Genomic DNA, 72,089 nt, shown 5'->3' on the forward strand with positions numbered 1-72,089 from the left:
TCGAAAACTTGTTCGACGGTCTGAATTCAGTAACTGGCGACATGAGGCACATGGTCGTCCGTTCGAGATGTTTACGGGACGTCCCTCTCGGGCCTCGGGGCAGATCTCCACCCCGACCTTCTCCAAACATCTTGTGCCACCTGTTTGGCTGCGACCGGAAAGGCAATCATCCCCGAAGGCTTCCTTAAACATTCTTTGAGTTTCCAGAGGCGTCTTGTTGGGCTTCACTGAAAAATTTATCGCATAGCGTTGCTCTAAAGATTTCTCCATAGTAAGTTCGACGCGACGTAGAGGTTCCCGGAAGAAGCCGTCTTAACGCACCAAGAACACGGAGGCATTTGGGCGACCTACCACTGGAAAGCTAAGGGTCCCCCTCCACCCACGTCAATCGCTCCGACAACTGTGTCACAGAAAATTGCGACGAATTACTTTTCGGACACGCCCTGTACATTGCGCGATCGTCAGACTGAGTGGCAGTAGTCTTAAGTACGAAACCATTCTGCACTACATTTTAGGTGTATGACTCGTTCCAAAAGGGGACATACGTAATATGGGTCTGGAGTTCCATTCTGCTCCTCAGCGGAATGTGCGCTTTTTTTCAACTTCTACACAGGATAAAAAAAAAAAAAAAAAGAAATGGTTCAAATGGCTCTGAGCACTATGCGACTTAACTTCTGAGGTCATCAGTCGCCTAGAACTTAGAACTAATTAAACCTATCTAAACTAAGGACATCACACAGATCCATGCCCGAGGCAGGATTCGAACCTACGACCGTAGCGGACGCTCGGTTCCAGACTGTAGCACCCAGAACCGCACGGCCGGCACACAGGATAAAATTGTGTGCGCGACCTAGGCACGCAACTGGAACTTTGTTTTCAGTGCACAATGCTCTTACCGACAGTATTTTTAAATACAAAATTTTTGTTTCGCTGATTATGATATTTCACAACACGATTACATCGCAGTAACAGAAAGAAAACTCGATTTATAAAACTTCGGGTGGGAAATTATGGTTTCGTAGCTTGTTTATCTTTCTTTTACCAAACACAGTACATAACGAATGTGTAAAACATTTGTTAGCCAGCATATCTGATACAATCCATCAGATAAATTGTAATTTAATACTGCAATACAACATGGTTAGTGTATAACACGAGCGATGGGCGCTCTATATGACATTTTTCATGTAATGTCGTGACCAAAAATTCTGTCAGTCTTGAGGGTATCTCTGTTTCTAGTATCTGTTTTCCTACTGTACATACAAGCATGTCTTATGGACGCTACTCAGTTTTTTCCTGACGTTGGTCCAAATATTAGCAGAACGAAGTTTGCACGTTAACGACCTTAAATATTTTCATTCAAAAAATTACGCAACTCTGTAAAAATTGAGATGAAATCATTTGAAACGAAAGGAGGGGAGGAAGGAAGACTGAATTTTAACGTCCCGTCGACAGCACGGTCTTTAGAGGCGGAGCACTACCTCGGATTATGAAAGGATGGGAAAGAAAATCAGCCGTATCCTTTTCGAAGGAATCATTCCGGCAGTTGCCAAGGGCGGGTTAGGGAAACCACGAAAATCTATATCTGGATGGCCGCACCGGGATTTGAACTGTCGTCCTCCCGAATGTGAATGGCTCTGAGCACTATGGGACTCAACTGCTGAGGTCATTAGTCCCCTAGAACTTAGAACTAGTTAAACCTAACTAACCTAAGGACATCACAAACATCCATGCCCGAGGCAGGATTCGAACCTGCGACCGTAGCGTAGCACTCCCGCCGGCCATGGGTGTGTGATGTTCTTAGGTTAGTTAGGTTTAACTAGTTCTAAGTTCTAAGGGACTGATCACTTCAGATGTTAAGTCCCATAGTGCTCAGAGCCATTTGAACCATTTTTTTCGGAGGAACCATCCCAGCATTCCCCTGAGGCAAATTAGGGAAAACACGGAAAATTTAGATCAGGATGGCTGGACAAGGATCTGAACCGTCGCCCTTCCGAATGCGAGTCCAATGTGCTAACCACTGCACCACCTCGGTTGGTCACGTGACTTTGCGAGTAGTGTAAGTGGGCAACAGAAACTACGTTCTCCGCACATAAATGCTCAGTCCGTAGAGATTCTTACTGTGTGTTTTCTCGCTTGTTGAAAGGGCGCTAAATGCATCTCGAGTGCGTGAATAAATAGCCATTGATGCGAGGCACGTGAAAGAGCGGGCAAAGTGGGCTAAGGTCGAGTTTTGTGCGCCGAGGCTGGGAGCCTACGGAGCAAGCGGGCTGACCCGGCCTCGCGCGACCTTGGCAATGACATCGGCCGAGGACAGCCCAGTCGGCAGCGCCGCGGCGCGCGAGCCTACCCCAGGGCGGTCCGGTGTGCGCGTGCTAAGCTGCCGCCGCCGCCGACGCCGCCCCCGCTGCAGCTGCAGCTGCAGTGCGTGTGCGCGTACTGCGTGCGCCCTCGTGTGTGTGTGTGTGTGTGTGTGTGTGTGTGTGTCGCGGCGCGCGTGCACAGCACAGCGGAGCGGTCCGGTACCCAAACCCCGGCGACGGCGGAAATCGATATGCGGCACGTGGCAGACACAGGGGCTCTGGTGCGGGGGCGGGGGTGGGCGTGGTGGGCGGGGGCTGGAGAGGGGTGTGGAGGAGTGCAGCCGCCGGCGATGCGCCTGACGCGCGGTTGTGTGCGTTGTCTGGCCGCACAGCCGCCGTCTGGCTGCGTGTTCAGGGGGAACTGCCCAAACGCCGCACGCAACACCCTAGCGTCGCGCTGCGTAGCGTCGCGTGAGCCCGGCCTGTTATAGCCGCGGCTCTACGCTTCTCTGCTTCCGACAGATACCGCAAAATTAACTACAGAAATGTCTGGCCGCCGTTTCGATTCGAGGGTACTGGGTTCGAACCTCCATTCCACTACTCTTACGTGAAACGCTTTCCCGTCACTTTCTTTTAAAATTTAGGAGAAAGATGGTCATAATACTACAGAAAGATCACTTTCCATACGCAGAATGACTCAGAGATAAGAAAATCCAAGTCACGCATACTTATCTTCCTAGCTGCGGTCGATTCGAGAGTATTGGTTTGGAAGCCAGGTCCAGCTACTTTTAGTTACTTTACTTTACATGTGTCAAGGGCCTTATCGACCATACGCCTGCTCTATGAGCCTCTTCCACTTCTGCCAGTCCAATGCGCTGTTTGTCTAGTTGCTGCTGCTGTTCATCCTCATTGTGTCCTCCCGAATGTTATCCCGCCATCTGATCCTGGGTCTCCCTCTTCTTCTCGTTCCTTCTATTGTTCTGCTGAATGCCATTCTAGGTAGTCTATTCTCTGTCATTCTTGCTATATGGCCTGCCCAATTCAACCTTCTCCTCTTGAGCACTTCGACGATGTACTGGTGTTTGTACAGCCCTCTTAATTCTTCATTTCTTCTTATTCTCCATTCCATGTTATTTTCGTCGTATACAGGTCCAAAAATTTTCCTTAGTACTTTTCTTTCGAATATTAACAGTTTTTCTTCATCTTTCTTTCTAAATATTAGTGTTTCACATCCATATAACATCACACGTATAATGGTCGATTGATATAAGCGGATTTTGAAGTTACTGCTAAGATCCGGCTACGCTCATCCAGAATTTTTACGGTCATTTCTTTGCAAAATGTTTTCAGAGCCCTGGGAAAAATAGAAGATACGAACCATTTTTTAAATACTTCACATCACTCAGGGAAAGCAATGCCAGGTTCGGGTTTGAAGTAGTACCTCTGACAGTATCAACATAACGAGATAGTGTGGGACTTGTTATCGCTAATCCGAATGTATAACCATAGAGAACAGGTAGACCGTACAAAAATTATACTGCCTCCACTGCATATCTCTCTCTCTATGCTCGTGAGAGGAGGATAAGCAAAACACGCCGGGGTGGCAGAGAGCGCTAACGCGCTGCTTCCTTGGACTCGGGTGGGCGCCCCGGCCCCCGGATCGAGTCCGCCCGGTGGATTACTGACGAGAGCCGGTGTGCCGGCCAGCCTGGATGTGGTTTTTAGGCGGTTTTCCACATCCCGCTAGGTGAATACCGGGCTGGTCCACACGTTCCGCCTCAGTTACACAGCTCGAAGACATCTGAATATATTCACACTATTTCATGGATTCCACTAGACACAGACAGTTGGGGTACACTATTTCCGTCCTGGGGGGTACGGGGTGGCGGCAGGAAGGGCATCCGGCCACCCCTTAAAATTAACATGCCAAATACGATTAACCATGGCCGACCCTGCGTATCCGCGGGACAAGGCGCAACCGATAGCGATAGAGAAGGATAAACAAAATCTAGTCAAACGCACCCGACTGCCTGGCTGTCGATGGCCCTCCAATACACTGGCTTAATTTTTTTTAAGCATATGTTCTCAAAAAAAAAAAAAAAAAAAAAAAAAAAAAAAAAAAAAAAAAAAAAGGTTCAAATGGCTCTGAGCACTATGGGACTTAACTTCTGAGGTCATCACTCCCCTAGAACTTAGAACTACTTAAACCTAACTAATCTAAGGACATCACACACACCCATGCCCGAGGCAGGATTCGAACCTGCGACGTAGCGGTCGCGCGATTCCAGACTGTAGCGCCTAGAACCGCTAGACCACCGCGGCCGGCGATGTGTGTGGTGTCCTTAGGTTAGTTAGGTTTAAGTAGTTTTAAGTTCTAGGGGACTGATGACGTCAGAAGTTAAGTCCCATAGTGTTCAGAGCCATTTGAACCATTTTTGAACTGTTGCTAATTTGAGATTTGAATGAGTAGGCTACCTTTCACAATGCGAACCACACGGCGTGGAGGATGGCTCGTTCTCGTTAAATCCTGGTCTATAAATCTAGACAAATGGTGGATCATGCAAATATTATACTCCTTTAATATAAATATACGAAGGAGTAGAAGTAACAATCTCTAGGCCTTGGGAGATCAATAGGCACATAAAAAACACGGAAAACGTTACTAAGCGTTCGTACGAGTCCTTCGGAGTTAACAGAATAAACACACACGCGCACACACACACACACACACACACACACACACACACACACACACACACACATACACACACAAACACAAAATCAATTGTATCTTCACTGCAGCTAATGTAAAAATGTAAGCCGTAAAAAATGTAAGAAAATGTAAGCCGTAAGAAAATGTAATCCTTTTAAGTGATACGCAAATAGAATAGGGGCAGGCAATGGTAGCTGTACAGATCAGAAAGGATTTGGGTGAAAGAGGCACAGGAAGAGGAGGGGAGGCGGCAGAGACCGCTTAAGGAAACATCTTAGAATTCGCTTTTAGAGCTTTGAGCGAATCCTCGGAACTCTCAGGCCGAATTTCGAGGGTAATAAGGTTTAAATTCCCTATCGCGAGGCGAATTATCCATTAATTCTCCCAAAGTTCTTAGAGCGAATTTTGAAATGTTTCCTTAAGCATTTTCTGCCCTCCTTGCCCATCTGTCTCTTTCTCCAAATGCTGTCTGATCTGAACAATGACACAGAAAAGTGCGTAATCCATTTGTCTTACTAACCTTTTTCTTTTTCGAAAAATTCTGACACAGGTATTGTGATGCAGTGCAGTGGATATTAGCATGAATCTTTCGGACAGACATATTTAAAAGAAAACTATATCACGAGCGTGAGGATATGGATTGTTATCCACTCGAAAACTTGTGCATTGTAGACATATAAAAACAAAACAATAGTGTTTTTGAAAAATCGTGCTTTGGCACAATAGCTCTATGACCTTCATTAAACGTACCGCAAAACTAAAAATTTAGTTCAAACTGCAGCCCTGTTAACATATGTATAAATCGGATACCACCCTGCATCCTTAATGTCGGTGCAGATCTAGATACAAATGATAGGACTGGATGGATGAGCTGTCAGTGACTTGGTATTTTTGGCAAGCACGGTTGCCATGACGAATGTTGTACCGGTATGATATGATTGCTTTCCCTTGCGGTCACGGTCTCTATTTACGGTCTTTCTCAGTGCATTGGGATACCTGAGGATGATCTGTTGTTTGATTGAAAAGGTAGTACTAATAAAGTGAAATACAGCTGTTGTGCTGTGGGAAACACGGCGGCGTAACTGACGGCGCGCCTATTTGAAAGAACGGCGAACGGATAGCGGCCGATATCGCAAACTTTAGAATTTAAAATCGTCTGAAACAGATTAAAGTTTGATAGTACTGTACCATTTACTGTTATTGATGTGATACATTAATGTATGTGTACAATCCGCAACGGTACATGATACTTTCCGAATGAATACAAACCATCGAAACAACAGACTATATAAGACGAAACGTCTTCAGGTCCTGATAATATGCATGCTCATATTATTCCGATGGAGACACGTGGTTCTACAGGCAGATCCAAATCTGTCGTTTGTATGCGCATGCGTGCTCGCGTTTTGTCACACGTGACTTTGCTTTTGGTCTGCGAACGCTGCTACCTGTCACGCATCGATTATACCGATCTCATTTGCGAGGGGACGGGGGACAACGGGATTTCGCGTGTCGCTGCATACGTGACTAGCGCGGCGTAAATGATGGACCTACGGCGATCCAATCGCTCTGGCGGTTGCGGGCGTGATAGACGGAGTCTCCTCTGGGTACCTAGGCACCAAAAATGTGCCGCGCATCGGTAACACTGGGGTGTGAGACAGAAACTGATAGAGGACTAATGTGGGCGTAATCCGACTACCTTAACTGCACAGAGCACGAAAAAATTAAGTCAATAGTATCACTGTGGCGGCAAAGAAAAAATTGAAGTGATAGACATATGATAGTTCAAGAACACTATCATATCCACATTTATACGTCTTGGCGAATATATCTGGTGACAATACATAATTAATGCCCAGGTAAGCAAGTTACATTCTTCTTCCTCAGTTTCGTATAGTTGAATGCATGTGAGATCTTGAGCTAACAGCGAGTCTCCTTGTAAAAGCTGTTTAAGCAAATTTAAATAAAAGTTTCGCGCCATTGTCGTCTCTATCATCTCACCACAAACTGCCGCTACTTCTCGAACCATCGTTGAGACTATAAGAGATAGTAGCCTGCATAATGTAGTTCTTATTTCTACAGAGAACACTATCATCCCATCGACAGCTTGTTTGGCGATGGTTTTGTATCTACACATCGTTTTATCTTTAGATAGTAGAATCCACCGAATAAGGAGAAGATTACTATATATACTCTGCCTGAACAGGCCATGAAGGCCCAACGCACCGACCGGCCGCCGTGTCATCCTCAACTACATGCGTCACTGGATGCGGGTATGCCGGCCGGGGTGGCCGAACGGTTCTAGGCGCTGACATACGGCCGGGAGAGCGGTGTGCTGACCACATACCCCTCCATACCCGCATCAAAACTGGCTCTGAGCACTATGAGACTTAACTTCTAAGGTCATCCGTCAGTCCCCTGGAACCGCGTGACCGCTACGGTTGCAGGTTCGAATCCTGCCTCGGGCATGGGTGTGTGTGATGTCCTTAAGTTAGTTAGGTTTAAGTAGTTCTAAGTTTTAGGGGACTGACGGATGACCTTAGAAGTTAAGTCTCATAGTGCTCAGAGCCAGTTTTGATGCGGGTATGGAGGGGTATGTGGTCAGCACACCGCTCTCCCGGCCGTATGTCAGCTTATGACACCGAAGCCGCTACTTCTCAATCGAGTAGCTCTTCAGTTTGCCTCAAAAAGGCTGAGTGCACCCCGCTGTCAACAACGCTCGGCAGATTGATGGTCACCCATCCAAGTGCTAGCCCAGCCCGACAGCGCTTAACTTCGCTGACCTGACGGGAACCGGCGTTAACACTGCGGCAAGGCCGTTGGCAAGGGGAAGATTAGATAGTAATTATATTTCAGAACAAATTAATGCAACTGTGTTCTCTTCGCCGTCAACAATTTAAACTTGTTTTGAGGCTATATACATGGCAAGCTCCTGCCGATATTGCAAGGTAATAAACAGATTTCATAGTAAAGAAAGAGAGAGAGAGAGAGAGAGAGAGAGAGAGAGAGAGAGAGAGAGAGAGAGAGAGAGAGAGACTGAAAGTGGCGAAAACCTCAATTGTAACATATACTGAATCATATCATAGTCGTGAGGGACTAGCCGAGCGGTCTTGGGCGCTGCAGTAACGGACTGTGCGGCTGATCCCGGCGGAGGTTCGAGTCCTCCCTCGGGCATGGGTGTGTGTGTTTGTCCTTAGGATAATTTAGGTTAAGTAGTGTGTAAGCTTAGGGACTGATGACCTTAGCAGTTAAGTCTCATAAGATTACACACACATTTGAACATTTTTGAATCATATCATAACTTGCTAGAGGTAGACACACAAACACGTCTGAACTATGTCAAAAGAAGACAACTGACAAGAAAAAGAGACGTAAGTTAAACTCAGGAAGATGTGAACTATTGAAGGAAAAAGTGGAAAATTCAACAGACAGTTCAACGTATCAGATGAATAGAACAAAATTAAAAATGTAAATCTCAAAATTTTAGAAGATGGTGGAGAAGTAAAAAAGAAAACAATAACGAAGAATGTCTTACATTAGGGACACTGGATGAAATCTATCATTGCAGGAAAAGGAGGCATGACCATTCTATAAAAGCAAAAAATGTATAACAATCGGAATGATGAACTAAGAACACACACTAAAAGGAACAGAGAGAAGTGGATTAAAGATGACGAGACTGAATAACTGAAAAGAAGGTGAATCAGAAGAAATGACTGTCTTTCATCTTCTACGAGAGCCTATTGAAAGATAATGCCTGTGATTTTTATGTAAAAACTCAGAAAGATTTTCAAATAAAACAAACATTAGCAACATTCTATATCTTTATTCTTAATATTTATATATTTATTTCTCAATATAGTTACCCTGGCGGCGGACACATTTCTCTGAACGCGAGACGAGATTGTTGATACAGTCATTGTTGGATGTTTGAGTTTGTTAACAGAGCGACAACCTCACCTCTGGTTGTACGACTTCATCGCTATCAAAGTGAACTGTCCGTTGTTTTAGTTTTGCAAACATATTAAAATCGGATGGAGCCAAGTCGGATGATCGATGACAGCCATCCCAAGGCATCGGATTGTTGCAGATGTCGATGTGTTTGGTCTAGCATTATTATACTGAAGGAGAAGATGCTCAATGGGTGGACGAACACGTTCTCTCTCACGCACCGACACAGTTACTTTTTATACCGCCGTGTTAGACGCTACAATTCGGAGCCATCTAGCGGCAGAGGTTTGCAACTTGCCTCAGCGCAGCGGGGAAGTCGGCAAGATAATATGCATGACATGTTATACCTCAAGCGACACAGAGGACAGAATAAATAATTCGGAGGCATTGCTTGTCAGCACGCCCTAGCAAAACATACGATTCACGACCAAGTAAGCTAACATTCCCCTCACAATTGCTTGTATCACAGCATCGCGAGAAAGACTGTGAAAAATGGTTCAAATGGCTCTGAGCACTATGGGACTCAACTGCTGAGGTCATTAGTCCCCTAGAACTTAGAACTACTTAAACCTAACTAACCTAAGGACATAACACACATCCATGCCCGAGGCAGGATTCGAACCTGCGACCGTAGCGGTCTCGCGGTTCCAGACTGCAGCGCCAGAACCGCGCGGCCACTTCGGCCGGCTAAAGACTGTGAAATTGTGAAGGAATAAAGAGTCGACAATCTTTGGAACTGTCCGCGAGGTGCACTTTGGTAGTTAAATCGGTAAAATACGAACCGCGAATGGAGTGTTTCAGAATACAGCACACAATTGACTTGTCACATAATTAATTTATGCTTTTTTTTCCCCTCTCTGCGATTGCTGATTCTTCTAAGTACTGCTGTGTTGGATCAGAGAAATTTAATGAGATGTTGCAGTGTGTTTATTTAAACATCACAGCTGTTACACAATTAGTCGTGATGTTCATAGAATCATGCCTTTATATGTAAAAAGAAAATTATTTTCCCGAGATTGAGCTTTTCCCCGGGAAACACAGAGGAGATGATGTCAGTATTATTTACGTCTACTGATGGCGAAAAACACACACACACACACACACACACACACACACACACACACACACACACACACACACACGCGGGGAGAGAGAGAGAGAGAGAGAGAGAGAGAGAGGGAGAGAGAATTATAAGTTGGAAAACGGCTGAGAACGGAAAGTGAGCAATTTTTCAACATGTCTCTTCCAGCTTCGATATGCAGTCACTGTGTGTACAGTTTAGCTGTAATAAAAACTAAAATGCTGGCTGCATGAAATTCTCCTTTGATCTCGCGCACTGTTCGCCTGTGTGCTTTGCACGTGGACTATAAGGATTTACATACACAATCAAAGCTGAAATTCCAACGGCAGGTGCTATGTGTATTGCACGTGCCACACGAGACCAGTTTGCGAGTCAACCGCAGTGTCGAGGCATTTGTGGTGGTGCACCAAAGTCCAACACAACCCGCCGCTAAAATTGGTCCTGCGTTCTGCGGCGGAATTATTAACTCGCAAATGAAGTAGCATTTGCCGGAAATGGACTCTAACTGCACGAGTGCGACCGATCGGCACCCGAAACTCGTTTCGTATTGCCATACTCATTCGGCAGCCCGCGAAGCAATGCCGGATTTTCTCACACCCAGATTTATCCACTCCCGAAGGTATCCTGGGAGTAATATTTCTTCCTTCTAGAGCTGAACAGCGCTGTAATATCTCTGTGTTTCGAGCAAGGTTCTCCACTGAGCTTCGTTATACAGCTACCAGTAAATTTAACGAGTCAGAAAAAAAATACGATGGAGACGTGGTGGCTCTTAGGAATAATTCAGACGTTTTACTAGAGCGACGCAGTGTTATAGTTTTTCTCATATTCTGGCGTATATACGTGATACTACAGTAACATATTTTTTTTTTGAAACACACAGCACGGGAAATGTGTGGTTGCCAAAGTTCAGGAAAAGCCAAGACTTTGCAAGCTGCCACTAAATGATTTCCTCTTATAGCTCTACAGGACGTCATGCATATAACTGCAGGTATTTTTATATGTGGTATTTTAATATGTACATACAAACTTTACAACCTGATGTTTTCTGCATGGTCGTAACTTCACTGCGCACTGCGACTGTCAGTATATACAAAAAAAAAAAAAAAAAAAAAAAAAAAAAAAAAAAAAAAAAAAAAAAAGAATTGGCTCTAAGCACAGTGGGATTTTACATCTGAGGTCATGAGTGCCCTAGACTTAGAACTACTTAGACCTAACTAACCTAAGGACATCGCATACACCCATGCCCGAGGCACGAATCGAACCTGCGACCGTAGATGCAGCACGGTTCCGGACTGAAGCGCCTAGAACCGTTCGGTCACAGCGGCCGGCCATACGCTAACCGTTTTCTGTCCCGCAGCTCAACACCTGACCTGCCGCCCACTTCAAAATAAGCGTGTATGTCTTGTTCTTGCAACATGGAGGTACTAACCAACCTAAAAACATACTACTCCTAGTACCTGTAATTATTAGTCTGCAAATGATGTAAATGCTAATGTAATGTTGTTCAGTAAACCGTCCTGTAACGAATAAAGTAAACAGAAGTCTAAGTTATACACTTAGAAAGCAGGCTGTTGCCAGTAGCGGCACCGTACTTCATACCCTAGAATCTGTCAGCGAATACCGCTTGCAGTGGTAAAATGGTACTTGTAACGGGAAGTTATCCACGTCGTTCAGATGCGACATGTGGACTGTCTACTCTCAACGTCGTTTGCTCGAAGTTGTCCTGATATTACGTTACAAGCTCCTGCGTTTGACATCACATCCATCAGAGAGTTCAAAGGTTTCAAACGTTTCCTCCTTCGTCTCTCGACACAGATTTGGAGTGACAGGTACGAATCGTCAAAAAACGCGACCTCTTCTCAGAAACAGTCGGTCCTTTAACGTCTGTAACGGACGCTAGGACAAGTGATAACCTGTATGTATAGCATACGGTGATAGGTCAGAGGTCACCATTTTTGTTGAAACGTGAACTACGGAGAGGGGGATGGGAAAAACGGAACAAATAATTTTGTCGCAACAACTGCCGCACCAACGGATTTTCACGGTTGGGCGAAAGCTACACACACACACACACACACACACACACACACACGAGCGCGCTCACAAATAGTACCGCCCTACCGATTACACGATTCGTGGATTACGAACTATCCTAATTAATTCAGTCACATTTTGCATATTATTAAAAACGTAAAAATGTATTAAACTGTATTAAATAATATCAAATTACGTCGTCGGATATAAGACGAAACTCTGTGTCCCGGCGTAAGCTCTCCCTCGTTCCGTTACGGGAACAAAAGACTCATTACATCAATGTCCGCTAGATGGCAAGCGCGTGGCAGTTCCGCCTGTAGCCGCTCGAGAAATTTTCCGCCAACTTTCGCAGCGGATAATGAAACTTCTGTAGCTATTTTATGACAGGTGAAGCTACAGTGCGGAACTAGTTTTGAGAATTTGCAGTTCGACACCCATACACCTGGCAATAAAATATATTACGAATACTAATGAAACCAAACGAATTTAAATTTGTTATTTTTTTATGATCTATGGAAGATATTTAATAGTGATAACCGTAATTTGTTCCTTAAAAAAAGAAAAAATCTGGAGGTTTACTGAATCTATAACCTAAAGTAACGATTGATTCACGTCATATTTAGCCAAAAATACATAAATATATGCAAAATATTTCACACAAATTAGACTGGGTAGTTTTTGTGACATATAATAATTACTCGAGTTTAATAGTTATCTATCCAGGCTTCGTTCAGCTTAGAAGGATCAGATGTTGTGCGTTAGCTGGAATAATAACTAATTTAATTTATCATGGAAAAATAACAGCATAATATTATCGTAATAATTTAATTACGAAAAACAAAACCGAATAAAGAATAATAAGAATCACATACGCGTAAGACATGTTGGTCAACTGCAAGTCTCTAAAGCAAAAAACACACTTTTTTAAAAAATTTTCGTTAATTATGAAATTATTTTTTTTTGAAAAAAAGCTTAAGGAGTTACTTATTCAAAGTAAAACTTTACATGTGCAGATTCTGTCGATTTTGCATTTAAATGCTCTTCTTCCAACATAGTCAAGCTGTGTTGCGAAATATATACAATGCCTTCATGAAAGTTCAACATCTTGGTTTCGTAAATAGAAACTGTAGCTATATAAAGAGTTGACTGTTTTCCATGTCCCTCGTGTCTGTTGCGACACGGACGGTAGACGTAATTCAGCTTTCTTGTGTTTGTTTGTGATGGATGCCTTTGAAAAAAATTCTTAAAAATTAGGTATTAAGAAATTTTAATTTCATTGTACATATGAGTGTAAAAGACACTAATTTTTTTATCTGATATTGTGTGACAAAAATATTTTTAATGTCACCCGAAACTTTTGAGAATCTCTAATGGTCTTTCGTTCAGCGTATTTTTGTTTACAATGAATAGAATGTGCCTTGCTTTTGGACCAGCTTTATTCACGATTGCACATATTAATTTATTTTAAATGATATTCAAGGAGGAGCTTTTTCGGCGTTCACACAGGTTGGCTTAATAGTAGCTCAGAAAAATTTGCTATCTAATAAAATGGAGAAGAACATTTCGGCGGCTCGTTTTGTTGTATTGGATATAGGTATGGGACTATAGGGTGGACTGCAGAGTATATTTGATGCTTCTGCTTAGATATACTTACGTGTTTTTAGTCTTTGTTTTGCAATATGCCACGAATTTAATGTAGTGTAAACAATTTGGTGAAATTACTGAAATATGCGATATGTCGATTACTGCAAAAAACTGCAGTTACATCTTAAAATATTCCCGCTGTGACAGACCGCAACGGGATTGAAGGCTGTATATTCTTGAAGTTTGTAAACCAAATACAATGCTGGACTGTGTTCTACAAAGCACTAACGTAGTATTAACAACGTCATTAATTTTGAGACTGGTAAAAGGGGTAGAGTACTATAGTAAAACCTGTTTCTTTAAGTTATCAGGATACAGTGACACGAAAGAGTCCTTTGTACTTTCCTGATTTCTCTCTTTCCATTAGCAGAGCATTACCTTGCAGATACAGATGAGTAACTGGGTATCAAAATGGTTCAAATAGCTCTGAGCTCTATGGGACATCAGTCTCCAGAAACTAGAACTAACTTAAGGACATCACACACATCCATGCCCGAGGCAGGATTCGAACCCGCGACCGTAGCAGTCGCGCGGCTCCAGACTGAAGCGCCTAGAACCGCTCGGGCTAACTGGGTATCATCAGCTAATAATTAGACAGAATCAAGAGCGTAGGGAAACGTTTGCTCAAGCCGATCCTTTGGAGGCTAGTAAAAGCTCGGTCCATTTGTTCTTAAGACAACTGAAATGAGACCAGGAAGAGTTATTAGTTATCAGAGAAAGGTGGAGGACGGGTGGGGGGGGGGGAGGGGGGAGTGGGGGAGGGGACGGCGGGGAAGAAGTAAACGACAAGTTATCATGTTAGCTACTAAAATTCCATACAAAAAATTCGACCTCCTGCAAGAATCTAAAATTTGCTAGCATGGATGACATGGACGGGGACCTCGGGTAGGTGTCGCTAGTTGGGAGTGTGAGTCGGCCGGGAAGCATTCGGAGATAGTCCACGTATTGGCGATAAACTTCGTGTCCAGATAGTGTAGTGGTTAGCGCAACTGCCTAGTCGGCAGGAGGTCCCGGGTTCGAGTCCCGATCCGACACACATTTTCACTCGTCGCTGCTGATTCTGCATATAGTTCTGATGCAGCTGATATTATTGGTTCCTTTCCTTTCCTTTCCTTTCCACCTTCAATTTTCACAGCTTCTAGACCAGTTGCCTGATGTTACTTTAGTACGCAGAGTGAAATCTGCCAGGAAATTTCGTTACTTCTCTATGGATAGCTATTACATGCAGATAGACAACCGAGAGCAGCAATGTGAATTAAAAAAGGCCAAGGAACGCTGATGGTCCACACCATGCAACTTGAAGCTTTGTCAAAGGGAAATGTATCGCGCTAAATTTACATCCTCTCTTCGAAATAAAATGAGAGAGGTACTCCATGCCGCATTGGTGTCACGGTATGTGGCGTTCCATGACAATTATTTTGTTAGTTGTGTACTGCCCGAAGAGGAGTCCCTTTGCAGACACTTAACCAAAACGTACAGAGGGCATACTTTAAATATCGGACTGTTCCTCTAGCACAGGCAGCCAATTTAACCCCCCATCCCCTTGCCTTCCCCACAAAGCGTTGTTCCTTACTGAGACAGACCGTGTGGACCACAAACACAGGGGCAAATAAAAGACGAGCGAGCGCTGGAGCCTGGCGGAAGCATAGGGCGGCACCTGTTTCGCCAGGCGGCCGCCAGGTGCCGTGGAGGCGCTGCTGCCGCGACGGAGCGGCCCTGGCATTGGTTGGCGGCCGGATGGCTGCGGCGGTGGTGGTTGGTGGTTGTGGCGGCGATGGTGAAGGTGGTGACGCTGGTGGTGGCAGGAGTGGTTGCGGGAGGGGTGACCGCGACGCTCGAGCAGGAGGGGGGTGTGGTGGAGAGGGGAAGGGGGGAGGGGAGCGGAAGGTGCACCGCTGCGCGCCGGCGGCGTGGCGGGAGGTGGCGATCGATGCGTGTGCTAGATGCTGGCACTACTGACCTACTTCGGCCCAGCCGCGCGCCGCTCGATGGGGTCGTCTGCGCGTTGCCGGGCGACGCCATGGCCTACCCGACGCGCTATATTTGTGCGGCGTGACGGCCGACCCACGCCGCCTCCTTGCTGCCTGCCAGCCTCCTGCGGGCTTTTGCCAATTACCGTCCGCTTCGCCACCCCCTGCCGATTTGCGGCGCACTCTTTTTTTGGTCTCTGCCATCCTTTTGTTACCCTCCCTATGCGGCCTCTGTCGTCGTTACTGACCTTCCCGAACTGACGATGCTGTTACCCCAGGCACTCTACGACGTAACAAGACCGCTAAACGAGTCAATAGCTTACGAGTTATCTAATGTGACTCGTTCTCCATCTCGCAAAACAAAAACTTTTCTTTCGCAGCTGCTAGTAGTGATTTTAACACGACTTCTTGTTCCAGTTCAATTTTTAGTTTACCCATTTCACTAACTGTAGCGGAGTGCTCAACGCGACAGATCCTCGTGGGAGAACCAGGATCATTTCTTGGAGCTGCCAGGGATTTTTCCTTGGTGCGAAGACTGGATCAGGTGTAGTGGACTGTCGTGATGCCAATTGAGGGGTTACCTTGTAGGGAGATAACGGTACCAATGTAGGAACGTCGACAATGGCCGAAAGTGCGATGTGCTTACCCAAGCCTCTCCATACCGCATCCGATGATGTTCTGAGTATACACGGCGGCCGGTCGAGTATCGCTAGCTTTTCAGGGCCTGATCGCGAGGCTTCCTTGTTTTATTTCACAAAGTTTGAAATTCTGCAAGGTATGTTAGTAACAAACCTTCGGTTTCAAGTACAGAGTTCATTAAAAGAAACTCTGGTAAAGTTGTCATCAACCGAACGCTACGAACGGCACACTGCTTTACTAGGCACGATCCTATTGGAGGTGATATGCCACTGCATTGCTCCGACCTGCAAACTCGCTTAACCAGCCAAATACATTGACTAGCGAAACTGATGAGACTTCCTGTCAAAACCCTGGATAACCACATTTGCAGCGAGGGACGTGCAAGAAGAGAATAACTTGGGTTCTGGAAGGTACCGACAGGGATGTGGAGCCATACAGACTCCAGTGCGCCAGCTGCGCCAGGTTCCTCTGTTGAGGATCCATGGTGCGAACAGCCCGATCGAAGTGGTTCCACAGATTCTCGATCGGGTTTAAATCTGGCGAGTTCGGTGGCATGGGAAGTGCGCTAAATTCATCCTGGTGCTCTTCGAACCGTACACGTACTCTGCGAGCTGTGCGTCATGTTTCATTGTCCTGCTGGTAGATGCCAAGGCGCTGAGGAAAAACAAACTGCATGTAGTGGTGGGGTTGGTCGCCAAGGGCAGATGCAGACTTGTGTTTATCGAGTGTACCTTTTAGAATGACGAGATCACCCAATGAATGGCATTAAAACATTCCGCAGACCACAACGTTCCCTTCTTGTTTGCTTTCGAGCGTATCACGCTGTACACACCAACGACCATTTGTCCGACGGGGCATCAAACGTGTTTCATCTGAAAAGGCCATCTGTCGCCGCTCAGTGCGCGTCCACTTGCGACACTGGCGTGCAAATTCCAGCCTTCGTCATCGATGAACAGTAATCAGCATGGCCGGCCGGTGTGGCCGAGCGGTTCTAGGCGCCTCAGTCTGGAACCGCGCGACCGCTAGAGTCGCAGGTTCGAATCCTGCCTCGGGAATGGATGTACGTGATGTCCTTAGGTTAGTTAGGTTTAAGTAGTTCTAAGTTCTATGGGGACTGATGACCTCAGATGTTAAGTCCCATAGTGCTCAGAGCCATTTTTGAGCCAATCAGCATGAGTGCACGAACCATGCCCTTTCTGCGAACGCCTATATGCAGCAACTTTCGCTGAATGGCCTTTGAGGAGACGTTGCTGGTAGCCTCTTGGTTCGCCTGAGCAATCAGTTGCCCAACAATTGCTCGTCTACTTTCATACCCGTTACAGGTAAATTAGTATAGAAAAACAGAGATATTTGTAGGTTAGAGAATATTCAGATGGTGATTAGGTTACGATATTCTCCTCTTGGATGACTTGCGGGTATATTGTTTCTGTAAAAGTAAACCTTTGAACTTAATGAGATCTGTGCCTCTAAGATTAGCTCCGAACGTGTGTCTACACTGCATTGGAGGCCCAATTTGATTGCATTCTTGTGCTCTTATTATTATGGGTTGGGTTGGGTTCTTTGGGGGAAGAGACCAAACAGCGAAGTCATCGCTCTCATCGGATTAGGGAAGGACGGGGAAGGAAGTCGGCTGTGCCCTTTCAAAGGAACCATCCCGGCATTTGCTGGAGCGATTTAGGGAAATCACGGAAAACCGAAATCAGGATGGCCGGACGCGGGATTGAACCGTCGTCCTCCCGAATGTGCTAACCACTGCGCCACCTCGTTCGGTCTTATTATTATGAGATCCGCCTTTTATGCAAACGCTATTTTTCATATAAAACTCAAACTTGCTTCAGCACCTTTGTTCCATCGCCAATGCATATTCTTTATTCCAATCCGTAAAAGTGATAATTATGCTACGAAAACTATACCTAAACAGTTGTTACCATCACGTTAACTTTACTGCATTACTGAATTGCGCAGAACTCTCTGTACACTATCGGATCTGCAACTAAATAACATCAATGTGAATTTGGTTGGCGAATTAACACGTCACTTTAGTATCTAAACGTAATTTTACTGCGAGAAAAAATTTCAGGACCATATTTGCGATTGCCCCCATGTAGCTTACGAAAATCCTATTTCCATCTACATTTTCGTAAGTTGTTAGAAGCACACGGGAAGAGTACACACACTTTTCGGAACTTATTTCGTAAATAACATTTTTAATCATTTCGAAAACACGATGTTAATGTTTGTGTTGTTTGACCACGTCGACCACAAGAGCAGCAAAACCAACTGATGAATAGGCACCCTTATCAGTTTAAGATAAACAGAACAGCGCGCTAATGTTTTTGACTTTGATATTGGGAGTACCGTAATGAACTAACAAAAGCTTTGTACTATTCTTGAATGACGATTAGCTTTGATAGATCAGAAAATAAGGAAAAGAAGGTACTTTAATTAGAAAATTATTCTTGACTTCCGTCTCTTACTACACGTTAACACGCTACGTGTGTTACGCAAAAGTGATATATGTAGTATTAGAGTAAACGAGTCGGAAAGAGAGTGATTGAGATACTAACTTGGTTCAGACTCCCACTCTAGCCGACCGGCGTGGCCCAGCGGTTCTAGGCGCTACAGTCTGGAACCGCGCGACCGCTACGGTCGCAGTTTCGAATCCTGCCTCGGGCATGGAAGTGTGTGATGTCCTTAGGTTAGTTGGCTTTAAGTAGTTCTAAGTTCTAGGGGACTGACGACCTCAGAAGTTAAGTCCCACAGCGCTCAGAGCCATTTTTGAACTCCCCCTCTGATTTTTATTGAAGTTAACTACTGCCTGTTGGAGGTAATATGCAGAATTTGTTTCTTTTTACGAGGGTGAACCTATTCGTTCCCTTGTACTTCTGCACGAAAGCTTCTGTTCTGACTCCCATTATCTTACCGTATACGGAACGCCGGAAATGGAAACAAAGTGCAGCGCGCACACACACACACACACACACACACACACACACACACACACACACCTCGTATAGCAGTGCATCTAATAAAAAAATGCTGTTGCAAGACGAACCTTAAGATATGCAACTGGTTGGCTAGTTTTATTCTCCTAGTTACACGTCCGTTGTATTGTTCCGCCAGAGCGCGAGGGGTGTGTGTACAGTCGGGGTTCCTACGTCCAATTAAAACGCGGGGCTCAGCGAGCGCTGCTGTGTAGAAAAACCCGGAGGGGAGACTTTTCTCAAACGGCGAGGGTAATGAGTAAGTCCTCACCAGGCGTCGTCATTGCACAACTCACGTGCGCTGTAGGGCTTAAAGGTCAGGAATATAAACAGCAGTGCCCTTAGACGGCAAGAGTACTTAGGGAAGAGTGGCGGGAGGGGGTGGGGGACGGAGGGAGGAGATGTCCTCCAGGGTGTGCACGGTGGCACCGCGAGTGAAAGGGCAAGCTTTTATTTCGCTGCAGGACGCCTCACGGAGTTTGCTTTTGCGTGTAGGTGTGGGAGTAGTAGGGGCTGCCGGCGCAGCAGCAGCAGCAGCAGCAGCAGCAGGGGGTGCAGCGGCGGCGCGGCGCGAGGAAGTGTCGCGTTTTTGGACGGTGCGGGGGTGGAGGGTGTGGCGGCGGAGGTCGGCACGTGGCAAGTGGAGGCCAGGGGCGCGAGGGGGCGGCGGCGGCTCTGTCGCGTCTGGCCCGCCGTGGGGGCGGCGGGGCTGGCGGCGGCGGCGGCGAATCGATGGCGGGCGCCACGCGCGGCGCTGCATTCGGCTCGCGGCACCCCTGGCTGCAGGTGAGGCGCCGCTGCCAGACACCCCTCATATTCTTGTGCTGCGCGTAGCTCAGCATCCACCTGTGTTTCCCAGGCTGCCCGACCGGTGGCTTCCACTCTTGGGTAGCCAGTTTCAATCGCGGTGGTAAAAAGGAATTTTCACCGACAGTGTTTGGTCGGCAAGGGGTGGAAACGAGACGACGCACGGTTCCCGGTCACCATACGCTGCTCCAGTGTCCTGGATTTCATCTCTGACTCCTTCGCAGTGTGTCACGGAGAAGGGCGATAGACACTGGTCATGGTGATCACCCATCAAATGTCGAACTTCAACGCTTCCAGAGGAGTGGGCTATATTCGGGCACCGGTTCAAAAAAATGGCTCTGAGCACTATGGGACTCAACTGCTGAGGTCATCAGTCGCCTAGAACTTAGAACTAATTAAACCTAACTAACCTAAGGACATGACACACATCCATGCCCGAGGCAGGATTCGAACCTTCGTCCGTAGCGGTCGCGCGGTTCCAGAGTGTAGCGCCTAGAACCGCTCGGCCACTCCGGTCGGCTCGGGCACCGGATTTCACCGTCTTCCTCGTCTCATCATCATTCAACACCAACATGACACTGCTCTGTATACACACTCATTGCAATAACCTACGCTCGACAGATACACTTAATAAACAGCTCTACTGCACCGTGAGGGAATGGACCTGCGCTCAGAGGTAGAAAACACTTTCCAATAAGCGGCTTAATCTAAACCTCAGGGGAGCCCAGCCAACAGTGCTATACCTTTTTTGTTTTGTTTTGTTTTTCGTTTTAGTGGGAGGATGTTAATTAAGTATCAGATTAGAAAACTAAAGATTCGGTTTCGTCCTACGATTCTTCTTCGTTTCATCATTTTAACCTCTGACAGAGCTTCAAATGTTCACAAATGCTCAAATGTGTGTGAAATCTTATGGGATTTAACCGCTAGGGTCATCGGTCCATAAGCTTACACACTACTTAACCTAAATTATCCTAAGGACAGACACACACACACACCCATGCCCGAGGGTGGACTCGAATCTCCACCGCGACCAGCCGCACAGTCCATGACTGCAGCGCCTAAGACCGCTCGGCTAATCCCGCGCGGCTGACAGAGCTTGGTTAATGTGAAAAGTAGTTGAACTACAACAACCCCTCCTTTCATCTTATCTGTGTGATATGAAAATAGTTCACTGGGGTTGTAAGATGACTGCGCAGCTGACTTCCGGTGACAGAAGGTACCTCGCATCCTCATTACATACTTCATTCCAAACGAGCCGGCCGCTGTGGCCGATCGGTTCTAGGCGCTTCAGTCCGGAACCGTGAGACTGCTACTGTCGCAGGTTCGAATCCTGCCTCGGGCATGGACGTTTGTGATGTCCTTAGGTTAGTTAGGTTTAAGTAGTTCTAATGTCTAGGGGACTAATGACCTCAGATGTTAAGTTCCATAGTGCTCACAGCCATTTGAATCGTTTGAACCCAGACGACCTCAGGTGCCAATCCACACCGGTGTAAAGTTAGTATCAAGAGTAGGCTACCCCTTAAAAGTGTGACAGGACAATTACTGTTCACAGGATACAAAAATAATCTAGAAGAAAATGTCTGAGGCTCCGTAAGACTATTAGCTGATGGCGCCAGAAGAGTGCAGCGATTAGTAAAAGGAATCGATGAATGGTGTGGCGATTGTCAGTTGGCCCTGAACTTTAATATATGTAACATACTGCGCATACGTAGGAGAAGTAATCCACCGCTGTACATCTACACCGCTGATGACAAACTGCTGGGAACAGTATATACCGTAAAGTATCTAGGAGCAACTCACAGAGGAACCTTAAGTGAAATGACGACAAAAAATAGGTAGTAGGAAATGCAGATGCCAGATGAGATTCATAGGAAGATTTAAGGATATGTAATTCATCCACAAAGGAAGAGGCTTACACAACAGAGAAGTTGCAGCATTAGAAAATTGCAGCGAAATGCAGGAAGATCTGCAGCGGATAGGCCGGATAGGCACTTGGTGAAGGGGGTGGCAAATGTCCCTTAACATAGACAAATGTAATGTATTGCGAATACATAGAAAGAAGGATCCTTTATTGTATGATTATCTGATAGCAGAACAAACACTGGTAGCTGTTACTTCTGTAAAATATCTGGGAGTATGCGTACGGAACGATTTGAAGTGGAATGATAATATAAAATTAATTGTTGGTAAGGCGGTTGCCAGGTCGAGATTCATTGCGAGAGTCCTTAGAAAATGTAGTCCATCAACAAAGGAGGTGGCTTACAAAACACTCGTTCGACCTATATTTGAGTATTGCTCATCAGTGTGGGATCCGTACCGGATCGGGTTGACGGAGGAGATAGACAAGATCCAAAGAAGAGCGGCGCGTTTCATCACAGGGTTATTTGGTAAGCGTGATAGCGTTACGGAGATGTTTAGCAAACTCAAGTGGCAGACTCTGCAAGAGAGGCGCTCTGCATCGCGGTGTAGCTTGCTGTCCAGGTTTCGAGAGGGTGCGTTTCTGGATGAGGTATCGAATATATTGCTTCCCCCTACTTATACCTCCCGAGGAGATCACGAATGTAAAATTAGAGAGATTCGAGCGCGCACGGAGGCTTTCCGGCAGTCGTTCTTCCCGCGAACCATACGCGACTGGAACAGGAAAGGGAGGTAATGACAGTGGCACGTAAAGTGCCCTCCGCCGCACACCGTTGGGTGGCTTGCGGAGTATAAATGTACATGTAGAAGTAGATAAACACTTATTCGACCCATTATTGAGTATTGCTCATCCATATCACGTAGGACTGATATAAGATATAGAGAAGATCCAACGAGGAGCGGCGCGTTTCGTCACACGATATAGAAATGCTGAACAGCCTCCACTGCCAGACTCTACAAGAGAGGTATTGTGCGTCATGCAATGATTTACCATCGAAATTCCGAGAGAGAAAGTCCGGGAAAAATCGGAGACGTATTACTTCCTCCCACATAAGCCTAGTGAAATGACCAAAGCGAGGAAATTCGAGAAATTTGAAACGATACAGAGGTTTATCGACTATCATTCTTCCCACACGCCATGAGTGAATGAAACAGGGAAGAGGGGAACCAGACAGCGGTATCAGAAGTACCCTCCGCCACACACCGTCAGGAGTCTTGTGGAGTACAGATTTCCCATCAAAATTGATGTTAACCGATGCTGGGCCCGAGCAGTGATGGTCACCGTAGCTCGGAACTGTTGCTAAGCGTGGCCGCTAGGACGTGTCCAGCGGGTAGCGGAGCTCGGTAGCGGAGGCGCATATTTCAACGTTATCACGACGGCCGGGCGCCGGAGGCAACTATTCCGAGAAGGAGAAAGTTTGCGAGCACGGCCGACCGCATCGAGTATAGGCGGGCACGTGTCGGCCCCGGGGCGGGTCGAAGCGGTGACCTTTAGCTGGCGCTCCGTTCGGGGTCACAGCTGAGCAGCCGGCCACACGCACGCAGACGCCCACGCCCGACGCTCCGCGAGTTTCGTGCAGGGAGGCCGCTCCTTATCTCAGCCGCTCCTGCCTTCTCTGCAGGCAGCTTGCAAGCTTCGTTGAATGCGACTGGCTCCCCTAGGTTGTGATGTTAACTTCCTCCACGAGCGAATGTAATCTTCCCGTTTACATTCGCGGGACATTATGTTCTCTCACGATGATATTTTTCGGTTAGGATGCTATCTGCTTTTTCTTTTATTGTCCGATGGAGGTGACAGATTCGTCTATAGTTTTCTAGACGCCATACACGAAGGGCGCGATATGTACGGGGTGAACTAGAACTTCACTGCCAAACGTTCAGAAGTTGTTCAGGGATACCTTCTGAGTATTTTGCTGTACGGGACCCATTGCCTCCAGAGGCGAACACACTGGTTCTGCAGGCAGCCGAGAAATCAGACGTTACCATAGGTTTTCAACTCCGCCCCCACCCCTACCGAAGACACCGACAAGAAAGCGAATTTATATTGCATCGTTACCCTATGCTAAGCTATGGATCAAATTTCAAATCTTTAGCTCACTGGGAGCTAGCTTAAAATCAACTGCAAATCTAGAGCCTGCAGATTCAGCTAAATACCTATGGATTACAATTACGAATGACTGAAGTACGAACGATCACCTAGATAATGTTGTGGGGAAAGCAAACCAAACACTGCAGTTTCTTGGTAGAACACTTAGAAAGTGCAATATGTTTACTAAAGAGACGACCTGCCCGTTCTCTTATGGAACACTGCCGTGCAGTGTGGGATCCGCGTTAGATGAGACTGACGGAGCACAACGAAAAAGTTCAAAGAAAGGTAGCTCGTTTTGTATCACCACGAAACAGAGGAGAGTGTGCTACGGGCGTGCTACGGACGTGAATTGGGATGTAAATCATTACAACAAAGGCGTTTTTCACTGCGGCAGGATCTTCTCATGAAATATCAATCACCAGCTGTGTCCTTAGACTGTGAACATTATTTTACTGGCACCCATCTACACAAGGAGAAATACTCATCATAATAAAATAAGAGAAATGACAGTTCGCTCAGAAATATTTAAGTGCTCGTTTTTCTCACGCGACGTTCAAAAATGAGGAATAATTTAAAGGTATTTCGATGAACCGTCTCCCAGGCACGTAATTGTGTATTGCAGATCAGTCATGTAGATGTAAATTTAGATATAGATGTGTACCGAACAGACAAGAAAGCAACTTAATTAAAACATCTTGAAAAAGCAATGAAGGGAAGAAAGGCTCAGATAAGCAATTAAAAATCAGCGTGACTGTGTATCAATGACAAATTCCACTGATGACATATATGTCATCTATGAAAATAAGGAAGTGTTACAGGACGTGTTAAGTAGAATGAACGGTCGACTGAGCAAAGAATATTTGAGGAAACCGAAGAAAGGAGAAAGTATTAAGGAGCAAAAGAAGTGAAATTAGCGGCAAACTTAGCGTGAATCTTGGGGAGCTTGTAGTAAACGTACCGACTAAATTCTGCTACCTTGGAAGCAAAATAATGCACGACGGATGAAGCAGGGAGGATACAAGAATCAAAACACACTGCTTTACCACACACGGTCACATTCTCATCAATGTGAGCTACAACTGTGTCACCGATATATTGCTAAAAGCAATGGAAACGACGGGAGAGAATTTCCTGTGTTCTGGATACGAGCCTGCTGCTTTCGCTGTCCTAGGATTACATGGTGTTTTTTCAGGGTTGTACGCATCCGAGAATGTAATGAATATAGTCATTATAAATCTGTTTTTGACAAAGGAGACATGTAACTATTTCTATGGCCATTCGGGGAGGCTTCATGTTACAGATATGAGAATTACATTTTGTGTATATTACGCCTTACAGATCTGCTGGAGGTCTTACATCACTGGAAAAGCATTAGTTACTGTATAAATGCTGTCTCAAAAAGATCCCATGTCCTTCATCTATTTCAGTCGCGATGTGAATGCTGCCTCTCATCTGCTTGAATATTTCGACGTTCATTACAGGCGTTGTTCAGGTAATATTGTGAGGTAACGGCGGCGTTTAGAGCGTGGTCAGTTTGGAAAGCTTGTAACTGTATTACCGGGCATACTGCGCTGAGAAATAATTTTTAAGAAAAAATTACATTGCACCGTTTCCGAGATAAGTAGGACTTAACTTAGCCGATCGAGCCATTGGGCACTCAAATGCAAACAGCCCGCCAGAAACGGTGTCGCCAAAAGTGTACTTCGTTTGGTTTACTAAAATCGAACAAGAGAGCGATACAAAAATTAGCCATGGGACGGTAGGAAGGATCGAACCCGAGCCAAAGGCTGAACAGTCTCGTGCGGTATCACCTACGCTATGAGAACAACTAATATTATTACTCTATATGGCGGGCCGCTTGAATTTTCATGCTCAACGACGTGAATGGCTAACTTCAGTGCTAGTTAACTCGGGAAATATGCAACTTATTTCTCAACACAACCTACTCTGCAATATTTAGAGGCTTTTCAAACTACTTCGGACCACCATAAGCAATGGCTATAATTTCACCAATAATCCTCGTGTATTTCACGGCAAGTAGGAACTGCGATACTCTAGAGCCAGCAGTAGAAAAATATGAGGAAACATTCGTTACACGAACGCTGCATAGCCTTACGGACTCTAAAATGCTGCCGTCGTAAATATATGTGTGTCAGTCGCGAAGCAGAGAACGGCAAAATCAAGGTAACAATTTATTTTCATAAAGGTGCTACATTTAATCATGTTGCTACGTGTTATTAGCTTTAGAAGTGAGTTAGTTGTCCTAACGGTCACAATAGCAACTTACGTAGGCAAACCACGCTATATTCTGAATGAAACTTACCGAGTGAATGGTTTTTTCCCTCTTTGAAGCGCGATATTGAACTGACACCCAGAAATTAGCTCCAGACAATGTCTGCATAAGATGTAATATCCATACAGCACATAATAAAATATTTATTTCTCGATTTTAGATTTTTAATTATCCTCAGCAGTATCACCGAGTTTTCTTGCTGTCGCATCTGCCAAATTACTCTCGAACATTTAATTCGTAAGTGTGTTGCGTGCGAATGATTGACTCATTACCGATGTAATTTTCAACTGCGTCGTTGGAGCCAAATCGAGTGCGATATTAATTTGGGGAGCGATGGGGCTTCACAATGAACGCTGAACGCGAGTGCTCTTCCATGTGATCTCGTTGCGTATAATAATCTGTGCACTAGGATATTTTATGCAACCGTAATAGCTCGAAAAATAAAATAAAAAAGAGTACAGCAGATCGCACCTCTGATATTTGATTTAGTTGTGAATGAAGCTCAAACAGCTTTTAACTGCTTGATTACACATCTTGCAGATATGAGCTGAAAATTTGCGTTACCATGCGATATCATTCCGTTTTTCTCTCATTTTTGTTCAATAGGTTGCGAAATGACGGCATTGTGATCGGGATGGATGCTGACACAATTTCGTCTCCGAACTGATGAGAAATTATGGTCCAGTGAGTCGATTTTGGACCTCATGAACGGCGATGGCTAATACAGCGAGGAAACAAGATCAGGTTTCCCCGCGCGGAAATTTCTGACATCTACCCACGACGTAACACCAGCGTAAGATCTGAATTTCGAAACTAAAGGTGTTCTATGCGTAATAATTTTGGAGTGCCTAGAATAAATTTGTTCTTATCGCAATAATTTTGTACATACTTAATCGCACTCTATGGACCTGTTCGTATGTCGTAGCGCGGTAGCTTGCTAGACAGAGAAGTGAGCCAGACCTGGGTCGGATCCGCGTGATCGATTAACGACTGGGGTCCAGCCTGAGTATGGTTTTTAGGCAGTTTTCCACGCTCGTTTAGGCAAATCCTGGGCTGTTCCCCAAATTCCATTTCAGGCAGTACGATACGCAAGCGGTTAAAACACGATAATACATAGAACAAAGTGAACATGATTCATAGACTTATGATGAACAAGGTTTCCTCCCTTAGGCCCTTCCTCCTCTTCACATATTGTCTGATCACTTTAAAGTGACCACCTGTCAAAAGCCTGAATAACTACCTTCTGCAGTGCGGACCGTTGGGCGGGAGGGGAATCAATGAAGTTTTGGAACATACCGACAGGGATGTTGAGCCATTCCGACTCCAGTGCCTTAGCAGCTGCGCTAGGTTTTTCTATTAAAGATCCGTAGCACGAACAACCCGATCGAGGTGGTCCCACAGATTTTCTATTGGCTACAGATTCTGGGAGTCTGGTGGCCAGAGAAATACGGTAAACTCATCCTGCTGCTCTTCTAACCACGCACGTACACTGCGAGCCATGTTGCATTGTGCTCCTGGTAAATGCCATCTTGGTGAGAAGGAACAAACTGCATGTAGGAGTGGATATTGTCACCATGTATAAACGCATACTTGTGTTGATCCATTGTGCGTCCTGGAATGACGAGATCACCCAGAGAATGCTACGAAAACATTCCCCAGACCGTTATGACCATTCCTCCGGCCTGCACTCCTTACTGCAGGGTGATTGCTTTCAGACGTTTCACGCCATACAAAAACGTCGCAATTCGTCTGAAAAGGCCACATTTGAACTTTGTTCGCTTTCTCTCCCAGTGTGTGTGTGTGTGTGTGTGTGTGTGTGTGTGTGTCGGATTCTTTTTTATAGTTCCTTTAATGTGTTAAATAATGAACCATTATCTGTTTTCCTTCTATTAATGCGTTCTGTATGTCGAAATTTTCTTTTAAGTTTTTTATACAGGTTTTTCTTATTATCTGTGTCTATTTTAGTTCAGGTCACAAATTTGATAACGACCTGGAGAGAAGTGTGCTGATCCCACCCCTTGCTTGCTATGACGGGACTGCCAGAGGCCGACTCAGCGCTTGGTCGGTATTATTGTATCAGCCAAGGCTTGTAGACGAAATTTGCGTTTTACGTCTGCTTCAGTTGGTTTGCAATCGTGGGCTGCCAAGTGGTCAGCAAATACATTGTGAAAGCTACTACTTTTTAGTGCCCTGCGGTGTTCTGTCCATCTTTTTTTAAAATCAGGCGTGTTTGTCCTACGCATACTGATTTACAAAAGTTTCACGTAAGTTAGTATCCGCCTGATCTATTGAATTTGTCTGTGGGTGTTTCCTGTGTTCTGAGGCTGCTACTTCTATGTAATAATTTGACAGCTGCTGCAATCTGAATAGTTAAAAAAAAAAAAAATGTTTGTGAGATGACATACATTTTTCTACACTGTATTTTTCTTCCCTCGTCACAATTTGGGTACGGCTTGTACAGGGTGTTTAGAAATCAGTTGTACGAAAGTAGCATTTAATCGAGAAAAGGATAAATAACTTATAGAAATATTTGATACAGCACTGAATCTTCATGTTTTATTCCTCCCCTAAGACTCCTAGTTCGCGACATTCCCGCTAGGCGGCACGCGCGAATGACTTATTTCAGCAGTTGTCATGGAGTCGTATATAACGGTACAGAGACTGAAGATGTTTTGCTTATTAAAATTGTGTTCAGTAATGAAGCCACCTTCCATACCTGCTGTAAGGCGAATCGGCATAATGTTCGGATATGGGATGAGCAGAAACCACTGGACTAGCTTATATTATTATTATTATTATTATTATTATTAGCCGTTCCACCAAATTATTATCATGAAGCTGTCGCACATCTCTGTAGGAATGCGTCGATTTGAATTAGATGTCGTGGAACAATATGTTGGCTACCACGATCACCTGATTGAACCCAAACGGAATTTTATGCATGGTGTTACAATAAAGACAGAGTGTTTGATCTTCCGCGTCCGGGAAACGTCGACTAACTGCGACAATGGATAACACAAGCAGTTACCAGTATACATCCAGACTCGCTTCATAGGAGTTCTCACAAAATCGACTACAGATGCGACGTTTGTTGTGTTACCAAAGGTAGCAGCAACGAACGTTTGCAAACAAAAATTGTATATATACTCCATTTCAGTAAGTTACTTATCTTTTTCAAAATTAAATGTTACTTTTGTGTGACTATAAGTACCCTGTATTCTGTCGCGACCTATGTACGGACCGATACGATGTTTTATAAAGCGGTTCCGACCTTCAGACTTCATTGACACGCAATTTAATGCACCTGCAAAACCACCCACTCCCGTTTTCACGGAACTTTCAACGTCCGCTCGCCTCCCTCATTTCCTGGAAGCAATTCTGACGTCTCGCATCTCTACGGCACGTGACGGAAATCCAATAAAGTCTTTCCGAGATGGCTGCTAATAATGTACGTCAAAGAGTCAAGCATTCAGATCCAACGAACTACCCGACCTTCCTCAACGACTGCGCCGTTGCGCTTCCCCAGACTGCCGTCTCCTAGGTCAGCGCTGGTGCCTCTTTTTCTTTATCTCCTCTCGATTCTTCCGTTCCCTGCCCGTATCCCTTTCGACCTTGTGTATCTGGTGCCGGCTGACGTAAACAGTGCGGCGACGGCTGGTGGTCGTCGCAGGTCGTTAATTCCGTTATTATGGGGGAGGTAGCAGCGGCAGGGGTGCGCCAGCCCTTTCAGCGGTATTAAACTTCCTTTCAAGCGCAGCATCCTGTGTGCGCGGCAAAAGCCAGCGGTCGCAGCGGGTAACGAGAGAGCGGAAGAAAGACCGAGCCACTGGAGGCAGCGGCCAGCACACACACACTGAGCCAGCCAGGGACAACAGTATCTCGCGTTCGTTTCATCTGCGTTGGAATTAGTCGTGGCCTTGCCGCCACACCGACAGCGGGCTTAGTTTCAGAGAAGGGGCGCAAATAATTGGAGATAATTGCCCCTAATTATCACCGGTTGCACTGTAATAGGGATAAGAATTCAGTCAACTGAGAAAAAGTGGGGGCGGGGGGAGGGTGGTTATAATTCTAATTAAAATGCAGCTACTCACACAGGTCAAGTATGGGCTGCAATTAGCGTATGGCAGGGAAACTTGGTATGCTAATACGTTGATGCGGAACTGATTTAAGCTGGAAAAAAAATTAATTCCAATTTTGGCCACCAGGTGCAAATCTGGCTCTGTACAGCAGCTCGTCGTGCTCATATTGAACACATTGTTTATGTGGCAGTTAACAATAAATTCAAAGTTCCGTTCCTAATCCAATACACACGGAAACATTTCTCAACGTCTTTCTTGCATTCACAACGCCAGACTTCCACCTGCTCTTTCCAGTACAAATTCTCGTACCTAGCCAGTTTTACATGTTTGGGCTCTGTTTAGCATGGGGTGCAGGCAGACTTGCTATTTGTGCTTGCGCCGAGAAGTAAAATGTAGCAAACTGCGCGTGACACTCACCTGCCTCATGGCCATTAGTTGTGGTGGCAGCTTTGCGGTTTAGCTCTGTCGCATTGTCCAGAAGAGCTCCGTGAGGCACAGCTTCCTGAAACAGAGAGGACGTAGGCTGATGTTAGGCAGTGCGGATTCCGGAAGGCGAAGCGCTGAGAGAGAGAGAGAGAGAGAGGTGTGGGAAACAGAGCAGTAAGGTGGCGCGTGGCGGGCTAAATCCGTCCACGCGACACGGGTCGGCCTTGAGGAGGTCGTAGAAAAGTGAACACAGCGTGTGTGCGTGTGCTAAGTGCGTGCGCGTGTAGGAACGTTGCCAAGGATCTCGCGGGCCAGCTCGCTCTATTGCAGGAAGTGCCTTCTGTCACTGCCAACACCTGCAACTTTCTTAGCAATCGTCCTAATTCACTGTTAATTAACGCTAATTAGCTGTGACACTGGGTGTAGTGGCAATAAAACGACTATTCACGTTGGTGCTTAGAATGTATGACTCTGGCGACATACCATCCGACTTTCGGAAAAATATCACCCACACAATTCCGAAGACTGCAAGAGCTGACAAGAGCGAGAATTATCGCAGAAACAGCTTAACAGCTCATGCATCCAAGTCGCTTACAAGAATAACATACGGAAGAATGGAAAAGAAAATCGAGGACGTTTTAGATGACGATCAGTTTGGCTTTAGGAAAGGTAAAGGCACCAGAGAGGCAGTTATGATCTTGCAGTTGGTAATGGAAGCGCCGGCCGGTGTGGCCGAGCGGTTCTAGGCGCTTCAGTCTGGAACCGCGCGACCGCTACGGTCACAGGTTCGAATCCTGCTTCGGGCATGGGTGTGGTTCAAATGGCTCTGAGCACTATGGGACTCAACTGCTGAGGTCATTAGTCCCCTAGAACTTAGAACTAGTTAAACCTAACTAACCTAAGGACATCACAAACATCCATGCCCGAGGCAGGATTCGAACCTGCGACCGTAGCGGTCTTGCGGTTCCAGACTGCAGCGCCTTTAACCGCACGGCCACTTCGGCCGGCGGGCATGGGTGTGGGTGATGTCCTTAGGTAAGTTAGGTTTAAGTAGTTCTAAGTGACTGATGACCTCAGATGTTAAGCCCCATAGTGCTCAGAGCCATTTGAACCATTTTTTGGTAATGGAAGCAAGACTAAAGAAAAATCAAGACATGTTCATACAGTTTATCGATCTGCAAAAATCAAGACATGTTCATACAGTTTATCGATCTGCAAAAAGCGTTCGACAATGTAAAATGGTGCAAGATGTTCGAAATTCTGAGGAAAATATGGTTAGCTATAGGGAGAGACGGATAATATGCAATAAGTAAAAGAGCCAAGAGGGAATAATAAGAGTGGACGAGAAAGAACGAAGGGTGTAAGACAGGGATGTAGTCTTTCGCCCCCTACTGTTCAATCTGTATATCGAAGAAGCAATGATGAAAATAACAGAACGGTTCAGGTGTGGAATTAAAATTCAAGAACAGTCTAATGAAGAAAGACTAAAGTATAGAAAAGTAGCAGAAATGAGAACAGTGGTCACGAAGTAGATGAAGTTAGGGAGTTCTGCTACCTAGGTAGCAAAATAACCAATGATGAACGGAACAAAGAGGACATCAAAAGCAGACTGGCACTGGCAAAAAGAGCATTCCTGGCCAAGAGAAGTCTACCAGTACCAAACACAGGCCTCAATTTGAGGAAGAAATTTCTGAGAATATACGTTTGGAGCACAGCATTGCATGGTAGTGAAACGTGGACCGAGAGAAAACCGGAAAAGAAGAGAGTCGAAGCATTTGAGATGCAGTGCTGCGGAGGAATGGTAAAAGTTAGGTGGACTGAAAAGGTGAGGAGATTTTGCGCAGAATGGGAGAGGAATGAAATATGTGCAAAACACTGACAACAAGAAGGGACAGGATAATAAAACATCTGTTAAGATATCAGGGAATGACTTCCATGATACTAGAGGGAGCTGTAGAGGTCAAAAACTATAGAGGAAGACAGAGATTGGAATACATCCGGCAAATAACTGAGGACGTGGGTTGCTGGTGCTACTCTGAGATGAAGAGGTCGTAGCGGTCCAAATGAAATCAGTCAAAAACCAAAAAACGGGAGATTCAGCTTCAAAAATCAGGAGGCAATAATGATCAAAAACCGGAGAGCTCATTTTCAGTATAATCCCGACACAAATGACGTCTCTCCCTATGACGTCACAAAGCTATGTAACGGCTGTAAAAACTCAAATGGAAACACTGCATCTATCCGAAACTTTGATTCCATACCCCTTATCTGTGGCGTAGCCGAGACAGTCAGTTCTAGGTTGGAATGTTCCTAGACTGGATAGCTCACGGAAACGGTTCCTAATACTGCTTTAAGAATAGCGTTATATTTTTTTTTCAAAAATGGGAAACAAAACACCGAATCAAAGTACTACGAATATGATTGATAGGATGTACGTCAGATATACGCCTATAGAAAAATGAAGCCTTTCAGGGATCTAGGTGACGAAGTAACACTCAGTACCATCCACTCTGAAGATTTATACAGACCATAAAAACGTTCAATAATAAGCGACTCCACTTAAGCACAATGACAACACACAAATAATAGTCCAAACATAGCATAGCAGTAAGCTATACGAGTATACATTCTATACAGAATGCACGGGAAAGAAGAAAAGGTAACAAGCAGTATACAGGTCACGCGTGACCTCCTGATTTCACTGTATTTTGATATAAGACGTCTATTGACTAAAACCGTCTAATGAGCGAAGGACTTGCAGCCATTGGTCGAAAGAACTGAAATGACGGCTTCTCAGTACAAATCCTCGTACCTTTGATCATAACCGAGAGAAATAATGGAATAATTGGGAGGCGACAGAAAAAGAGAAAAATCAGGAGTCTCCTTTCTAAGTCGGCAGAGTTGGCAGGTGTGTTCCGGATATTTTAAATAACCGAAGTGCTGACTGAGGTATCGCAATAAAACAATAAGCAAAATAATTGTAAATGAATTAATGAAAAGTTAGGTTTCGAAGGTAGAAAAAATGAAAAGTCAGGAACACTAAAGAAACAGAGTCAAATATGGAGTACTGAAAAAAGGAAACAAAGAACTAAGGGAAATTAAAGTTGCTGAGTGATCCCAACTGACAAAAATGACCGGGCATTTCAGGGAATCTAAGCAAAGAAACATGCACAAATAATGGAAAAGTTTAAAAGAATGCTTGTAATTTTTTACCTAGCTAGATGTCAAAGACTAAAAGCCTTTATTGTGGGATATTATTCGAGGGTTCTTTAGTAGAGGAGTGCTAGAATCTTATTTGATATTCGTAACTTTTCTCAAACAAAGGTATGTGATTCACTGACTATAGAAACTAAGATATTCGGCATCTGCATTTGAGGCATAAACAACGCTTAAGTGTGACTGCAACCAAAGAGAAACTCTCCGAAAATAATTAAAGTGGTAAGGTGAAAACAGATTCTGGAGGACTAGACTGCTATTCAGACTTTCTAAGAAAACTCTAGAACTCATTTTCTGAACTAGCGGCTTGCAAACAGAGCATAGCTTCTAGCTGTAAACAAGAAGCTTTGCGCCATTTTTTTGTTTCAGAACTAGTTTAATACGTTTTATGAACATCTAATAAGAGTACTTGATGAGCGTGTAAGCTTTCGTAATTAACTACGTGATTGCAGTAGCAAATATAGTAGTAAAAATTACTATTCAGTTTCGAGCGTAAGGCTTTATTAAAAATTAAGAATCACACGTCAAGACGGTAAAGCCTTGCGATCAAGACTGGTTAGTATTTTAATTGTCTATCAGATTTTCCAGTAATGTTGTCAAAAATTATTAAATGTTGTAGTGTCTCATGTACAAATCCTGTAAGAAGCTTACATTTAAAGATTTTTCTCCATTTCGCGGTAATTGGGAACTAGACAACGATAAATTCAGTTGAGTAAGGACGTGAAAGGAAATAGGCAGTGCTCTTGTTGAAGTAGTTCTTCCGGGACCTGCCTAAGTGATTTGGGGAAAACAGAGAGAAATAAAATCGGACGAGGACTTGAACCTTATTTGGAAATTGCCATTTCTCTACCAGTAAATGGGTGAAAATGTGCTTGGTTTTAAATCTAGCTGTTTTAGTCGGAGTTAAACGTCACGAATAAACGCCAGAAAGTGTCTGACTACGTTTGATTATGTGTAACTAAGCGCAAATAAATAGACTCAGTTGCAACATTAATGTAAACTGATGAGCAAAAACAGTGCTTTTCAATAAACATGGCGATGTATGACCACATAAACACCTAATTAAAAATCGTAATGTAAACAAATAGCAGCAAAACAAAAAAGAAATTATTTTCAAAATAATATCGGTTGGCTTATATCACAGTTACGCCGTCAGTCTTATTGCGCATGCGCAGTTGCTGACTGTCCGCAACCGGAACAGGAAGCGCACTCTCCGACGCTGACTGACGGACAGCGGCATCTGCCAAAAATTTGTGGTTCACCACAGCGCTCCACAGAGCGCAGCACTGCGCTGTCCCGCAGCCGTGCGGCGGCGACGCGAGCGCCACGCGCTTCACACCTCGGTTTGAATAATGACCGCATTCCGCGCAGTCCAGGAATCGCTTCTGGTGACATCACGTGACCGCTTACATGAATCAGCGCGAGATGTAATTTTTCCTCCTCGTGACTCCAGAGAACTACTGCTTTCTGTATTATTCACCAAATTATTTAGTAAGTTTGGCATAGAAATCATTGACCAAGAGCGCAGCATTTTCCATCGTCTTCTGTATTTTTGTATAGTTGTGTTGCGAAAGTAAAATTTGTTACTTAAAGCCTAGCATATATGAAAATTACCGAAAACTTCATCTGATATGAATGCGTTTTGCTTCTGCTGTTCTATAAATGCTTTTGCTTCGTGTGGATAGCGGGTAAATATAAAAGTCGCACTATTTTTCATTTGGAAAACATTATTTACTTCATATCTTACCAAACTTTTGTCAAATAATAACATCGTAGGGCATTGCCAACTTCTCGAACTAATGAACCAATAGACCGTCTGGTACACACAGGAAATTGCGTTATTTCACCAAACAATTCAAATGAAGATTGAACAATTTTTGTGGTAGCATTAGGTAAGCGCTTGAAGGATCTTTCAATAACATTTTCAGGAAGAAACTGACGTAGTTAAAAAATTATACTCCATTTACGATTTCAAGACAAATTTTCCATGTTGACCGCTAGAATAATCATATCGTCCTACTTTTCTCAATTTCGTTACTACCTGTGGTGTTGACTGAAGAAAGGCCTATAGTCAAATGTGCCAATACCAGAGTCTCGCGGTTCTAGGCGCGCAGTCCGGAACCGCGCGACTGCTACGGTCGCAGGTTCGAATCCTGCCTCGGGCATGGATGTGTGTGATGTCTTTAGGTTAGTTAGGTTTAAGTAGTTCTAAGTTCTAGGGGACTGATGACCACAGCTGTTAAGTCCCATAGTGCTCAGAGCCATTTGAACCATTTGAATTTTGCCAATACCAGATTATCTGCTTGTTCACGTTATAAATGACAGAACGCATGCTAATGAATGTGAGCTACTACCTTTGGTTAGTTACGAGGCCTTAATTTACATGAACTGTAAAATGCATTGAAGTTGGGTATCAGACGTAAAGCGACATTCAAAATGAAACGCAGATAGTTATCTTTCATCTGCATTAGGTGCAGTCCTGGCAATTTAAGGTAACTGATACTTCAGAGCGATTCAGAGTGGAACATGTGTTCATACTAAATATTACCTTCAGAGTGACGGACAACGCCACTTCTCAGCATTACATCTGTTTTCCCCATCAAGACTATGAAGCACTGAATATCCTTTGTTTTATTTGCGCTTTTCGTATTTAGAGATTCTTACTTTTTATTATGTACCGAGTCTTTTACCGAGAAACAGACGGGGCAGCTAATTAGGAATTCCCTTCGTATCTATCGATTCGCGTCTTAGTACCTTACAACACAAATAATTTGACTTGAATGCTTTCCTCGTTAATGTCGTCGTCCTTCCGGCAACCATGGATCTCAGTAAAGCGTGGTGCCTACTGAGATACAGCGTATGTACCGTATATGAAACTTACGTGTACTATAATGTCATGACTAACTCCAGGAAGGCAATAAATGAGGTGATCGATATAAGCAAGTGAAGTAAAGTTTCCATCAGCCCGAATATTTATTTGAACACCACAGTGCTGTACTGGTCATGATCCTATGCGTGGTGGTAAGTCGTTGCGTTCCTCCAATATTTGAACTGACTTATCCAACTCCTCCTTTGGGGACCTTAAAGATTAAAGTGTGCCCCGAACCAGGGTGGAACTCGGCACTTTTCACTTTAATCTATATTGCCAGAAGTGAAAGAAACTATAAGTGACAAATAAAAATCCTGGAAGTGGCTGGGGATCGAACCGGTAGTCTTTGGGTCCATACTTTTGGTATAGGGACATCATAAATTCAGTTCAGACTACCATGAGAACATAATAGAAAACCTTTGTAAGAATGGTTACACAGACATTAACCGCTGGGTTTTTAACACAGATATCCTTTTAGGACTTTAGTCGACACTATACTGGAGTAATATAGTTCTTTAAAATATTCTAGGAGATAGACAGTGTAAATACATAGAAAAGGATTTTGAACAGGATTTTTATTGGTTTTCCATCTATGAGATACAGTTTTCCTTAGCATTTTATCGAGAATATGTACGCAAGTTTGCAGTTCTAAGCGACGCAGAATAATTTGGAACCACTTTTATACATTGTTGGTAAACTTTTTTGTGTTCATTGATCTAGAGAAGGCTTTTGATAGAGTGGACTGGAAAATATTGTTTAGGAAAATGAATAAATTTTAATACAGTGGCGAGTTAAAAGATTTGATTCTCAAATTATACAGAACTCAGACTACAAAAATAGATATCAATGGCACTAAGAAAGAGATTAGAATAAGAAGAGGTGTCTGATAAGGCTGTCCCCTTTCCATATTTATGGAAAGTTCAATAAAAATAAGTGGCTCAGAAGGTTAAAATTAATGATAAACAATTTGATGACGATGTAGTAGCCTTAGCAGGTTCTGTAAACAGCATGAACTAAGCGTTAAAAAATTCGATCGATTCATTGGACTGCGTTAAAGAAAAAATAAACAGAAGCCTAAAATAACGGTGGTGCATAAATCGAGCAGGCATGTAAGGACAAGCACTGAAGTAAGAAATAAAATAATAATGTAAGTAAATGAGTTTTGCTGATTTGGAATTACAACAACAGAGGAGAACGGAAATATAATGGATAATAAAAGACATGCAATGAATTACCAAGCCTTCAGGAACAAGGGTGCAATGTATTAGCCAACAATTACCTTAATATAGAGACAACAGATCAGGACATCTATTTAGAGTATTTAATGCTATAGTTGTGAAGAGTAGATTCAGGAGAAATAATAAAGGAAAAAAATAGTGACATGGGAAATGTGAATATGAAGAAGAGGGACAAAAACATCCTGGACTGAAAGAAAAATCTAAGGAACAAATAATAAAAGAAACTGTAGATCAAAGAATACAGTAGGTCAAAGAATACAGATTAACGTGACACAGAGAAGCAAAACTAATTTAACTAGACATCTAATTCAACATGAAACCTACCAAAAAACGTCTTAGAAGGAAAATAAATCACGAGACAGGCACAAAACATCCATATTACGAATTGTTATTAGTGGAATGAATTACAGCAATTGTAACCAATTGGCGATGTTGGCAGTGAACAGAGAAAGATGGCTACATAAACAAGGCGTGTGTTGTGTCTGATGATGATGATGGTGATGACGACGATGATTTGATGATTTTATAGCGGAACAGCCACGACACCATTGTCTCAAGGTGTATTTGGTCACGTGTTACTAGATACTTGCGTTGATCGCACGTTCCTATGCGGCTGTTCTAAAACGGGAAGTGTGGCTATGACACAGTGAGCGACATTGTACATCGCCACCGCTGGGAGATGCAGCTCACTTAGTGCACAAGTGGTGTTGGCAAACTTCCAGGAAGCCGGCTTCGCTTTAACGCCCGCCGAGGACGACGAATGCCGCCACGTCACATTTCATGGCGGCGGCGGGCTTTGCCCAGCGGCAGATATAGGCTACCTCCCGCTGCTTGAAGTCTAGATAGAAAGGATCCTGGCAACGCGGTGTAATGCGGAATAGACCACTAGATGTTACGAAGGGGGAACCCCCAGTATAAAAGTAGGTGGGGAGTATTCGTTGTTAGTACAGAAGTAGTAACAGAAGAATGGGTCGGTGAGAAGAGCTACCCTGTGTGATCAAAAGTATCCGGACACCCCAAAAACATACGTTTTTCATATTAGGTGCATGGTCCTGCCACCTACTGTAGGTATTCCATATCAGCGACCTCAGTAGTCATTAGACATCATGAGAGAGCACAACGGGGCGCTCCGTGGAACTCACGAACTTCGAACGTGGTCAGGTGATTGGGTGTCACTTGTGTCATACGTCTGTACGCGAGATTTCCACACGCCTAAACATCCCTAGGTTCACTGTTTCCAATGTGATAGTGAAGGGCAAACGTGAAGGGACACGTACAGCACAAAATCGCACAAGCCGGCCTCGTTTGTTGACTGACAGAGACTGCCGACAGTTGAAGAGGTGTACGGAAGTAAAGCTGTGAGGACGGGTCGTGAGTCGTGCTTGGATAGCCCAGTTGGTAGAGCACTTGCCCGCGAAAGGCAAAGGTCCCGAGTTCGTGTCACGGTCCGGTACACAGTTTTAATCAGCCAGGAAGTTTCATCTATCCAGACCATCATACAGGAATTCCAAACTCCATCAGGATCCACTACAAGTACTGCGACAGTTAGGGAGGAGATGAGAAAACTGCTGAAGTCGCAGTAATGCAAAAGTTGAAACAATAAAATGTTACCTTCTCCGGCTTCGGCTATTGAGGAATAATGGGTTGTCTTCTACCACAGACACTTAGACACGTCACTGTAAGCGTCCCCAGCAGAGTTCAGGCGTCATAAAGGCGGTGGGGGGACCCATCCCATAGTAATGTCCGCTAACAGGCGTGTACATTTGATAAGATAGTGTACAGTTGAAGGACATGCGGAATAAGCAGTGGTCCTGTCCTCAGTTCGTTTCAGTACTGCTTTGCTTTACACAAGGCATGTTCATTTGGGAGACGCTATACCTTTGCCAGCCCATTAGGTAAAAATACTTAGCTGTCATGAACCAGAAAGTTTTTTGTACATCGGCGATCTTCAGCAAGTATCCTCCTGTTGGAACTGCCCTGCCTTCTTTCGATTTTGTAACTCATTTACCCAGCCAATTAGGGGGGTCATACAATTTAATGCGGAAGTCGAATCAAGGTGGAGCTCTGCGTTCTTCACATTAACATATCACTGACGGAGATGAAAGAAATGACAGGTTTCCCGCAGAGTTTACATTTTACAATAAAAGTGTTATATTTTAAATACAATGAATTACAATGTCGTACAAACGTTGATTCAACACTTAACTATTACAACACATGCATCTAATTGTTTGCTTTAAACAAGGAATTAAATAAAAAATAAATGTAGCTAAACCAGAGTCCAAGACAGTGGATGTTTTTTTATCCATGAGAATATAACTTTCTGAACAACACAAATTAATTTAACTTCTTCTAGCAGAAGCTTTCCTGTGTGCTACGTTGATATGTTGTCTGAACCGCTATTGGGTGTAAATTAGAGAAATAAATATAAATATCGTGTGACTAGGGCCTCCCGTAGGGTAGACCGTTCGCCGGGTGCAAGTCTTTCGATTTGACGCCACTTCGGCAACTTGCGGGTCGATGGTGATGAAATGATGATGATTAGGACAACACAACACCCAGTCCCTGAGCGGAGAAAATCTCCGACCCAGCCGGGAACCGAACCCGGGCCCTTAGGACTGACATTCTGTCGCGCTGACCTCTCAGCTACCGGGCGGCGGACATTAGAGAAATGAAACAGCAGAACTGCAACTACTGCCAGAGAATGTGTGTGTGTGTTTTTTTTTTACTAAAATAAGGCTTTCACGTTTTTTAAGAAGTGAACATGTGATATTTTAACTAATGATGTGAATGATTTTCTGTATTTTGTGGTAGATGGAAACGGTGTATCTAAATGTTTGTTAAATAAAGTGAACACACAACAAATTAGACCTAAGTGCAAAACATAACATTTTCCTCACTTTCACTAAAAAAATAAATAAAAAGTTTCAGCAAACGATACTTTACGTTGGATTATGATATGTATCATTAAAACTGCCTGTATTTGGAATCTATTTTCTAACATTCTTACACTTACAGAGCTACGGGGGTTTTAGTAGCTGAGATGAGATCGTTAGCACACTAAACTGTCGGGCTACTCCGAAGTATTACTGTCTCGCTTGAAAACACTGGCCTTGCCTTGGGCGTTTACCTGTTGGATAGTGCGCTGCTCTCATGGGTGACATCTAGGAATACGTTAAGAATGGCTACAAAACCGAGTGCACTTTATGCAGTTGATGCTCACTGCAGGAAGTAGGGACAGCGTGCTCCCTAGGGCTTCCCTAACCTTGGTGCAGCGAGTGAAACCGAATCTCTACAAGAGCGGGTCGTCGGTTAGCCAAAGCCTTTTAACTACGGCTGAGCGGAGCTACACGTGTATATAATAACAAGATGCGCAGAGAAAGCTTCAACACCAACAACTGCCTCATATCTGCAAAACACACACACAGTTAGGATGATTTAAATAGTCTGGTTAATTTAATAACTGTTTTATCAAGTGAACTACCATCTTCTTAGACAATGAGTTACGAAGCCCTCGGCCGATAATGTCACGCGCATACGATGTGTTGCGTACAAAATGAAGTATTAGAAAGAATAGATGAGAAACCATTCTCGGAAGAAGGAAGTGGGGCATTTTGGTAAGGCGATGAGGAATACTCAACGTATCTGGGGAAGAAGCACCAGAGAAAAGTTATGAAACCAGTCACAGGAAAACGGAAAACACTTTTTCGAGCACGCCGTGTCTTTAGGCTGAACAGATATAGAAAGATTACCACGAGATAGCAAAACAGTACTCATAAAAGTATAATACCAGGGAAAGTGAAGTAATATTTTTGCCAAGTTAGAAGAGCCAGCAGCAAATAAGACAGTGTGGAAACGGCGCATGATGCTTGTCTGAATGCGATTTTAGAAGGTAATGCATCGTATGTTGACAGACAAGATTTTGAAACTATAGCTAATGCAAACTGTTCTGGATTTACAATATTCTAAAAAATACTGTCAAATTACATGTACCATTAACGCGCAGCGTAGGCCTAACTCGGTTAACTCATAATGTAAAATACAAGCTCAGAAGAGATCAGAGAACTCTGAAAAGGCTCATCCTTGGCCTAACGTGAAACAACTGAGGAAACAGACGACTTGTTGCAAATCAGTGTCTAAAATTACATTAGGGAAGCAAATATAAGAGATGGACGAAGATGGTGTGTCACTGGGCTCCAGGATTCACACAAAGACTTCGCGGAAACAGAAAAGAGCCTTAGAGATGTGGTAGGAAGTCGCTGCAGTCACCTGCCAAAGAACGGCAGAACGAAGACCCGTCATCAGCTCGAAACTTAGCCGCAATTTATGCGTGCAATGACTGATTCGTCTTCGTGATGCAGTAAAGAGGCACGCTGTTCTGAAAAGTCTGTACGAAACATTCTCGTAAAATCTTAAGACCCAAGAGATTTTTTTATGATGTGAAGTGATTGGATCGAAAGTGATTGTCTACGCACTGTCTAAAAAGAATTCTGACCCACAATGCATAAATGGGAATCATCAACATACTTGCACCGATACAGAAGCAATTATCCGTTACCGTACGGAAGATTACGGTCTGTCTTGTGCCTCATGAGACCAGGTGAAGCAGAAGCTCGGAATGTTGAAGAGTGGGTCGCCATTCCAGCTTTCGCTGTAAGACTTGTAGGGAAATTACGGGGAATGTAATTGTGGAAGCTGAATGGATTTGAATGACAGTTCCCCCAAATACCAGCCCCGCATATTACCAATGCACCAAATTGTTCGGTCCAGTTACTATAATTTTTGGTATGATTTAATTCCTCAATTACCCTAATGCAAATAACGTGCTTGTATGGCTTAACATGCTCCCGCCGACTTCTATAGCCAGAAGCTCACGCTAGAACCTCCCATTGGACAGCATGTACCACTGATAGCCTTCACTAGATCCTCCCATCGGTCAGCGTGTACCACCGGTGTCCCTCACCGGATCGTCCCATTGGGCGGTGTAAATCAGCGATGGCTCTCGCTGTACCCTCCCATCGGGCAGTGTATACAACGTGTGGCTGACACTAGATTCCTCCCATCAGTCTGGATGTACCACTGATACGGCTTACTCTCGACTTTACCACGGAGCCGGCCGCGGTGGTCTCGCGGTTAAGGCGCTCAGTCCGGAACCGCGCGACTGCTACGGTCGCAGGTTCGAATCCTGCCTCGGGCATGGGTGTGTGTGATGTCCTTAGGTTAGTTGGGTTTAAGTAGTTCTACGTTCTAGGGGACTGATGACCACAGATGTTAAGTCCCATAGTGCTCAGAGCCGTTTGAACCATTTTTGAACTTTACCACTTATGCTACCAGCAATACACTAACGTATTACGCAATATCCACCAGCCAGGGGCAACCGAAAACTGTGACTACAATGGAGGTATGAATTAAAAATCGCCTCCGTCACAACTTTTCGTGTTCTATTAAGTACACGATGCATTTCGGACCCGTGGGTCCGTCATCATATATAATTTCTCTTAATACATGCTTTATTTTTTTCTCTTGAATGAGGTGAAATGCATATTCCTGTCACAAAAAAAGGTTTCATACATGTCACTTCATTGAAGAGGCACATTTGAATACACATGTTTGTAAACACATGTACGAAAACGATGGAAAAAAGAATGTTTGCTGGTGCTAAAACGTTAAAAATGCTTTTCTTGTATTACATGCTAAGTTTGCGCTGTTCATCTTTTCCGCTGTTTCGCACATATTTTCCTCGTTTGACTTCAGAAATTCATAACCTAACGTCAAAACTTAGTGACACGAATATGCGCTTCACCTCATTCAAGAGAAAAAATAAAGCATGTATCAAGAGAAATTAGACCTCAAGATGGACCCACATCGTACTTAATAAAACACAAATAGTTGTGATTGAAGGCGTTTTTTAATTCATATCTCCAGTGTATTGAATACAGTCACGTTTGAAGCTGCAAAGTATGGATAAAATTAGACTGTGATTACAATTATGTGAGGCCCTTCAACGAGAGAGCTTTCTCAATAAATGTGATGTTATAGAATTTGTGATTAATGTAGTGTAAAATTATTTTGTGTGATTTCTCGTTGTTTTAAAAGGACGGAAGTATCTCCATATGCAAAAGAAGCACTCTATCTTCAGGCCACGAGTGGCCTACCGGGACCATCCGACTGCCGTGTCATCCTCGGGGAGGATGTGGATAGGAAGGGCGTGGGGTCAGCAGACCGCTCTCCCGGTCGTTATGATGGTATGCTTGACCGAAGCCGCTACTATTCGGTCGAGTAGCTTCTGAATTGGCATCACGAGGCTGAGTGCACCCCGAAAAATGGCAACAGCGCATGGTGGCCTGGATGGTCACCCATGCAAGTGCCACCAAGCCCGAAAGCGCTTGACTTCGGTGATCTCACGGGAACCGGTGTATCCACTATATGCAAAAGAAGAGGTAAATATATTAAAGGACAGCATAGGACATTTGAATAAGAACATAGCCCCACTGCGAGAAACAGCAAATGCAGCGACGACAGATGAAGGAAAGCACGAATGCAAGAACCGCCCCACTGAGAGGAACTCAATTCTTAGCGCCAGAGTGAACGTGTTGAAACGGAGACTGCAAGCTTGCAAGACAGAGGGGGTAGGCGAAGGGTGGAGGGGTGGAACCACTCCCGTATGCAGCCCGTACGACGGATTAATGACCGTTGGTGTGCTACAGTGGTCAGCGTGAGTGTGTTTTTAAGGCGGTTTTAGATAATCGTTTAGGCAGATACTGGGCTGCCCACTAATCTCTGACTCAGAAAATGCTGCACACAAACAATTGAAACGCGATAAAATTAAGATGTGAGTTTACACGATTCACAGGTCGATGGCACGCTCGATTTCACTTCCTTTGGTTAACTGACGTCTGTGATGACGTGAAGGGTATCTGCGTCAAACCGAAAATAAAAATAAATGTGCCAAATCATGGAAAGAGCGGATCCCGTACGAAGGAGTAAACATGTGGAAAGGCGAGATTGAAAAAGAGAGAGAGAGAGAGACAGAGAGAGAGAGAGAGAGAGAGAGAGAGAGAGAGAGAGACAACAAAATCTTTTTTTTGCTAGAGAAATGAGGAGAGTACGCTACCGGAAGCGCCGACGCGGCGTCCACGTTTGCAGCAATAAATCTAACTGCCACGGTCTGTGAGAGGGGCGACGGGGGGGGGGGGGTGGAGGGGTAGTGGGACGGGCGGGTCCACGGTGGAGGGCAGGGGACGCGCCTGCGAGGATAAATAGCGGCCGTGGGACTGCGCCATCCCCAAACGCACTCCAACAAGTGGGCGCGAGGCCGGCTGGGCATAAAGCGTGAGGAGCGCGCGTGGAGCGCGCGTGGAAGCACCTGTTGGTTTCGCCGCCGCCGCAGCCGACGAGAATGGGGCCCTACAGCTACACATCCGAGCTTCAAAAGCATCTGGATTCACAACAAAACAGGGAGTGCTATCCCGTCTTCTTGATATCTAATGCTCGCTGAATATCACGCTTTCTTCAGATATTCTTCTATTACAAAGGGAAAAATTGTGATTTTAGTGTAATAGCCTCTCCCTGCCCAATTCCTCTGCTCATCTCTCTCTCCCTCCTCTGTCCATCTCCTCCCACTCTCTGTCCATCTTCTCCTCCCCCTCTCTGCCTATCTCCTCTCCACCTCTTTGTCCATCTCCTCCTCTCTCCATCTGCTCCTTTCTCTCCGACCATCTCCTCTCTTCCTCCTCCTTGGTGTCCATCTTCTACTCGCCCCGTCTGCCTGTCCATGTTTTCCTCCCTCTCTCTGTACATCTCCTCCATCCCACCTGTCCATTTCCTTCTACCGCTCTCCGTAAATCTCCTTCGTCCCCTCTCTCTGTTCACCTTCTCCCTCTGTCCATCTCCTTTTCCCCCTCTCTCTGCCAATCTTCTCCTCTCCTTCTTTTTGTCCATCTCTGTCCATCTGCTCTTTGCCTCTCACTGTCCACTTTTTACGTCACCCCTACTTAAATGGGAGATAGGTGGTTCTTACCCCACAACACTTCTTTCCTGATAATTTGTCTTATGTACACCGAGTTTCTGAGTACTTCCACGTACGAGACCCGTGGTCTCCTGTGATTCACTACAGAGTAACTGCATTTCGTTTGATTCCTTACCGCATTTATCTTTGATCCTGTACTGCACTGAAAGCTTCTGCACAACAGTACAGTTGTTGTCAGGACGCACCGTGTATCTTGTCTGGCAACAAACGTATTCTGTTCACTTCCAGTACTAGCTTATAACAACAATAATGTCCACTTTACTATTCGTCCTCTGGTTTGCATTTACTATTGCTTTGTTCTGTGTTGGGTCTGTTTTTCCGGCAGGGCTAGTTGTACGTTAGCGGTAATACACAGCCATGATTTTAGGTTTACTGGCCGATGTGCTCATCGCGTATGGCTTCACTGAATGTAGTGGCACAACGATACTGTACTGTTCCCGCAGCGACGACAACCACGTCGCTGTACTTGGGACTGTGTAAGCGCTCCCTGGGATTCGTGAAATGGCGTCGTCTTCCTATGGTAAACTTGTAACATATGTACAGTAATGAAAGTGTATCAGACTAGTGACCATTATAATAAATATGCATAGGTATAATAAAGTCGGCTAGGTCGCATAAAAAGTGAAGAATGACTTTATTAATCACAAAGTAAGCATGACGTGTTTTGGAATTATTTCCATCTTCAGGAATCTACTCGAATGCAAAGGTAACACAAGGACTAGAGCGTTACCAGTGGTGCATGTAACTTGACAGACATCTCATGTTACGTACATAAGTGATAAGACTATTGTCCTTGTGTTACCATTGCATTTGGGTAGTTTCCTGGAGATGGAAATAGTTCCGAAACGCATCAAGAGTACTTTGTGATCAATAAAGTCATTCTTCGCTTTCTATATGACTTTTTATGCGACCTAGCCAGCTTAGCTACAGATTTACACACATACATACAGTAGTTCCTGCGAGTAGCATTCGCATAGACGGGAAAACCAGAACGGGTACTTGATTACTGGTTTCGATCAATTCTCAATACATTCAGATCGGTCTGCTTTAATAAAATGATATCAGCACGTAAAATTTGTAGCCAATACTCGCTAAAAAGATTGTGTGTCCGTCCACACATAGATATATGCCGTTTCCACAACATTTTTTTTTTCATTTCTTAGTGCGTGGTCTGAAATATAGCACAGTTCAAAAATGGTTCAAATGGCTCTGAGCACTATGGGACTTAACTTCTGGGGTCATCAGTCCCCTAGAACTTAGAACTACTTAAACCTAACTAGCTTAAGGACATCACACACATCCATGCCCGAGGCAGGATTCGAACCTGCGACCGTAGCGGTGGCGAGGTTCCAGACTGTAGCGCCTAGAACCGCTCGGCCACACCGGCCGGCTATAGCACAGTGTTGCAGTATTTTTTATTAAAGGAAGATAGTTTGATAGTGGATGCTAGAACTTCAAGAGAAACCTTATAGGTCGTAATAAAAGTCTTGATTGAGCTCCTTGTAAAGCCATCATATCCAGTTCCTCAGCAATTCAGCTGTCACCACTGTTTGCATCTAAAATATATAGCCAACACCCACGGGCGCGGCTGGATCAGCAGATGCTGTCATATTTTCGTAGAGCGTATTTTCGTTCAAACGAATACAATCACGGTATTCGTTTTATTCGGGCCAGACCATATCGTTCTCGATGCGGCAGTATTTCACTTGCAGAGGAAGGAAGCCATGCCGTTATGAAGCGCGGTGATGGCTCGTCGTGCGTCTGGATAGCTGTTGTTCGGTGATAAATTCGCTGCACAGCGCACGTCCTACATTGCCGAGTAGTGCTTGACCCACTTGCACCGGTGGACGATGCGGTGCTCCCAACATTACGAGGATGCCATAAGCGATTGCCGCGAGGCGCTTCCGTTGTCTCTCCGCTTTGCCCTGCTGCAGCAACTCTGCAGAATCGTGGACAGAGAGGCATTGGGCACTGAGTAAGACACTTGGAAACGCGTTCGGGAGGAGCGCAAGTCGGATCCCAGTACGGCCGTTCTCTTAATCATATCATGTGAACCCTGGGATGATCCCACAAACGGTGACAATGTCTGATTATTGCTCCCTTCCCTCCCCCCTCCAAATCTTTGTCCAGTGCGAGCTTTTATCGTCTGTATTTACGAACCTAAATGGCTCTGAGCACTATGGGACTTAACTTCTGGGGTCATCAGTCCCCTAGAACTTAGAACTACTTAAACCTAACTAGCTTAAGGACATCCATGCCCGAGGCAGGATTCGAACCTGCGACCGTAGCGGTCGCGCGGTTCCAGACTGAAGCGCCTAGAACCGCTCAGCCACACCGGCCAGCTACGAACCTAAGCTTTCTACTTATAACGCTGGAATACTGGCAATTTTCATTGTCTGCAAACAACACAAAGCTGCTAAAATCTTTATTGGTTACAACTAGTTTCGACAGTACGTCACTGTTGCAGAAAAATGAAGACTAGCAGCGTTGTGGTGATTTTCTATATATACTATAAAGTACCTGGCGCACTTTTCTGTTTGTGTGTGAAGACTAATTTCAGGAATTGTTCTGGGCGTTCCCAAACAGACAGATCGAGTCACGAGCTGAATGTTATGAACAAGTCGTCTGGTCGTTGGTACTTAGCGCTACGCGTGCAAGCCGTGTCGCTAGAATACAGTAAATAAGTATTTTATAAAAGTTCTTGTACACAACTTAAAGAAGCCTTCGTTTCGTAGTATTGGTTTCGTCCCACTTGCGATGAGGTCGCATAGGAGGCTTGCCAACATTAAACGAATAACTGGACTCGCCATTAACACTGGTGGAAGTCACTAAGTAATAAGAACCCACTAGTTATTTAGCTACCTGATGCAGGTTGCTCAGTTATATTGGTTTTGGTCTCCACACTTGCCCTGAAAAGTAAAAAACCGTTAAGTAATAAGAACCCACCAGTTATTTAGCGACCTGATGCAGGTTGCTCAGTTATATTGGTTTTGGTCTCCACACTTGAACTGAAAAAAAAAAACGGAATACGTGCAATATTATTTTAGAGCACTTGTACCACACCGAAGCAGTCACGGTTAAATACATAGATTTAGAGGACAAATTCGATTTCAAGTAACAAAACGATCTCTCTCTTTGAGCTGGATCACTCATTGAAGATGTCCCATTTTCTGTTTTTAGCAAAAGACGTATTTCATATAGAATCCTGCTACGTGATACCATTTAGGCAAAATGGTTAAAATGGCTCTGAGCACTATGGGACTTAACATCTGAGGTCATCAGTCCCCTAGAACTTAGAACTACCTAAACGTAACTAACCTAAGGACATCACACACATCCATGCCCGAGGCAGGATTCGAACCTATGACCGTAGCGGTCGCGCGGTTCCAGACTGTAGCGCCTAGAACCGCTCGGCCACATTGGCGGGCCCCGTGGCAGGATTCGAACCTGCGACCGTAGCGGGCGCGTGGTTCCAGACTGAAGCGCCTAGAACCGCTCGGCCTCACAGGCCGGCCCATTTAGGCAAACACCACACTTAAATGCCTCGGGGCCACACTGAGTCGGATGTTAGTAATCCCGGTTACACTACTAGGAAAGATTCGTGAGATCAATCCTTCGTAAAATTTCCATGTTGTGCACCTGCGCACGTGCGTGTATGTGACAGACTGGTTTGTAGTTCACGCCATTACTCTGTCAGAAATATTCATTTCAGATACAGATATCATACCGACAGACTGTTACCACAGTGACTGCGAAAAATTTGTTTTTTGAGTCAACAGATTTGCTGCAAGAACCCCTTGAGTTACTGCCATGACTTTGACATGCTCACATAATTTTTAAACATCATTGTACTTATTGCAAACAAAGAAATTATGTTTTGAAAGCGAGAGTTCCGCTATTTTCTGACCACAATGCATGCAGCGAAATGCGTAGAAACGGCTGAGCTGCTTTGTTAGAAAATATACATATAACTACTTTGCTCCGTTTCTGAGATGAATGTGATGTCCAAAATAGAATCTTGTTGAGCTTTCAACCGACTTTCTCAAGTGTCAGATCACAAGCAGCAATAAGGGGCCTATTTACGATGATTCGCACGCCTGATTTAAATTCTCCGTAACGTCTTGTGCAACTGATCTGGCAGTCTTAGCTGGCGTCAGGTGTCAGAATTTTCTGGCCGTTCCGGATGCGCTTACGGGCGGTTTTGCGTAATCGGGAAGCCACGAGATCGGCCTGCCCAAGACCTCGGAACATCTGGCAGCTGCCGACGCGATAAACATTGCGGTAGGGCAGGAGTAACGACGCATTTAGACGGCCGCGACTCACTAGTCATGTAATGTTTATGGGAAGAGGGGGAAAGGGGAGAGGGGGATAGGGAGAGAGGGAGAGGCGGAGGGGAGAGAGAGGGAGAGGGAGAGGGGGAGAGAGAGAGACAGAGAGAGGGAGAGAGAGAGAGAGAGAGAGAGAGAGAGAGAGAGAGAGTGCAGAGAAGGTTGGAGTAGCAGAGCCAGAAAGGGACACAGTAACTATAGCGACGATAGACTAAAGTAATAAACACGAAAAAAAAAGGGAAACATAAGTACAGAAGACCAAGAAAGGGCCTATAGCAGGAGCGTAGTCCTTCACCCCTGCTTTTCACGCTATACATCAGAGAAGCAATGATCGAAATAAATGAGGGGTTCAGAAGTGGGATTACAGTTCAGGGTGAAATGATATCAATGATAAGATACGCTGATAACATTGCTGTCCTCAGCGAAAATGAAGAATAACTGCAGGATCTGTTGAACAGAACGAGAAGTTTAATGAGTATAGCATATGGGTAGAATGTGAATCGAAGATAGACGTAAGTAAAGAGGAATAGCAGAAATGAGATTAGCAACAAACAAGGTCGAAATTGGTGTCCAAGAAATAGACGAAGTGAACAAATTTTGCCACTGCGAAAGCAAAATAACACTTGGGGGAAGAAGCGAGGAGGACACAAACAGCAGACTACCACAGGTACACAGAGCATTGCAGGGCAGAAGTAGTCTGTAATATCAAAAATCGGCCTTAATATGAGGAAGAAATTTCCGAGAATGTACAGTTTGCATTGTATGGGAGTTAATCGTGAACTGAAGGAAAACTAGAAAGAGAAGCTAACCGTCTGAGATGTTGTGCTATATAATGATGTCAAATTAGGTGGGTTTATAAGATGAGAAATAAGGAGCTTCCTTGCAGAATCGGCGAAGAGAGGAACAGGTAAATAATATAAGGAGAAGGGACAGGATGATAGAACATATGTTAAGACATTCAAATTCCATGATACTCAAGGGTTCTGTAGATGGTAAAAGCTGCAAGGGAAGACAGAGACTGAAATATGTCCAAGAAATAGTTGAGGGCGTTTGGTGCAAGTACTGCTATGAGATGAAGAGGTTGGCACAGGAAAGGAATTCATTGCAGGCTACATCAAAGCAATCCAAAGACCAACAGCCCACTCCCCTCCCAAAGAAAGGACATATTTCAGAACCACAAAGAGCTTCTGTTAAAATAATTCTTTATTTATTACCGGTTTCGCTCTTCTGATCCACAACAGGTACCATTAAATTATTTACAACTGCCTACATAGCATGCTTTTACTATGGCTTCAACGGAAAGAATCCCAGGTAAATGGCATCAATAGTAGGACATATTCCACAATCGACAGTAAATGGTACTATCACAGTTAAACGATCTTCATGTACTGCCAATCTGGTTCCACCTATTCTCGTGAAAGCACTCGTAATTATTTCCTGGTGCCTTTGTCCCGCATCGCTGTAGGGTGAGCAGGGCTATCAATGGATTTGGCATGGTTAATCTGAAGGTTGGCCGGATGCCTTCCCGTCGCCATCGCGTAACCTACTGGGATTGAACATGTGAATGTCAACTGTCTGTGTGTAGTGTTATCCACGTGGAATTGAGCGAAAATTTTTCAAATGTTGGCGAATCGTGTGTAACTTGGTCGGTATCTGGGTACCAGACAGATGTTCACCTAGTGGGATGTGGAAAACCACGTAAAGGCCACATCCCTGCCGGCCGGGACAGCGAGTCCTCTTCGTTAATCTGGCTGGCGAATTCGCTCTGGAACCGGCGCACCTCCGCGTCCCGGAAGCGGCGCTTTAACAAACAAGGCAGAGCTGAGTCTGTTTAGAGATCTAAGCAAAGGTAGCTTTGGAGTACAGAAATAGTTGCCGAATACCACTGTCTTAACCAGTAGACCGCCTTCATTGTCCTCCACGTGTGAGCGCTAAAGGCCGTTTCCCTTGCCCCCTTCCACTCTGTGTTAGCAACAAGAAGCTCTGGCGATATTATTTTGGAACTGGGCAGTCCTTGACGCGGTGACAGACACCTGGCACGAAGCGAGCATGCAGCCATTAAATTACATTCTCCACACGGGTCCCCGGCTGTTTACTGACCTAGCCCGCAGCAGTCGCGGGCGCAGCCAAACACCGTGTCGCAAATGCCAACTCTGCTTGCGGCAGGTCAGGTCCTGCCAAGAACGGCTAATTGTGGTAGGTCACCAAGGGAGACCCACGAGCCGCAACTACTCATAGGAGCCACAGAAGTCACCTCAGTGCGAAAACTGCCGCTTTCATAGGGCTATATGCATACGGAATCAGTGTTAAGGCATTCATTCCAGTGTGTTGTACACTGCCGTACAGCAATGTTATTCAAGAGGCGCTGGTGACGCAGTAGTTGCGAGATGAGGAACACCTCGCAGGTGCGCCAAGATTTATTGGTAAGAGAGCGATGGCGGTTAAGAGCGTGCAACTGTTCATAGAGAGGGAAACTGCTTCCAAAGCCGGCGAGTTGGGAAACGGGTGCGAAACAATCGGAAAAAAACTGCGGGACTGCCCATAAAAATTACTTGTATTGTCGGGAGCTGTGTCGATATAGTGTAAAGGGGAACTACTATGGGAAAGGTCAGCAAGCTGACAGGCCGTTGTAAGAAATGGTCTCTGCGCGATTTGAAATTTGAGAATTGCTTCCGGGAGTTCTGCCGAGTTATTTCCATTTTATGCAACCGGAAGCACACTATAAATCAACAGCGCTGAGAAAACCTGAGAGATCACACTGAGAATTACTGTCCATACGAAATAAAGTGTAAAAGAATCTAATGGTAGGAATACGAGTATACGAAACACGCAGTACTCGAAACGTTTTTTTTAAGCTCAGGTACTTCTTATTTCGAAGAGGCAGACAACTCCTTCTGTAAAACGATGATAATAACACAGGGTGTCCCACATAAAACCGGTACGCCTCACGCCCGAGATTCAAGTAACAATTAACCAACTAAAAGAGAATAGATATAGTAACATTAAAAAACATGTAGTTACCTCTTTATGAGACATGCTGGAAGGGCAGTGTAGCAAACCTCCGAGACCGTGTTGCCACTTCACAAGTAATGCGACTAGAGATCATCGATCGGTACGTGAGGCGTACTGGTTTTATGTTGGACACCCTGCATAGTAACAAAATGAAAAAAAGGTTACTCTTCTGTTTTAATTTTTGATGAACCGTATTGATCCTGCCCCAGTAATGACAGAGGTAGCCAAGAGAATGAATAGCTCAAAATTATAGCTTTCCATCATAAATTTTGATAAGCTGTTTTTATCTCGGTGTTCGCGTATAAAATAGGAAATTATCGTGACTTTTTTTCTCTTGGTTCAGCGGCCCCCTGTTTGGTTTGATGCAGTCCGTCACGAGTTCCTCTCCTCTGCTGATCTCTTTAGCTCAGACTGGCGTTTGCATACTATCTCCTCAATTATTTGTTGAATGCACTCCAATCTTTATCTTCCCCTACGGCTTTTACCATCAGCAATTCCATGTAGTACCGTGGGAATTATTCACTCGCGCCTTAACACATGGTGTGCTGTCCTTAGGTTAGTTAGGTTTAAGTAGTTCTACGTTCTAAGGGACTGATGACTATAGATGTTAAGTCCCATAGTGCTCAGAGCCATTTGAACCTTAACACATGCCCTCTCACCCTGTCCCTTCTTGTCTGTGTTTGCCATTATGTTCCTTTCTACGTCTATATAGCGAAGAACCTCCTCATTCCTTATCTTATCCGTTCGCCTAATTTTTCTAGATTCACTTGTAGCATCCAGCGTATCTCAAACGCTTAGGTTTTCTTCTGTCCGTTCCCCTACACGCACTATCAATTATTCACAACCGGGTAGTGCTGTGCTCCAAACGTACTTTCTCAGAAATCTTTTCTGCGTAATAAGGTCCAATCCAATACCAGCAGACTTCTCCTGTCCAGGAATGCTCTCTTTGCCCGTGCTGGTCTGCTCTTCTTGTCTTCCTTAGTTCGTCCGTCTACGGTAGCGTAGCATGCGTGCTGAACGCAAAATGGAACACGAGTGCCACCAGAAACATTTCTGAAGATCTAAAGATGACAGTTGTACGTCTCAAAATTCCTGAATGAAAACAGTATTTGAATGCGATCTTGGCTATAAAAAGTTTCATTAGAGTAATATAGATCGCTTCTTCTCATTTCTCATTATGACAAACTTCAATTACATAGTCGTTTGATTGCCACTTTCTACGATGGTTTTAGAAATTCCGATGGGATGCCATCTATCCCTTCTGCCTCATTCGATCTCATGTGTTCCCGAGCTCTTAATTTTTTCTCTAATTTTGAATCCCCTATGTCTTCGATATCGACTCCAATTTCTTCTTGCATCACGGCATCAGACAAGTTCTCTCCCTCAAAGACGCGTTCAGTGTACTCTTTCCACCTCTCCGCTCTCTCTTCTGCAGTTAACAGTGGAATTATCATGGCACTCTTGCTTTTATTTTCGATGAAGTTTGTTTTGACTTTTCTATACGCTAACTTGGTCCTCCCGACGGTTATTTCTTTTTCGATTTCTTTACATCATTCCTGGAGCCATTGCGCCTCGTATCCCGTGCGCTCTTTGTTTGTTTCACTCCTAAGGGATTTATATTGCTGTATTCCTGTCTTTCCTTGAACGTCGTGATAGTGTTCTAGAAGTACTGCGATTTTTTTAGGTCTAAATTACGCCTTAGGTCTGCGATATAGATCATGTTACAATGCGAAACGTTCACTTGGAGATAACCTCAGCGAGTATTCTCTTCGATGTCCTTCTCAGAAACTGTAAACAGAAATTCTTCCACAGTATATGTAACGTCGAAAGTGAATGGTATAAGTTCACAACGTTTGTGAAATACAAGACGAAAAGCTGGAAAGTTTGTTCACATGACTAGGTCATTAAAGTACAGTAGTAATCACACACACACACACACACACACACACACACACACACACACAGAAATTATTCAAGAGTCGTTAATTACTTAGCTAAACATTTTTAATTGTCAATATTAGGCATAGAATCGCGATTTTCTTTAGCCAATGAGTCATTAAGTGGAGAGCAGAACTGTTTTAAGCGCCTAGCATTTACTGTTTGAAAGCGTCAACGATACTGTGAGAAATTACTACGCCAACTCTAAATTATTACACAAATGGAAACTGCATCGCGAAAGACACATCTGCTTCAAGGCTACCTGCAGTGTGTAGCGCAACAATAGCAACGTGCAAAAGGAAAAGAAAGATTAAAGCTTATCGACGTGGAGGTCATCAGGGAATGGAGGTCAGATCTGACGTCTGTGACCTTGCTAAAGGAAACATTCTAGAATTCATCTGAAGTGATTTGGGGTGACCACAGGAAGAAAGTCAGACGGGGATTGATTACGCAGTTTAGGCCCACTATTGAGCGTACATCCAAACATCAACGTCAGTCCACACCATAAATACCAGCACACGTTACAGACACACAGGATCTCATGCTTTTTGTTGCTGATAAACTTTCACCTTCTCGATAAGTGCTTTGGGACTTTTCAACAATACGGCGGGTATTGTGTTGTGACAGAGAGTGTACAGGTGAACAGGTATATGTGACGCATGGCATACCGTTAGTAACATACAACACGTGTCAGTTCCCAAGAGATCTGTCTCCAAAGAGTGGGAAAATTTCTAGGTACAGCACTCAACGAACACGCGGCCGGACATACCACATGAACACAAGTTGCTCGGCGGTGCCACAGGGAGCTGGTGAGGCAAGAGACGGGCAGCATGCGAGTTCTCGGCTTACCTGCGCGGCAGCTGCGCCTGACTAGTGAAGACTAGGCGTAGGTCAGTGCCGAGGAGAGCGTCCCGACGCTTTTAGAGCGGCGTTCGCACCTGGTGGGAGGAGAGGACGGTAGGGGGCCCTATCCGTCACGCTCGGCTGCGCTTGCCAGCTCTTGAGCGTGCCATCCAACAAATGGCGGCGGTAGAACGTCTGTGGTGGCGGATGTGACGAAAAATATCACTATTAATGTCCCGTAAGGACTGCACGGTGCACGCGTAGCCGAGACGAGATTCGCTCGAAGTGCTCCGAGGTGATAATTGGCTCCTTATCGGATGATGTACAAGGTGACTTTTCGGTGGGTACTGAAAATCGCACGACGAACAGATAACGCTGAATGGAATCGAAGAGTGGTGCACCATTTATCACTCAAAATCAACGTAACGTAACTGCCTAAACACGGTGTCCCAGGAGGAATGGTCAGTATTCAGGAATGTGAGAGGAACGCTCATTTGAAGGAAAAAATTTCATATGGACATACGTCCTAATCTCAGTGGTTTCCTAGATAGAACACATTTAATGTAGATTTGTTTTTGGGATGGTAACGCGCATGTATGTGTGTTATCCACCTAGCCTCTTTGACGTGTTATTCTAGCCCAGCCTATCTCATTGATCTCAAACTCTTTGCTCGGGATGTCATGTTATAGGAGTGGATCCAAAACTGAACCGCGCGGGACTCCCTTTGTGATTTCTCGACAGTCACTAAAATTTTCTAGCTTTCCAACATTGTTTGAATTATTCAGCACAACATAAATAGCAATGGACATCAAACTGTTCCACGTCGGAAACCTCTCGTTCCATAGTAAGTCTTTTGACATAGCAAGATTTTTACTTTATATGAGCGTTGCTGTCGTATCCCTAAATACTGACCATTCCTGGGAAACACAGTGTTACTAAACGGCTAATCCTTGGTTTACGCTGGACAGTCACAAGTGCACGTTGTTTATCTGACAACACTCTGATTTTCCGTATTTCATATAAATATTATCGGCTAAATCTAAAAATTTTAAATTCTGTCATTATCTGCTCATTAAGAGCTGTCATCTTACGTTAAAGGTTTAACACATTAAGAGGCCGCTCAAAAGCCCAGACTACATTTGTCCAGTATTTAAGAATGACAGTACATAACGACTTACAAATAATTTTACACAGAATTTCAAGCCTTTGTGAAACTTCTTCCTCCCCAAAAAATGGCGAAAGGAAAGAAAGATTATCGATTACTACGTCTTCGGCTGTTCATGCAGTGAAACTGTAGCATCAGGCGTTTTAATTTGTCACTTCTTTGCTACTAACCCCCAGTCACAAAACATTTTGGGTGTTGTGTGATGTCCTTAGGTTAGTTAGGTTTAAGTAGTTCTAAGTTCTAGGGGACTGATGACCATAGATGGTAAGTCCCATAGTGCTCAGAGCCATTTGAACCATTTTTGAACAAAACATTTTGCAGACAGTATTCACATATGCCACTGAATGTACTTCCAAATTACATCTTTTTTCAGGACATGTGTCGACATAAAGATGAGTGAAAAACTATCTTTTGCTTGAAACGGGCCGTATATTACCCAGACTATCCGGTGATCCACAATCAGGGCACTTAGAGACTTTCAACAAAGTTTAAAGATAATTCCAAACCTTTTCTATACTACTTCTAGTTTACACGATGAACGTCAAATATTATCACATTAATTCATTTGTGAAGAGATCAGAGTTTTGAAGCTGTCTCATTCATGGGAGTACGAACCCTTACAGAATCGGAGTGGGATTACCGGTCACTACCGCTTTTTAGTTCAGAAAGGACACGTCGGAGGAACAAAGCTTACTAAGTCACAGGTATAATTATAAAGATTTGTTTCGTGTAAATGAAGCACGTTGCTCACAAAGTTTATGTAGTGAAGCAAGCGGAATGGGATTATAGCTTTGAAAATATAGCAGCTAGCATGCCGAATGTCATCGAGCAAATCTGACATATTTTTCCTTGCACGTATCCGCCGTGTATCGTCAATGGGATCCAGGAAGTAGGGACGTGCGACGTTCACCACACATCAATGATGATTCCGACTTCGTCGTCGACATCTAAACATCGGTGGTCGATGACTATGGACCCCAAAACCTTGATGTTTTTAACATCGTTGTTAATTTACAGAATGGCGTAAAGAGCTACATACAAATACATATTATATCATATTTATTAATCAATAAATGTAGGAAAAAATTAACGTTAGTGCAGTTACAATATTGAATTAGCACCAAGATCCAGTAGCTAATTTTATTGATTATTTGTTTAGTTTCCTGTCATATAATCTTTAATGATGACTGCTTACGAACGAGTGCGTTCATTTTCAAACCATTGCCTGCATCAAAAGCTACAATATAAATGAAAATAGCAAAAATTTTCTGTTTTAATATGAAGTTAAGCTGATCTGTAATTATGATACCAAGTTATATTTTAGGCCTCCTGTAAGTGGTTAGAAAGATCAGTTCTCAAGCAGGAACCAAGTAGGGACATACTAGATCCTACAGGAACGCACAAAGAAATGCTCTGTGGTGTTGAGAATCAACCTTCGTCTGGAGCAAAGGCTGTGATGGAGAAAAACACGCACAGAGAGGAAACCGGAGAAGAAGTGGCTTGACTAAGTCTTAGTTTAAGCACTCATCTGTTTTAAGAAAATGTCCAAAGATGATTTTATTGTGCGCCACGAGGAAACGGTTTGTCACTTGGTACAACTATATTGTTATAATTTTTCATTTTTACTGTGACAGGAGCAAAATCCCAGAACAGTTCAATGCTTCTTGCTCCCACAAAATTTTTAATGTAATAAATTACTGCTGCGTAAGTATCATTCAACTTCCTGAAGACATAACTCTACTGGGAAAAGTATTTGATATCCCAACAACCGTCCTCTTGCGATTTCCGAAAATTAAACTTATAGAAACATAGTTGCGTTAGGCATAATTTCCGAAGAGGACATTGTAGACTCTATACTTCCTGATGATCTTGTTGCTGCCGCTTCAGTCTGCTCCGAGTAAGTCAAGTTTTAATACAGTGTGTCCCACGGACACAGAGCTCTTAAGAAGGTCTGTCGCAGTTGGGAGGGTTTGTGTTGCAGCGAATTACTCTTGGCACCATTACTGTGGCAGCAGACGCAAATGCCAGGGAATTGTGCCAAAACTTAATCATGCGCCGCTGTCCGAATACAAATTAAAGCAAAGGTCGCTACACGAAGCTCTTTTGCAGTGTAGCGATATAAGACACACAATATATGGTGCAATACAAGCGGAGAATTTGTGGGACCGTCGCCGGCCGGAGTGGCCGTGCGGTTCTAGGCGCTACAGTGTGGAGCCGAGCGACCGCTACGGTCGCAAGTTCGAATCCTGCTTCGGGCATGGATGTGTGTGATGTCCTTAGGTTAGTTCGGTTTAATTAGTTATAAGCTCTAGGCGACTGATGACCTCAGAAGTTAAGTCGCATAGTGCTCAGAGCCACTTGAACCATTTTTGTGGGACCGTCGGCTGCATGCGTGCAGTATTCATGCGGTGCACTGCAGGAATAAGTAGAGCGGAGTGTGTGGCTATTAACGTTTCTTGCAAAGAAAAACAAACAAGGCACTTATATTTCGAATTGTCGATCTTGAAATGGTGAGAACAGCGTAGTACATTTATTATATGTTACGTTACAAGAATATTATTTTTTGTGCAGTTAAAAGCACTGTTTGTGGAAGAACAGTTTCGAAGTTATCTCAGACGAAGTGGCGAACTGTTTGATTAGGAATGTTAAGAAAACCACTACAGTTCTTATTTTAGACGCATTCATAAAGTCACTACTGGTTTCATTCTGCACAAACATCCTCAGGTAACAAAGTGGAAGAAATGTGCTGGTATCTTAAAACGTTAGGACGTTCAGAACAGTATAGCGCTGCACCTAGTTCCGTACTGCTGGCTCTGCTTATACCAGGCACACTCAACACAGTGAAGCATTGTACTTGTCGTATTCAAACATACACCTTTTAACTTTTTTTCCGTAAGCATTTTAAATCGTAGCATGGGAACGTTTCTGTCGCTTAATCAGAACGAAGCCAATTGTGAATTAACAAATGCATCTAAAATAACAACTAAGGTGGTTTTCTTGAGATTCATGTTATCCATCTGTGGAGGTACAACAGGTTTAAGATGATTTTATTCGATGAGGATAACGTGGTTCAAACTCTTTAGCGAAATTAGATCGATTTAGCAAGAATCAAGAAATGTCTCTACGTATTAAAAATTCCGGTTTCAAAATTAACATTCACGCCATATTTTGAAGGAACAACAAGTTATTAGAACACGTTGAATTAGCACCTCCGCTGGTTGGGCTCGAAAGAGCATGAGATCTGCTGTGACTGAATAGTAGAGCTGGAGGGTCGTATCCGAAAGGTCCAAATATTTGATGAAAACTTGGTTTCCTATCACGGACGTTCTTAAGTCCGAAATTTCTCAGGAACATGGTTTTCATATCAGGAAATTTGTATTCAGGTGCAAAATACGGCACTTCCACTGCGAAAAAGAATTGTCTTGTGGTTTTTGTAGAGTGTGCTACCCACCTCGTGCATTTTGAAACTCAAAGAGGAAAGTTTGAGTTTAATATTTCGTCTACGGTAGGTCATTAAAGATGAGCGAAACTCGAAGCAGACATATCACCATATCCTTCTGTACATGTTTATGTCTGTCCACGCACCCATTGAAGATGGTAATCTGAGACGCCTATTATTTACGCCGTTACTGTTTACCAGGTAAACACAGAATTTTTCGCAGCGGAAATAACAAGAATCGCTATTGCCAAAATATTTATCAGGAGAAGGGTGACACCGAATGTTACACATTATTTTACATCTGCATCTACATCTACATTGATACTCCGCAAGCCACCCAACGGTGTGTGGCGGAGGGCACTTTACGTGCCACTGTCATTACCTCCCTTTCCTGTTCCAGTCGCGTATGGTTCGCGGGAAGAACGACTGTCTGAAAGCCTCCGTGCGCGCTCTAATCTCTCTAATTTTACATTCGTGATCTCCTCGGGAGGTATAAGTAGGGGGAAGCAATATATTCGATACCTCATCCAGAAACGCACCCTCTCGAAACCTGGACAGCAGGCTACACCGCGATGCAGAGCACCTCTCTTGCAGAGTCTGCCACTTGAGTTTGCTGAACATCTCCGTAACGCGCCGCTCTTCTTTGGATCTTCTCTATCTCCTCTGTCAACGCGACCTGGTACGGATCCCACACTGATGAGCAATACTCAAGTATAGGTCGAACGAGTGTTTTGTAAGCCACCTCCTTTGTTGATGGACTACATTTTCTAAGCACTCTCCCAATGAATCTCAACCTGGTACCCGCCTTACCAACAATTAATTTTATATGATCATTCCACTTCAAATCGTTCCGCACGCATACTCCCAGATATTTTACAGAAGTAACTGCTACCTGTGTTTGTTCCGCTATCATATAATCATACAATAAAGGATCCTTCTTTCTATGTATTCGCAATACATTACATTTGTCTATGTTAAGGGTCAGTTGCCACTCCCTGCACCAAGTGCCTATCCGCTGCAGATCTTCCTGCATTTCGCTACAATTTTCTAATGCTGCAACTTCTCTGTATACTACAGCATCATCCGCGAAAAGCCGCATGGAACTTCCGACACTATCTACTAAGTCCACTTTTCCACCGTATTAGTTTTGATGTTGGTTGCTAGTTTCAGACTAACGAGACCATCTGCAGAAATGCTGGCGAAATAAAGATAATGACAGTTTTTTCCACCACCAAAAATCGAGTTGGCAGGCACCACTGGCCTATTGTGTGATAAAAGCTTTAGTTACGGAAGCAGCCGAAATGTCGCAGACCTCTTAGCGCCAAAAATGGTTCAAATGGCTCTAAGCACTATGGGGTCATCAGTCCCCTAGACTTAGAACTGCTTAAACCTAAGTAACGTAAGGACATCACACACATCCATGCCCGAGGCAGGATTTGAACCTGCGACCGCAGCAGCAGCGCGGTTCCGGACTGAAGCGCCTAAAATCGCTCGGCCACAACGACCGGCTCTTAGTGCCAATATTACCACGTAAGCACTTATTGAAATCTATTATTTTTAAAATTATGATTTCCTCCCTCTGAGTCAATTGCATCCGATGATGATTCGTTCGTTTTCATAAAAGCAACACACTGAAATTCGTTGGTGGTTCTTGAACTGACTACCTCTGGGGACAATATGATCCCAAGTTTATTTGTTTGTTTATTCCTTGAATGTACCATTTACGAAAAGAGAATGACAAATGCTATGTTAAACAGCTGTTGCACAAAACACCTGGAGCAATAGAAATTTATTTCCTACTTATTTTTTACCCACTGTTGGTGTTTCTTGCCTCAGCTGGTGTACCCTTCCTTCATCATCTCAGATGATTTCAAACATATTTTTTCAAAATATATAACTTTCTCTCTCTGAGTCAATTGTATCCAATGATATTTTCTCCAGTTTTATATTTGCAGCACATTATAAATTATTCTTTTTTTTTCCACTGAGTACCACTGGGGTCAATATGACCGCAATCTACATTTCGTTTTGTTTCTTGAACATAATATTTATGAAAATAGAATTATTATTCTTCCACTGAACAAGTGCGATATATGTTGTTCTATTAGTTCATTAAAATACGGCAAACATATCCGGTGTAAATTAGTTGAGGTCCTATGAGAAAAAAAACAGCAAACAACAACAACAACAAACCGAGAGAGGTGCCGCAGTGGTTAGCACACTTGACTCGCATTCGGGAGGACGGCGGTTCAATCCCGTGTCCGGACATCCTGATTTAGGTTTTCAGTGAGTTCCCTAAATCACTCCACGCAAATGCCGGGATGGTTCCTTCGAAAGGGTACGGCCGACTTCCTTCCCCGTCCTTTCCTAATCCGGTGAGACCGATGACCTCGCTGTTTGGTCTCCTCCCACAAAAAATCCCAGCAGTAGGAGAATTCAGCATCTGCAGCTGAGAAGTCATGACAGTGAATACAACATTTAGGTTATATGTAGGCATGTGAAGGTTGTGAGCTACAATATACCGGAGTGTCTAGAAGAAAGTTAATAAACCAAGTGACTGGGAAAGAGCGCATGTCGTTATTGTTTGCAATAAATATGCGAAAAAATCCACTACTGCACAATTACACTAGCAGTGACAAATCTATTGAAACAGTAACTACTGTAGAACACTTAGGAGTAAAAGTTTCGAGCTACCTAAGTGATCGCACAAAACGACCGTAGGAAAATCAGACGCCAGGCTGAGCTTCATAAGGAAATTCCTAAGGTTCAAATTGCTCTGAGCACTATGCGACTTAACTCCTGAGGTCATCAGTCCCCTTTAATTTAGAACTACTTAAACCTAACTAACCTAAGGACATCACACACATCCATGCCCGAGGCAGGATTCGAACCTGCGACCGTAGCGCCAAGAACCGCTCCGCCACTACAGCCGGCTAAATCTTAAGGAAATGAAAGTCAGCTACGAAACAAGTGGCTTACAAAACGCCAGTTCGACCGATTCTTGAGTGCTGCTTATCAGGTTGGGACCCTTACCACGTTGGATAATTGAAGAAATAGAGTAGATCCAAAGAACAGCTTCGCGTTTCGACACGGAATCACTATGTTGACGTGAGAGCCCTGCAGAGATGCTAAACACACTCCTGTGGCATACGCTACAAGAGAGGCGTTGTGCTACATGGAGATGTTTACTATTTACATGCGAGACTGTACGTTCAGGGATGAGTCGATCAACATATTACTTCCTCACACATACGTCTCACGAAATGAGCACAACGAGAACATTCTGGAAGTAATAGGGTGGTTCACGCGCCGTTTGCGAATAGAAGATGGAAGGAGTAGTGGTACCGTAAGTAGCAAAAAATGTTCAAATGTGTGTGAAATCTTATGGGAATTAACTGCTAAGATTATCAGTCCCTAAGCTTACACACTACTTAACCTAAATTGTCCTAAGGACAAAGCCGGCCGAAGTGGTCGTGCGGTTAAAGGCGCTGCAGTCTGGAACCGCAAGACCGCTACGGTCGCAGGTTCGAATCCTGCCTCGGGCATGGATGTTTGTGATGTCCTTAGGTTAGTTAGGTTTAACTAGTTCTAAGTTCTAGGGGACTAATGACCTCAGCAGTTGAGTCCCATAGTGCTCAGAGCCATTTGAACCATTTTTGAACCTAAGGACAAACAAACACACCCATGCCCGAGGAAGGACTCGAACCTCCGCCGGGACCAGCTGCACAGTGCATGACTGCAGCGCCTTAGGTCGCTCGGCTAATCCCACGCGGCCCAGAAAAAAATGGTTCAAATGGCTCTGAGCACTATGGGACTTAACATCTGTGGTCATCAGTCCCCTAGAACGTAGAACTACTTAAACCTAACTGACCTAAGGACATCACACAACACCCAGTCATCACGAGGCAGAGAAAATCCCTGACCCCGCCGAGAATCGAACCCGGGAACCCGGGCGTGGGAAGTGAGAACGCTACCACACGACCAGGAGCTGCGGACGCGGGCCAGAAGTACCCTTCGCGACACACCGTACGGTGGCTTGCGGAGTACAGACGTATATGTTTCAAAAAAAATACGGAGAGATGCGTTGTTGTCGACATTATATTAAAAAATGTATCTTTCCGAGTACGCTGTCCTTAGGCGACAAGTAGATACGACCCAGCAGTCAGCCAGACATGCTTTTCTCTCAACGGGCCCAGTTAATGTCAGCGCTTTATTTATGTTGGCTAGGCGGCGCGTGCGGCACAACGACATTGACATCGCGGTGCATCAGGAGCGCGGGGCAGGCCCTGTGCTGTGACCTGCCACGGGGACGCACGTGCCGCCACCAATTTAGCGCCGGCGGTCCTGCGAACGACGCGGTCGATGTCACGCGTCGGAGGTGGGGCAGGTGAGAGACGCAGGCTCTGTCGAGACATATACGAGTGCACACCGTCACCACGTGTCGCCCTGTACCCCTCCTGCCCCTTCTTCCGCCGCCGCCAATCCTGGCTCCCCCTCCGATCTCACCTCCCACCGAGCCCGTCCCGGCGGCATCGCAACACGCGGGCCGTGCCAACTCGAGCAAGGTTGCGCGTGCAGCCTTGGACCCAGGCGGCACGACCTAAAATTAGTCCGTTCCCTGCTGCGCCCCTTGAGGCAGGCCGTCAGCCATCCGCTGCACTAGCTGCGGCGTCGCCAACTGCACCACTACAGCAGCCTGCAACTACACTACTGGCCATTAATATTGCTACACCACGAAGATGACGCGCTACAGACGCCAAATTTAACCGACAGGAAAAAGATGCTGTGATATGCAAATGATCAGCTTTTCAGAGCATTCACACAAGGTTGGCGCCGGTGGAGACACCTACAACGTGCTGACACAAACAGCAGTTGACCGGCGTTGCCTGGTTGTTGTGATGCCTCGTGTAAGGAGGAGAAATGCGTACCATCACGTTTCCGACTTTGATAAAGGTCGGATTGTAGCCTATCGCGATTGCGGTTTATCGTATCGCGACATTGCTGCTCGCGTTGGTCGAGATCCAGTGACTGTTAGCAGAATATGGAATCGGTGGGTTCAGGAGAATAATACGGAACGCTCTGCTGGATCCCAAAGGCCTCGTATCACTAGCAGTCGAGATGACAGGCATCTTATCCGCATGGCTGTATCGGATCGTGCAGCCACCTCTCGATCCCTGAGTCAATAGATGTGAACGTTTGCAAGACAACAACCATCTGCACGAACAGATCGACGACGTTTGCAGCTGCATGGACTATCAGCTCGGAGACCATGGTTGCGGTACCCCTGACGCTGCATCACAGACAGGAGCACCTGCGATGGTGTACTCAGCGACGAACCTGGGTCCACAAATGGCAAAATGTCATGTTTTCGGATGAATCCAGGTTCTATTTACAGCATCATGATGGTCGCATCCGTGTTTGGCGACATCGCGGTGAACGCACATTGGAAGCGTGTATTCGTCATCGCCATACTGGCGTATCACCCGGCGTGATGGTATGGGGTGCCATCGGTTACACGTCTCGGTCACCTCTTGTTCGCACTGACGACACTTTGAACAGTGGACATTACATTTTAGATGTGTTACGACCCGTGGCTCTACCCTTAATTCGATCCCTGCGAAATCCTACATTTCAGCAGGATAATGCACGACCGCATGTTGCAGGTCCTGTACGGGCCTTTCTGGATACAGAAAATGTTCGACTGCTGCTCTGGCCAGCACATTCTCCAGATCTCTCACCAACTGGAAACGTGTGGTCAATGGTGGCCGAGCAACTGGCTCGTCACAATACACCAGTCACTACTCTTGATGAACTGTGGTATCTTGTTGAAGCTGCATGGGCAGCTGTACCTGTATACGCCATCCAAGCTCTGTTTGACCCAATGCCTAGGCGTATCAAGGCCGTTATTACGGCCAGAGGTGGTTGTTCTGGGTACTGATTTCTAAGGATCTCTGCACCCACATTGCGTGAAAATGTAATCACATTTCAGTTGTAGTATAATATACTTGTCCAATGAGTACCCGTTTATTATCTGCATTTCTTCTTGGTGTAGCAATTTTAATGGCCAGCAGTGTATTCCTTCCTGCCATGATTCTACCGCCTTTGGCCGAAACCGGACTTATGCAAAATTCTCATTCACACTGTAAAACACGACTTCACACACTGAGGTAACAAAAGTCATGGTATAGCGATATACACCGGTGTTACTTATGTTTTAATGTTTGACCTTTTGAAGAACATTATGTTTTATATTTTAATGTATGACTTAAGCAACTCAGCTCTTACATCACTGTACATCTTCGACGATATGTTCTTCATGTAATTGCCTTACCTTCTGATGAAGTCACTCTTAGAGGTGACGAAACGTGCTCAAGGTATACAGAAAAACCTATGAATTCGGCTGGCTGATTTTTACTTATTTAAAAAAAATGGTTGACAACACTTAACATCAGTTCGCTCCCTTGGACCACAATTCCGGATAATCACATGTCCTTTCTACAGCATCAGAAAACGTGACTTCAAATGGCTCTGAGCACTATGGGACTCAACTGCTGTGGTCATAAGTCCCCTAGAACTTAGAACTACTTAAACCTAACTAACCTAAGGACAGCACACAACACCCAGCCATCACGAGGCAGAGAAAATCCCTGACCCCGCCGGGAATCGAACCCGGGAACCCGGGCGTGGGAAGCGAGAACGCTACCGCACGACCACGAGATGCGGGCAAAACGTGACTTCACTCCATTACTACATCGACATCTACATCTATCCTTAGCAAGCCATCTTACGGTGCGTCATGGAGAGCACTTCTGTACCACAGTCTCTCGTATGTTCCATTCGCGAATGGCACGTGGGGAGAATGACTGTCGGCCAACCTCCGTATTACCTCTGATTTCTGAGATTTTCTCGCTGTAAGTGACGCCAGACAGTGTTAAATCCCGAGCATGATCATATCACAGGGTGTATTTTTTTCTCGCTGTTCTTAAGACCAAAATCAATCTTTTGAGGGCATACAAAACTTGTTCACAGTAATGGCGCAACTGGTGGTTAACTTCTTTCGGTGCTCAAGAGATCTATCCTAGAACGCCAATAAAAATTTGGTATAGTGGAAGGAAACTTCGAGTTAATGAGAAGGAACGGCTTGAATAAAACTTCGATCACTGCTGTACAATCGCTGTCTTATTGCTTCGTATTATTTTAGACGATTTCCGGCTTGAGAACGGCCTGCTAGCGAGCTCAGGTGCTACATCCGCCAAACGCGGTGCCAACTTCACAGGCCGTAGGCTGCCTGCCTGTCTTGAGTAACGATCTATTTGCGGTTGCGCCCGACAGCAAATTCGTGCTGATGGTACAGGCGTACCAGGTCGCTTACTGCAATGGCTCGAACACTGTGCCTCTTCCATTTAGCGCTTGTAAGCAGTAATAGTTAGTTCCTGTTAATAAAGGGATCATTTTGCTTCTTCCTGATAATAAATGGTTCGTATTGCTTGCTCTTGAGCCGGAACTCGTGCCCTGCGTCTTATGGAATCCTAATGCAAATTACTGAATGAAAACACAGCTTAAAAAAGATCAGTTCAGCGGTTTTGGCTTGGTTCAAATGGCTCAGAGCAGTATGCGACTTAACTTCTGAGGTCATCAGTTGCCTAGAACTTAGAAATAATTGAACATAACTAACCTAAGGACATCACAAACATCCATTCCCGAGGCAGGATTCGAACCTACGACCGCAGAGGTCGCTCGCTTCCAGACTGTAGCGCCTAGAACCGCACGACCACTCCGGCCGGCTCAGCGTTTTTGGAAATACATACGCAAGGGAGAGAGGATAAGCTCACTCGTTCCCAGTAATGCTACTGTCTGACAGAATTTATATGTGCGCTACTTCTTCAACTGCGAGCAGCGTTCAATTAGTAATGCAACACTATTTTTTTCCTCGGCCAGTTTTAGTTGAAAAAAAATGCGACATTCGTTGCGGGACAACGTGGAATAGTCCTGCTTCAGTCTCTGTAGTTTCATGAAGTTCCGATAGGTGGCGGCTCTGTACGTACCCTTCAAAATGGCGTCTGTACCGTAGGTCAGTTTCAGGCAGATAGCTGTCACTGAGTTTCTTTTGGCGGAAAACCAGTACATTGTAGATATTCATAAGTGCTTGCAGAACACCTACGGAGACGTGGCAGTGAACAAAAGTACGTTTAGTCGATGGGCGTGGCGTCTATCATCATCGAAACAATGTCGCAGAAACCTGTCCGATCTCCTGCGTGCTGGCCATTGGCACAGAGCTGTGGTTCCTGCAATGTTCGAACGTGCGGACACTCTCATTCGAGGCGATCCACCGATGACAATCAAACACTTCGCTGCACAACTGGACGTCTTTGTTGGTAGTGCTGACACATTCGTCCACCAGTTGGGGTACTGAAATGTGTGTTCCCGCTGTTTTCCTTGCCGCCCGACAGAAGACCATAAAATGTAATTATTTTGGCTCAATGAAGGAAGCACTGCGGGAAGCGGTACGTGGATCATGGGGAGGTTATTGATACATCAAGAATTTGGCTTCGACGTCGACTGGTAGAGTGATACTCCGCATTCATGCAGGTGGCGTAAGGCCATCGCATTGAACGGAGATTATGTTGAAAAATAGGGTTTTGCTGACAAAAGAATAGGGAATAAATGGTTTATTGAAATCAACCTCCTTTCCGAAAGAAATATTTGTTTCATTACTTATTGAACGCCCCTCATATGTAGTCTACATCAAACTGGCGTACGCCTCTTCCTCTTTTTCGCACGATACTTTGTTTCAACAGAGACAAGAAAATGACGAGGGAAGCCCCAACAATTACCCTTGCGACTATTTTTAGCTAGAAAGTAAAATGCAAAAAATTGACTTCTCAGGAAGACAATACAGTTTCTAGGGAAGAATGGTTACAAACCGATTTCGCAGCTTGTAACCACACATCAGTTGTCATCTTTCTCAAGGAATCATCAGTTTACGATAGAGGGAAATGTGGAAAGAGGGCGGGCCGGTGGGATTGAAACTGTATAGTAAGACCAAGGGTTGACTACAGTAAGAAGGTTCGCAGAGACTTGCACCAGATACACTGGCGTGGAGAGCTGAATCAAACCAGTCATCGGAATACAGATGACAACAAGAACAATTTCGTGTTCATAAAATTTCTACGTGGCAGCGGTAACTGTGTTCCTGACTTGTTATTGCGAAATATATGATGGCTAGATTACGTTCCATTTGTGTAGCTTCGAAAGGGGAAGAAACGTACGAAAATAAAACAGTACACTAAATTGGATGAATGCTCTACTAAATTAGGGTGTTCACTAGTCTCGCTGAACTACTCCGTCGAGTCCCTGAACTTGCGTTTCACTTATATTCATCCCACGCACAGCTACAGACACTGCACTCAGTGTCGACAAGCCGGTAAAATGTGTCGTAGCATGTGTTTGAGCTCAATATAACACCTCATTGAACAACTACTCTCGTCTGTCGAAAGCGAAAGTAGAGTTTGTTTGTTCACTAGACGGCTCAGTTTGTGTTACAGTAACCAGTCGTAACAGAACAACGAGAAGAAAGCGAGAGCGGTGGTGTCGCCCAAAGATAACAGCTGCAGCGCTCACGTCAGAGCCTTGGGTATTTTGGATTTCGCGACAGGTGGAGCCCCTCTGACGCCGGTACACTGTACACTGGGCGCCTTCCCATTGTTCTCTGTCGCCCATCCGCAACAGGATTTGGAGCCCAACAGCTGTTCTTTCCGTCTGTTACGCCACTAGAAGGTCTCTGGCACTAGTCATGTGAACACACGCTGCTACACGAAATGCCACTGCGTAGAGCTGTTTTGGGAAAGAGCAAAACAAAGTCGAAGGAAAAAAGGTAACAAACGAAGTAAGAGTGGAGAATCAACAAATAAACAGAATGAAGCTAAAGAAAGAACGAAAAGAAAGTAGGAAGTAAGGAATAAGGAAAGGAGAAAAGGACGTAAGAAAAGAAAGAAGAAACAAAAAAAAGGAAGAAAATATTGGAAAAAAGAGAAGGAAAGGAAGGACGGAAAGAAGAAAGAGTGGAAAATCAATGGAAAGCAACAAAGAAACATATGTAAGTGAGCAACGAAGGAAATGTGGAAAACCCACATAAAACAGACGGGAAGGAATGAAAGATTTATCGAACAGCAATATAATCAGTGAAGTAGGACAGAAGGAAAGAAAGAAGAATGGCAAAAGAAGGAAGGAAGGAAGGGAGAAAAGTAATGAGATGAAGAGAAGCAGAGAGAAAGTAACCGAGAAGAAAAATAAGAACGAGAAACACAGAGGAGGATGGGCGGAAAGAAAGAAGAACGACAGAAGAAGGGAGGGAGTAAAAGAAGAAGAAACGAAGATCGAGGACACATATAACTAGGAAAGAAAGAAGAAAGAAAGAGATATGGACGAAGATAATAACGAATTGAGGGATAGGAGAGGCACAGTCGTAGTAGGATGAAACTGACGAAGATGAAGATGATTGCGGTTGTAGCAGCCATTACAAGGAAGTATTTTTGGTCTGTTAAAAGAACTACTGTATTCAAAATACATTAATGTAGTTTACACATACAAAAATCTGTATCTCTCATAAACGAAATATCTGGCCAGGGAATATAACATTATCAACTTACTTTAAATGTCAGTCTCAACGTAGCGTCGGTTTGGCATTGTAGAAAGAGAGGAACACGATTATGCCGATTGGTGCTAATCAGCCTGTAGCTTGCGAGAATTTATTTAATCATATCTCATTGCTGTTTTCGCACCGTAAAACAGTACCGACGTTCCAGTGAATACCTTTTATCCTTGTCGGATCTCTAAGTTTTTGCGTAAACAAGCTTTGTATTCACTAGAAAGTTCGTTTGTTGCACAAGGATTAGTCCGAAGCGAATGAACGCCCTATCATGAATGAGACAGCGCTACTTTCCTTTATTCTTAGCCTTTTGATTCTAGTGCTCACGATGCCATCACTATGAACTGACGTCTTCCGCATTTCATTCGCGTTTGTGCCAACCGTTGATTTATTTGCTTACTTTCGCGGTGATTGCATAACCTTCGCTACTTCAT

At 44.5% G+C, this 72,089-nt stretch overlaps 1 protein-coding gene across 1 annotated transcript; it reads left to right on the forward strand.

Annotated features, from left to right (window-relative positions):
* The first annotated feature begins 2,554 nt into the window (after positions 1-2,554).
* Positions 2,555-39,095, forward strand: LOC124545631 (loricrin-like). The gene is made up of 3 exons (XM_047124577.1): positions 2,555-2,674; positions 19,830-20,105; positions 38,976-39,095. Exons 1-3 carry the CDS (start codon positions 2,555-2,557, stop codon positions 39,093-39,095), a joined length of 516 nt encoding a protein of 171 aa, XP_046980533.1.
* The last annotated feature ends 32,994 nt before the right edge of the window (positions 39,096-72,089 follow it).

This window comes from Schistocerca americana, chromosome 8 (genome assembly GCF_021461395.2).
Source record: "Schistocerca americana isolate TAMUIC-IGC-003095 chromosome 8, iqSchAmer2.1, whole genome shotgun sequence".
NCBI classification, from domain to species: domain Eukaryota; kingdom Metazoa; phylum Arthropoda; class Insecta; order Orthoptera; family Acrididae; genus Schistocerca; species Schistocerca americana.

What these genes read in the sequence shown, in the direction of transcription:
- LOC124545631 (XM_047124577.1), top strand. Translation starts at nt 2,555, where the DNA reads ATGCGGCACGTGGCAGACACAGGGGCTCTGGTGCGGGGGCGGGGGTGG. An exon ending in TGCGCCTGACGCGCGGTTGT is followed by an intron (nt 2,675 to 19,829) that starts GTGCGTTGTCTG and finishes TGGGAGTAGTAG; the next exon opens with GGGCTGCCGGCGCAGCAGCA. An exon ending in CGCGGCACCCCTGGCTGCAG is followed by an intron (nt 20,106 to 38,975) that starts GTGAGGCGCCGC and finishes GCAAACTTCCAG; the next exon opens with GAAGCCGGCTTCGCTTTAAC.